General features: G+C 46.7%; 1 protein-coding gene and 1 pseudogene across 2 annotated transcripts; one reads left to right on the top strand and one right to left on the bottom strand.

Annotated features, from left to right (window-relative positions):
- Nucleotides 1-3,442: 3,442 nt before the first annotated feature.
- Nucleotides 3,443-4,301, bottom strand: LOC309975976 (receptor-binding cancer antigen expressed on SiSo cells-like; annotated as a pseudogene). The gene has a single exon. The product of its transcript is annotated as a receptor-binding cancer antigen expressed on SiSo cells-like (transcript).
- Nucleotides 4,302-18,226: 13,925 nt separating this feature from the next.
- Nucleotides 18,227-67,986, top strand: SLC47A1 (solute carrier family 47 member 1; the record flags this gene model as incomplete). Its single annotated transcript, XM_082861638.1, has 17 exons — nt 18,227-18,403; nt 18,715-18,816; nt 23,828-23,896; nt 26,728-26,876; nt 27,648-27,690; nt 28,941-28,985; nt 31,178-31,275; nt 33,323-33,420; nt 38,904-39,017; nt 39,881-39,948; nt 46,330-46,438; nt 47,241-47,316; nt 55,338-55,407; nt 56,157-56,289; nt 65,880-65,974; nt 67,013-67,067; nt 67,315-67,986. 17 exons carry the CDS (start codon nt 18,227-18,229, stop codon nt 67,542-67,544), a joined length of 1,731 nt encoding a protein of 576 aa, XP_082717764.1. The 3' UTR covers nt 67,545-67,986.
- Nucleotides 67,987-71,529: the final 3,543 nt, after the last annotated feature.

Here is a 71,529-nt window from a genome sequence, read left to right as displayed (position 1 = left end):
CTCTGGCGGTCTCAGCTGCCCCCAACCCCAAGTTCACGGAGAGCATCAGACAGCAAAGGCAGGGCGGCTCCATCTCTCTCAAGAACACCAGGCCCTGCGGGTGTTGTATTTATTGAGTTAATTGATGCTTCTTGTTCTTAAGCAGACCAGGATAGCGCTCTTTCTTACTCAGTAGCTTTTTTACTTAAAAGCATATTTACTCCCTTATTTAATAGTTTTATGTTTCTTATTTAATAAAAAGGAAAAAGTACTATCCAGAAGCAGGGTCTTAGGACTCCCATGAGGTGGACAATGGACCCTTTAACATTATGCTAGAAAACATATCAACTAAAATATGCGGACAATACAGTGAGAAGTGAGAATATTAACAAAATGTTAGGTACAATATAATCTCATCTCAAAATTGGATTTGAAGCGACTGGAAGGGGCGGGTGCTAATGTCTTTCTCGATTTGGGCGCCGGACACACAAGTATTTGCCCTCTGTGAAAATTCATGGCTACTTTTCCGGATGTGTGCTGTCAGCTGAAAGTCCAGTAACATATTTGGGGTGTGGATGTAGCCGGTAAAAATCTGCAAAAAGAAATACCGCACATGGAAGTATTAGCAGTGGTTATGTCTGGATGGTGGATGGTCAAAGATTCTAATTTTCTTCCAGGCGCTGTTCTGGCTTTCCTCAAAGACAATGTTTATTTTTATAGTTTAAATATAATCATTGTAAATCAACTATACTTCAGTTTTTAAAAATTGACAAATGCAGTGAGCTGATTTGCAAAGTGAAAAAAAATAGTAAAGTCCTTGCGTTTATCAAGCTCGTTTATTAAGTCCTTAGTTTCCCGGCGATGGGAGATGCCCACCCCCCTTTCTTTTTGGGGGGTCTCTGGAAGGAGTCGGGGCCCCGGCCTCGGCCACGCCCCGCACTCGCTCGCGGCGCCCCTCCCGCGGTCGCGCAGGCGCGTGGCGGCCGGCTCCTCCTCCGAGTGGGGGCGGGCGGCGCGGAGACAGCGCCTGCGTCTCCGGGGCCGCGCGACGGCGCCGCCTCAGCGAGGCCTTTAATGACACGGACGCTCACGCTCGCTGTGACCTCGTGGCGCAATGGTAGCGCGTCTGACTCCAGATCAGAAGGTTGCGTGTTCAAGTCACGTCGGGGTCAAGCCGGCTTTTTTCCTCTAAGTGCAGGGGCTCGTGAGGAGCGGAGTGGCCGCCCCACGCGAGCGATTTGGCCTCACCGAGGTTAATTATCCTGTCAGCTGCTCGGAAAACCCACTCTTTTTCTTCCCAGCGGGAACATAGGGCTGATAAACGCGCAGCTCCTCCCGGGACCGGCAGGGGGCGGTGCGTCGAGCCTCGGAGCGCCCCTCCCCGCCCCCGCCCCTCCCGCCCCGCCCGTCTCCCCGCCCCCACCCCGCAGCCCCGGGTGACCTCGTCCCCGGAGGGTGTCCCGGCGGGAAGTGGACCCCCCCCCCCCGCCCTGGGAGGCGCCGCGCCTTCTGCACGTGACCCCGCAGGTGGCCCTCGTCTGACCGCCCCGCGGGCTCGGCCGCACGTGGACGCGGCAGGACGTTCGCGTCCGCAGGTCTGGCCGCAGGTGGAGCCCGCACGGGGGCCTGGACTGCGGCGGGGGCTGCTCGTGCTCCCCCGGGCCCTGGGCGCGGCCTCGCACACGCACGGGGGCGTTCGCACACGCACGGGGGCGTCCACACCCGCCGCGGGGACGGCAGCCTACGGGGCCCTCGGAGCGACGGCCGAGCTCTGCGCGGCCCCGCGGCCCCGAGATGCCCCGGGAGGGGAGAGCCGGGCTTCCCCGCAGGCGCTCCACGCCCTCGCCCCTGACGGCGGTCGCACCCGCTCGGGCGGCGAGCCCGCTCCTGCGCGGTCTTGCGCGGCTGTCCCCGGAGACCAGGACCGGCCCTGTTCCTATGTGGGCAGAAGAGCCAGACAAGAAGAAAGCGTTTGGAATCTTAAATGACAGGAAGCCTTTAAGCCTCCGGTGTTAGTATCTGTGGCTGCAAGCTAGGAGCAGATCTGCTGAGGGGGCCTGCAGAAAATCAGGGGTCTCAGGAGCTGTATGGCCAGGCCACGCAAGATGGCTGTTCTCTTGCTGTCTGCACGTTCCCCTGCCCGGCCAGGGCCTGTTTCACCTACCCCTATGCCCAAGATCCAGCTGGTGACAGCTTACCATAAGGGCGGTGAGGGGCCTGCCCCTCCACTGGTTTCCCTGGTAACTAATGAGGCCACCTGATGTAATTCCCTCTATAAAGGGCCCCCACTCCCCTTCGCCTTGGGAGCGGAGGCTACCACCATGTCCTGCCTTCAGTTTGCAGCCCACCGTGGGGTGTCGCTCCAGGGCCTTGCTTCAGACGTGTAAGCTACCCACTGAACCATGAATGTCTCTGTTGCTGACTCCGGGCGCACACCTGTGCATTCAGAGAATTCACACGTGAAAGGAAAGGAAAAACATGTCAAGGGGTTCCTTGAAGGGGACGGTGAGGGTGCAGGGAGCATGGTAGTCCTGGGTGAGCACGTACATCAGGTTGGAAGAATTGGGGGATTTTAGGTCCAAAGGGAGCAGACGCTACTTTTGTGAATAACGATGTAAAAAGACCCTTCTGGGTTCCTGCAAAAAGAGTAAAAGGATCCACTCTTCCCCCACAGTTGTTCAATTCCCCTTGCCTTCAGAAGAGAAAGGAACACTGAAAGATAGACACAGAATGATCGGGTTACAGGAGCTAATCTTATGGAGGTTACTAGAAAACACGGTGAAGGTGATTCTCAAAAATGATTTGCTCTGCCACTTTGAATAATTTTTATTGCATATTGTCAGTGAAATTTCTGTATGTTATTACCGTCAGGTTTGAGTACATGAGCTGTGCATGAAACAAAAAATTAACATGATTTTTAAATTTTTAATAGAATATCAAATGTATGCAGCACTATTGCATTTATTTTCTTTTAAAATTCTCGTAAATTAAAAACAACAGCAGAAAACGAATTACTAAATAAAATAAATTTTTTTCTCCGAAAAAAAGCAAGTTGCACAAAAACTTTATTTTTTTGTGATATATTATTGCATTTAATGTCATTTTCTTGAAAACCAAAATTACCAAATTCCTTAATGTTGTATCAAACATGAACAATGCCAGTTCAAGTTAGAGGAAATGTATGTCAACACCAGCTTCTGACAACAAAAATGAGAAGTTAAAGGTTTGTCTGATTTAGGTCAGGTAATCATGGAAACAAAAGAATATTTAAAATAATTCATTTTATCATTATGCACATTGAAGGAAATCATTATAGACAGGAGAGCTGTTTCCCACCGTAAAATGATTTACACCCATTTATTAAGCTAGAAACACCAGCTTGAAAAGGTACTGATATATGCCATTTGTAATAATTTCTCTACAGCAAACAATTGTCTTATAGTTGGAACATGTTGAAGGAAATATTATCTCATAAGTCTTTTTTGTTCTTTGAGTCTCAATCACTAAGAGTTCAAGGGACTTTTGAGAGATTCCTGGTGTCCTGGGTGGCCTGATGAATGCATTAAAGTCAAACAGTGTATCTGTATTCTGAAAATACTCTTAGCTCCATGCGAACGTTGCTTGGGTTGTGGAGCTCTTATTTCTCCCACTGGCACCATGACACCTGAAGAACATTTGTTACGGAAGTTTCACACCAATTGTGTTTTGTTCCTTCTTCATTAGCCGCTGCGCTTCCTTTTCCATTTTCTTCCTTTGTTGTTCTGCTGCTCTCTTTTCTCTGTCTGCTGTCTTCTGCTGCCTCAGAACTTCTTCGGCTTGCCGCATCGTCTTCTTCCTATGCATTGGTATTTTCCTGCCAGGTATCCATGTCACCTAATTCAGGAGATTGGTGAATAAAAGGCATATCTTGTGTAGCTGCTAGGCTATTAGAGAAACCTGTGTTGCCATCTGGGATGCCGAAATTTCATGGTTCTCTCTTCTTAATAATGATTTTCTGAGTTTTCCTTAAAGTTGGTGTCATGTCCTTAAAATACTCAGGTTCCAGTTTTTCTAAAGCATTTTGTTGTGTTGCCACATTCCTGTTCCCTCCTTTAATCTTTACACTTGTGGGTGTATCTGCATCTCAAGAAGTCCACTCTTCAACGTCTGTCTGTTTAGCAACTGATGAATAATCAGCTGTAGCTGGGAAAGTTATTTAGTCTCCACTTAATTTCCGTCCTCTGCCAGATCTGCATATTAATCTCTTTAGGAATGAGAATACTGTTGCTAGGCAGGTACAAACTTTAAATAACCGAAACTGTGTGATAGCCATGGTGGGAATCGAAACCTGAAATTGACTGATGAGAAAAAAAGAATCATACCCACTGTACAGATGCGAGAAATGACAGGAGCGTTTTCCAGTTTACACAGTCTGATGCCATATGCACGGCGTTTGGTGAAACGCTCTCAATTGCTCCAAGTGGGTGCCTAGTGGGCTGGGATTTGGATTTTGGAAAAATCTGCCTGGGAAGGAGCAAGGCCTGCCCCTCCCCCTCTGCACAAAAACTTTAAACACACAAAGAATGTAAACACATACTATACATGTTAATGGATACATACTTAATATGTATCCGTGTTGGACTGTGCATCGGAATTATACACACCAGCTCTGGGAGAGTGGTGCCCACCCAGGGAATGAGGAGGAAGAGGGGATGGAAGCAGGTTCTACTTTAAAAAAATTTTTTAATGAAAGTAGCCAAGACATTAATATTTATTAAATCTGGTTAGAAGTTCATGAGATCTAACTTTATGAAACGTGAGTTTCAGGTCAGCGGTCACTCTACAGGCATAGTCCAAAATCTCCAAGTCAAGAAGTTAATGGACAATTCCCCAGTCAGTAGGACCCCCAGCATGCTGGCAGAAGTAAATTCTCTCTGAAAAAAATACATCCTCAAAACAGGCCTTCTGCAGGGTGGGGGACGAATTGGGAGATGGGGATTGACATATATACACTATTTTTTTAAATTAATTTAATTTCTTTATTTTGGGCTGGGTTTTGTCTTCGTTGCTTCATGCGGGCTTTCTCCAGTTGTGGTGAACGGGGGCTACTCTTCATTGTGGTGTGCGGGCTCTAGGCATGTGGGCTCAGTAGTTGTGGTGCACGGGCCCAGTTGCTTCACGGCATGTGGGATCTTCCCGGACCAGGGCTCAAACCCATGTCCCCTGCATTTGCAGACGGATTCTTAACCACTGTGCCACCAGGGAAGTCCCAACATACATACACTATTGATACTATGTATAAAATAGGTAACTAATGAGAAACTACTGTATAGTGCAGGGAACTCTACTCAGTGCTCTGCAGTGACCTAAATGGGAAGGAAATCCGAAAAAGAGGGAGTATATGCATCCGTCTAGCTGGTTCACTGTGCTCTACAGTAGAAACTAACACAACATTGTACAGAAACTATACTCCAATTAAAAAAAAAACAAACAGTCCATCTAGTTTTAGCATATAAAGTCCCAGGCAAAATGTGCTCATAATATATTTTATTTTATTTATTTATTTATTTATTTTGCGGTATGCGGGCCTCTCACTGTTGTGGCCTCTCCCGTTGCGGAGCACAGGCTCCGGACGCACAGGCTCAGCGGCCATGGCTTACGGGCCCAGCCGCTCCGCGGCATGTGGGATCTTCCCGGACCGGGGCACGAACCCGCGTCCCCTGCATCGGCAGGCGGACTCTCAACCACTGCGCCACCAGGGAAAGCCAATATTTTATTTTAGCAAACCTAGGCTTGCTTTCTTTTTTAAAAATTATTATTTTATTTATTTATTTTTGGCTGCGTTGGGTCTTTGTTGCTGCGCGCAGGCTTTTCTCTAGCTGTGGCGAGGGGGGCTACTCTTCGTTGTGGTGCGCAGGCTTCTCATTGCGGTGGCTTCTCTTGTTGCGGTGCATGGGCTCTAGGTGCGCGGGCTTCAGTAGTTGTGGCTCATGGGCTCTAGAGCGCAGGCTCAGGAGTTGTGGTGCATGGGCTTAGTTGCTCCGCGGCATGCGGGATCTTCCCAGGGCTCAAACCCGTGTCCCCTGCCTTGGCAGGCAGATTCTTAATCACTGCGCCACCAGGGAAGCCCTCATAGTATATTTTAAAAGAAAATAAATCAAGATAGAATACCTATATACCACATAAAGAAATGCGCAGTAGAGAAAGTAAGGATTTTAAAAACGACTAGAGGGGGAAAAAAGATTATTTAAAAAAAAAAAAACAAAAACTAACACTTAGACTGAAGCAGAGTTCTCAGCAGCAGCAATGGAAGCCAGGAAAAGTGCACTAATACTTCCCAACTACTGAAAGAAAGTAACTGCCAACCTACGATTATATACTTGGGAAATTATCTTTCAAGAACAGAGATATTTTCAAGTGAATGAAACCACCAGCATCCCTCCCTGAAGGACTATGTGAAGGATGTACTTCAGGAAGAAGGAAAATGACCCAAGACAAAGATCTGGGAGGCAAGGACTAGGACCAAAGAAAGTGAAAATGGGTAGAGCTAAAAGCCAAGACCATAAATAAACAATAGCGGGGCTGCCCTGGTGGCGCAGTGGGTGAGAGTCCGCCTGCCGATGCAGGGGACGCGGGTTCGTGCCCCGGTCCGGGAGGATCCCACATGCCGCGGAGCGGCTGGGCATGTGAGCCGTGGCCGCTGAGCCTGCGCGTCCGGAGCCTGTGCTCCGCAACGGGAGAGACCACAGCAGCGAGAGGCCCGCGTACCGCAAAAAAAAAAAAAAAAAAAAAAAAAGAAGATATAAAGATTTGGGGAGATTGGTGCAAGATGGCAGAGTAGAAGGACGTGCGCTCACTCCCTCTTGTGAGAGCACCGGAATCACAACTAACTGCTGAACAATCATCAACAGGAAGACACTGGAACTCACCAGAAAAGATACCCCACATCCAAAGACAAAGGAGAAGCTGCAAGGAGACGGTAGGAGGGGCGCAATCACAACAAAATCAAATCCCATAACCGCTGGGTGGGTGACTCACAAACTGGAGAACACTTATACCACAGACGTCCACCCACTGGAGTGAAGGTTCTGAGCCCCACGTCAGGCTTCCCAACCTGGGGGTCTGGCAACAGGAGGAGGAATTCCTAGCGAATCAGACTTTGAAGGTTAGCGGGATTTGATTGCAGGACTTTGACAGGATTGGGGGAAACAGAGACTCCACTCTTGGAGGGCACACACGAAGTAGTGTGCGCATCAGGACCCAGGGGAAGGAGCAGTGACCCCAGGGGAGACTGAACCAGACCTACCTGCTAGTGTTGGAGGGTCTCCTGCAGAGGCGGGGGGTGGCTGTGGCTCACCGTGGGGACAAGGACACTGGCAGCAGAAGTTCTGGGAAGTACTCCTTGGCGTGAGCCCTCCCAGAGTCCACCATTAGCCCCACCAAAGGGCCGGGTAGACTCCAGTGCTGGGTCGCCTCAGGCCAAACAACCAACAGGGAGGGAACCCAGCCCCACCCATCAGCAGACAAGCGGATTAAAGTTTTACTGAGCTCTGCCCACCAGAGCAACACCAAGCTCTACCTACCACCAGTCCCTCCCATCAGGAAGCTGGCACAAGCCTCTTAGATAGCCTCATCCACCAGAGGGCAGACAGCAGAAGCAAGAACTACAGTCCTGCAGCCTGTGGAACAAAAACCACATTGACAGAAAGATAGACAAGGTGAAAAGGCAGAGGACTTTGTACCAGATGAAGGAACAAGATAAAACCCCAGAAAAACAACTAAATGAAGTGGAGATAGGCAACCTTGCAGAAAAAGAATTCAGAATAATGATAGTGAAGATGATCCAGGACCTCAGAAAAAAATGGAGGCAAAGATCGGAGAAGACGGAATAAATGTTTAACAAAGACCTAGAAGAATTAAAGGACAAACACCTAGAAGAATTAAAGAACAAACAAACAGAGATGAACAATACAAAAACTGAAATGAAAACTACACTAGAAGGAATCAATAGCAGAATAACTGAGGCAGAAGAACAGATAAGTGACCTGGAAGACAGAATGGTGGAATTCACTGCTGTGGAACAGAATAAAGAAAAAAGAATGAAAAGAAATGAAGACAGCCTAAGAGACCCCTGGGACAACATGAAACACACCAACGTTCACATTAGAGGGGTCCCAGAAGGAGAAGAGAGAGAGAAAGGACCCAAGAAAATATTTGAGGAGATTATAGTCGAAAACTTCCCTAACATGGGAAAGGAAATAGCCATCCAAGTCCGGGAAGTGCAGAGAGTCCCAGGCAGGATAAACCCAAGGAGAAACATGTTGAGACACATAGTAATCAAATTGACAAAAATTAAAGACAAAGAAAAATTATTGAAAGCAGCAAGGGAAAAACGACGAATAACATACAAGGGAACTCCCATAAGGTTAACAGCTGATTTCTCAGCAGAAACTCTACAAACCAGAAGGGAGTGGCATGATGTATTGAAAGTGGTGAAAGGGAAGAACCTACAACCAAGATTACTCTACCTGACGAGGATCTCATTCAAATTTGATGCAGAAATCTAAAGCTTTACAGACAAGGAAAAGCTAAGAGAATTCAGCACCACCAAACCAGCTCTACAATAAATGCTAAGGGAACTTCTCTAAGTGGGAAACACAAGAGAAGGAAAGGACCTACAAAAACAAACGCATAACAATTAAGAAAATGGTAATAGAAACATACATATTGATACTTACCTTAAACATGAATGGATTAAATGCTCCAACCAAAAGACACAGGCTCACTGAATGGATACAAAAACAAGACCCATATATATGCTGTCTACAAGAGACCCACTTCTGACCTAGGACACATACAGACAAAGTGAGAGGATGGAAAAAGATATTGCATGCAAATGGAAACCAAAAGAAAGCTGGAGTAGCAATACTCACATCAGATAAAATAGACTTTAAAATAAAGAATGTTACCAGAAACAAGGAAGGACACTACATAATGATCAAGGGATCAATCCAAGAAGAAGATATAACAATTATATATGCGCCCAACATAGGAGCACCTCAATACTTAAGGCAACTGCTAACAGCTATAAAAGAGGAAATCGACAGTAACACAATAATAGTGGGGGACTTTAACACCTCACTTACACCAATGGACAGATCATCCAGACAGAAAATTAATAAGGAAACACAAGCTTTAAATGACACCACAGACCAGATAGATTTAATTGATGTTTATAGGACGTTCCATCCAAAACCAGCAGATTACACTTTCTTCTCAAGTGCACATGGAACATTCTCCAGGATAGATCACATCTTGAGTCACAAATCAAGCCTCGGTAAATTTAAGAAAATTGAAATCATATCAAGCATTTTTTCTGACCACAACGCTATGAGATTAGAACTCAATTACAGGGAGAAAAATGTAAAAAACACAAACACATGGAGGCTAAACAATTCATTACTAAATAGTCAAGAGATCACTGAAGAAATAAAAAAATACCTAGAGACAAATTACAATGAAAACACGATGATCCAAAACCTATGGGATGCATAGGTTTTAGAACCCTCCGTAACATCATACACAAAAATAAACTCAAAATGGATTTGAGACCTAAATGTAAGACCGGACACTATAAAACTCTTAGAGGAAAACATAGGAAGAACACTCTTTGACATAAATCACAGCAAGATCTTTTTTGATCCACCTCCTAGAGTAATGGAAATAAAAACAAAAATAAACAAATGGGACCTAATGAAACTTAAAAGCTTTTGCAAAGCAAAGGAAACTACAATCAAGACGAAAAGGCAGCCCTCAGAATGGGAGAAAATATTTGCAAACAAATCAATGGACAAAGGATTAATCTCCAAAGTATATAAACAGCTCATGCAGCTCAATATTAAAAAATTAAACAACCCAATCAAAAAATGGGCAGAAGGGCTTCCCTGGTGGCGCAGTGGTTGAGAGTCCGCCTGCCGATGCATGGGACACGGGTTCGTGCACCGGTCTGGGAAGATCCCACATGCCGCGGAGCGGCTGGGCCCGTGAGCCATGGCCACTGAGCCTGCGTGTCCAGAGCCTGTGCTCCGCAACGGGAGAGGCCACAACAGTGAGAGGCCCGCGTACTACAAAAAAAAAAAAAAAAAGGGCAGAAGACCTAAATGGACATTTCTCCAAAGAAGACATACAGATGGCCAAGAAGCACATGAAAAGCTGCTCAACATCACTAATGATTCGAGAAATGCAAATCAGAACTACAACGAGGTATCACCTCACACCAGTTAGAATGGGCATCATCAGAAAATCTACAAACAATAAATGCTGGAGAGGGTGTGGAGAAAAGGAACCCTCTTGCACTGTTGGTGGGAATGTAAATTGATACAGCCACCATGGAGAACAGTATGGAGGTTCCTTAAAAAACTAAAAATAGAACTTGCATACGACCCAGCAATCCCACTACGGGGCCTATACCCAGAGAAAACCATAATTCAAAAAGACACGTGCACCCCAATGTTCATTGCAGCTCTATTTACAATAGCCAGGTCATGGAAGCAACCTAAATGCCCATCGACAGATCAATGGATAAAGAAGGTATGGTACATATATACGATGGAATATTACTCAGCCATAAAAGTGAAAGAAATTGGGTCATTTGCAGAGACGTGGATGGATCTAGAGACCGTCATACAGAGTGAAGAAAGTCAGAAAGAGAAAAACAAATATCGTATATTAATGCATAAATGTGGAACCTAGAAAAATGGTACAGGTGAACCTGTTTGCAGGGCAGAAATATAGACACAGGTGTAGAGAACAAAAGTATGGACATCAAGCAGGGAAAGTGGCGGGGACGTGGTGTGGTGGTGGGATGAATTGGGAGATTGGAATTGACATGTATACACTAATATGTATAAAATAGATAACTAATAAGAACCTGCTGTATAATAAAATAAAATTCAAAAATTAAAGAAAAAGATTTGAATAATAAAATTAACAATGTTGATCAAATGGACACAGAGAGAACTCTGCATACAATAATTAGAGAGCAACGTTCTTGAGTCGCACGGAACATTTTATAAAAATGTGATCCCCTTCTAGAATAGAAACTAAATCTCAACAAATTTCAAAGCATATGTATTACTCAGGTCACTTTCTCTGAGCCAATTACGATGAAGCTAGAAATCAGTCAGAAAAAGCTTACCAAAATTAGGATATTTGAAAACACCTCTGGGAGTTCCCCGGTGGTCCAGTAGTTAGGACTCGGTACTGTCACTGCCAGTGGCCCCTGGTTCAGGGAACTAAGATTCCACAAGCAGCGTGGCTCAGCCAGAAAAACAAAAAAACAGTTCTAAGTTACTTCCTAGGTCAAAGACAAAAGCAAGCGTACACTTAGACAATTAAAAAGAAAAGTATAAACATTGCAAAGGAGCAGATAAAACTACTGTCATTATTTACAGAAGATGATTTCATAACTCAAGGACCTAAAATGGCTGAAAAATTACTGAAAGCAAAAGACATCAGTTAGATGGTGAAATACGGAAGTAATGTACGGAAACTGATAGTTTGTATAAAAGACACCAACAACTAGTTAGAAGGAATAAGGTCAGAGAGGGCAAAGGTGGGAACCAAATGCTTCACACGCATTTTTATGATGTTTTGATTTTTTTTGCCACAAAGTGAATATACTATCTCACCCAAAAAAAGTTATTCACACGGGTGGACGCTGTAGGACACAGGAAGACCTTCGCAAGGACACTTGGGTGTGGACAGTTTTTAATGACAGGTTGTTGGGCAGGTGGGAAATGCAGACAGTAAAAAGCCTCAGGGACTAAGGGACCCGGGCACCTGAGGGGCACAGGCAGAGAAGATGTTTCTAGAACAAAACTTCTGACATCCGTGTCTAGGCTCTGGGATGGGAGGCCCCTGGTGGTGGCTTCTGTGGGGACAGGTGGAGCAGATGAGGGCTCCTCCGGAGGCCCCTGCGTGACCCCGTGGGTGACTTCCATACGTCACAGGTGTGACCCGTTGTCCCTGACCCCGTCCTAATGTGACATCTCTCCTGGGTCTCCCGTTTGTGACGTCAACGTTTACAGCTCCCTCTGTGTCTGACCCAGTGTATGACCCTCCCATGTGAAGCCTCTATGCACCGGTCACTGTGACCCTTGCCCTCTGGCTTCCAACTGAGTTTGGCTGGTGTGGAGGAAGGAACTAGGAGGTGTGAACATAAATGCAGACCAAGCAAAGGGGACCAGCAGAGGCTCTTCATGCCCAGCTGTGTGTGTGTGTGTGTGTGTGTGTGTGTGTGTGTCAGCCACTAGCCCTGGAATCTGGCAGACTCCAAGGCGGGTCGAGGAGAAGGAAGGATTCACGGCGGGACAGAGGGGAGGCTCAGGGCTGCCCTGCTGGAGGCTGCTGGCCTGGGGGGGCTGGAGGCCGGCTGACCGGAAGTGGAGTGTCCTGTGTGCTTGGTCAGGGGCCATGTCTGCCTTTCTCTGGCTGGTCCTGAGTTGGAAACAGGGACAAAAATGAGGGAAGCTGTCAGTTACTGATGGCGGCTTGGACATTTTGGGTCAGTTATTGCAGAAGTGATTATTTAGCTTCTTGGATTATCCCTAGAGATAGGGATCTGCCTCTCACGAGTCTGACATAGGCTGGCTTCTGGGTTGTTTATTGTCGATAAGGGGTTGGCTTTCTGGGCAGGTTGCTGTAGATTGTGGGTCCGAGTTCTATCTTTGTATATAGTCTGAGTGCTGTGGCCACTGTCCACGTGTAGGTTCAGGCTCTCCCAGCTTGGAGTTTCTGATTCTGCTGTGGGTTCACTCTTGGCCAAAAGAACTCTTGTCACATGGGGTCTCCCTCTGGGTCCTGTGTGGGTTAATGGGGTGGAGTTTTTAACGGTACTTTGAGACCGGCGAGGCTTCTCCCATCCTCCACTCCCATTCAGCCACTCCTTCTGTGGAGTCACCTGTCTGGGGATAATCCTGCCCTGGGATCTACTGCAGTCAGGGCAAGTCAGGTCCTGCACCAAGTTCCGTGGGAGGGAGCGTAGGTCCTTTACAGGGCTGGCGACACGTGCATTTTTGGGGGGTGGGGGGACGTGCCATGCGGCTCGTGAGACCTTAGCTCCCCGGCCAGGGATTGAACCCGGGCCCTCGGCAGTGAAAGACTGCCGAGTCCCCTGGACCGCCAGGAGACTCCCAACATCTGCAGTCCCCTTTGGTGAGGAAAACGGGGCATAGTAGTTTGGAAGTACTGTTAGCGAGTATCAATAGTTTGAGTATTTCCTTATAATTGGCAGTTTTCTTAAAGCCAAATGTTACGGCCAAAAATAGCCTCTGAATGTTTGTTCTGAGATTCAGAAACCTGGAAGGTGGCCTCAGGGGTTTCTGGGCTTCCTGGAACCTTCTGGAAACTAACAGGGAGAGCAGGGTGGAGGTTACTGGCTCACCTTGGGCTCCACCTCAGCCATGAAAGCAGATTCTCAGAAGTACTTAGGAGAAACATACACCCCAGGGCGGCTGGTTTTCCACTGAATCAACCTCTATTAAATATTTCCACTTCCAGGTCTGTGGTTAGGGATCATCATCTGTGCTGTCTCTCAGGCTGTGTGTTTTCTAGGCTTTACTGCCCGGCTAAATTGCAAAAAGCCTGTCAGCAGGTAACTACACTCGTTGCTGTCCTCTCCTGGCAAACACACAGATCCAGTCTTACCTCTCTCTCCCTTAGTTTGGAAGGTTCTTTTCTCTTTTATTATAAACGCTACTTTTTTGTCATTGTTGTTTTATTTTATCTTATTATAGTTGATTTACAATGTTGTGTTAGTTTCAGCTGTACAGCACAGTGATTTAGTTATACATATATATACACACACACACACACACCATATATATATATATATATATATATATATATATATATGGTGTGTGTGTGTGTGTGTATATTCTTTTTCAGATTCTTTCCCCTTATACAATATATTGAGTATATGTCTTTTTTTTTTTTTTTTTGTGGTACGGGGGCCTCTCACTGTTGTGGCCCCTCCTGTTGCGGAGCACAGGCTCCGGACGTGCAGGCTCAGTGGCCATGGCTCACGGGCCCAGTCGCTCCGCAGCATGTGGGATCTTCCCAGACCGGGCACGAACCCGCATCCCCTGCATCGGCAGGCGGACTCTCAACCACTGCGCCACCAGGGAAGCCCTATGTCATTGTTTTAACTGGACTTAATTCAGATGTGAAGGGCCGGTGAGCCTGGCTTTATTCCCCTTTGTTTATTCATCAGATAGAAAAACAGGGGGGGCTCTTTTCTCCCCTGGGTCCTATGCTAAACTTCTGCCTCTGTTCCTGAAAAGCCAATTTCAGGACCAGCTTTAGACCTGGAGAGAAAGGTGGAATGCCATCAAATGTATCCTGATATTCATCCTGTTTTTATGATCTCCCAGTGTTTCATTAAGATACCTGTGGGCATCTTTGTCTGTAAACTTCCTAGGGTCAGCGTAGGGTGTTAGATAGGTGATGGAGAAAAGAGGTGAAGGACAAGGAAAGGAGAATTCTACAGGATCCGGTCCCTGACCTGCTCTCATCTTTTTTCCATCCAACCTTCCCCACCCACTGACCCCACGTCAATCGTTACAAGAGATGATCCTGCACTTGTTAACTAGAGAGGCTCCCATGTTACACGTCAGTTAAAGAAAATGGCTCCACTGGGGAGTTAAGCAAGTGTTTGATGAGCACTGTGGTGAAACCTGTGGATTGACTTTGTCTCGTTTTCTAGGCTCGGGTACATGCCAGTTTGAAACGAAATGCGGCCCAGGACAGGACTGCTGCTTTCTCCCAGGACCCACTTCGCCCAGGTATGACCCAGCTGCCCCTGGTCTTGGGACGGGCCTGTCTAGGTGTTCACAACTAGATTTGCTGTGCTGAGCTCCCACTTAAATAGGGCAATAATGTCTCAGAAACAAATGATAAGGAACACCCAATTTCAAGGTAAACAGCTGAAGTCTGTTTGCTTTTTTTTTTTAGTTTCAATTTTTGGCTGCGTTGGGTCTTTGTTGCTGTGCGCGGGCTTTCTCTAGTTGCAGCAAGTGGGGGCTACTCTTCGTTGCGGTGCGTGGGCATCTCATTGCGGTGGCTTCTCTTGTTGTGGAGCACGGGCTCTAGGCGCATGGGCTTCAGTAGTTGTGGCACGCGGGCTCAGTAGTTGTGGCACGCGAGCTCTAGAGCGCAGGCTCAGTAGCTGTGGCGCACGGGCTTAGTCGCTCCGCCGCCATGTGGGATCTTCCTGGGCCAGGGCTCGAACCCGTGTCCCTCGCATCGGCAGGCGGACTCCCAACCACTGCGCCACCAGGGAAGCCCCCGAAGTTTGTTTGCTTTAATTGCAGACACGGACACACTGCTACAGATCATTAAAAGCTGCAGGTGATCGATGCAGTACTGACGCAAGCATTTAGGGTACTTTCCTTATTGTTACTCTTCTGAGGCATGCTGAGACTAAATCTAGGTCTGGGCCACTATCCTGCCTGGTACTTAGCAGGCCCTCTGATGGGAAGACTCACATCTCTCCCCAGTGCTGTGAACGGCCTTGAATCATCTCTTCGGTCATCTTTCTCCTCCACTGGCCTTATTCTCCTTCTGAGATGCTAATTCGATGAGTGCTGGCCCCTTGAACATTTCCCCGAAGCCTCTTAACCTAAAGAGCTACCTTATTTGTCGCGTTACTTGGTGGGGCAGAGCCCCTGAGGACCCCAGCTGACCGCAGCGGGATCCAGTCCGTGTCTGTGGGTAAGTGGACAGCACCTGACATAGGATTTCCTTTCATCTCCATGGCAGCAACTGCTTCTTGAATTACCATTCTCCCAGCTAGTGGCGCATACATGCATCTCCTTTTATACAGAAGAAAAACACCCTTTTAAGGCGCTGAGTTCCTTTTCATCTCCAGCAGGCCCTGGAAACCATGGAGGAATGTGGATAAGAGATGTTGAAAAAAAAAGAGGTGATTCAGTCGGATCAGCAGACACGCCAGGAAGAGTGTCTTGAGGTTCATCCAACGGCCGCGTGGAAATTGTCTGGGAGACAGCTGGTGCTGTGGTGAGGGCTTCCGCTCTTTGGGGTCATTGTCATCTTGCTGGTGGGGATTTTAGTGAGAGTCTATGTCAGAATTCAGTGATGTGGCGAGACAGAGAGAGAGAGGGAGGGAGAGGAAGAGAGAGAGAGAGAGAAAGGGAGAGGGAGGGAGGGAGGGAGAGAGGGAGAGAGAGAGAGAGGGGGAGAGAGAGAGAGAGAGAAGGCCAAGGGATGCTTCTGACCTTACCAACAAAAATTCATTGGCCTAAAGGTGGCAGTTCATTTTCAGTTAACGTTATTCAGCTGTGCCCATGGAGGTCAAGAACTGAGAGTTCCAAGATATATTTTCTGATGAAGAAAAGGAAGGAAGGTAAAAAGTACGTTTTAGTCCAAAACAACATCTGGAAGATTACATCCACCACCATGTCAACCGAAGACAACCACTGTGTACTGGATGCATCGATGTATGGCTTTGTATATTTCTTCTGCTTACTGTTTTTTTTTTTTGACAAACCCATACACCAAGGACTTAAGGATTCTTACTATGTGAATTTTTTTTTTTTTTTTTTTTTTGCGGTACGCGGGGCTCTCACTGTTGTGGCCTCTCCCGTTGCGGAGCACAGGCTCTGGACACCCAGATGCGCAGGCTCAGCGGCCATGGCTCACGGGCCCAGCCGCTCCGCGGCATGTGGGATCTTCCCGGACCGGGGCACGAACCCGTGTCCCCTGCATCGGCAGGCGGACTCTCAACCACTGCGCCACCAGGGAAGCCCACTATGTGAATTATTTAAAATACATTTTACAATATATCTTCCCTTCGATTATTATTCAGCGGGAAACATTTGTTAATATTCATTTGGTACCAAGGGCAGTAGACATGCTTAAGGAACTTAAAAGGGGAGAAGACAGATTACCAAGAAGAAAGGAGTCAGGTGGCATCAATTAGCATGCTTCCTGTCAAGGGCCTGTCTTAACACGGGTTTGGATTGACATGCTGGCAGGCGCAGGGAGGGATGAAGGACCAGCGCTTTGTTTTTGAGTGGTGGGCATCCCACGGAGAGAAATACAGGCTTCGAAGAGCTAACCCAGGCAAACTGGAGGGAAAAATCAGACCCTTTCTTATTTTGATAGAAGGAAGGGTTGATATAGTTGGAAGGCAGCAAAAATGAAGAGTGTTCTAGGAGAGGGGAGGATGGGGTCCTGGGCAGGCCCTATTCGTCTTGTTTGGGCCTGTCCTCGTCTTAAAAAAGCTGCAGGCTTTTAGTGGCAGAGACGCGGTATATCCAGAAAGTTTTGTGCGGCCCCATCTCAAAAAGATGAGGTCTTAATGAATGCGCTCTTCTCCTTGGCCTTGGCAATTATTGGGAAAGTCTTTGGAGCTGTGAAAATCCAATCACTGCTAACTCAACTTGGCGGGTGGGAGGGCGAGTCAACAGCGGCCTTGGATTAAGGGGTCATTCTTGCATGCCGCGTTGCCGGGCTAGCCCCACGCTGTTCGCTTAGCAAGCCTTCCTACCTACTAAGTACGCTGCGTTCTGGGGTGGATACAAACTGCTAGGCGTGCCGAACAGATAATGGAAAAAACGACAAAAGGCAGCTCCTCTGAGTGAAAAACACCCCAGGGCAGATTTCGGCGGGGGGTGGGGTGGGTGGGTGGAGGTACTCCCTTAAGGCATCTCCACCCTCAGCGCTTCGTTCCTCTTGGGTCAGTTAAGTGGAGGGTCACCTTCCAGGGACCAAGACGAAGGCTGCACCCAAGGTGGCCCTCGCGGTGGGGCCCCAGCAAAGCCCCAGTCCCGGCTTTTCTTTCCCTCTCCACCGGGCACGGGGGCTCGTCCTACCCGCTGCAAATTGCGGGCGGCAGGGAGCGCAACCCCCCGGGGAGTAAATTCTTTGACCCAGCCTGGGGGGAGACATCACCCGGAAACCAGCGAAGGCTAACTCGGCGCCCCCTGCACTGTTCCCACCTGCCCCTTCCGCGCCCCCCAACCAAGGCCGCCCCTCCCCCGAGTCCCGTGGGCCACGGAAGGCGGGGGCCGGGTCGGCGGCGGTAGGGGGCGGGCGGGGCGGGCGGGGCGGGGCCTCCCCACCCCCAATCCCGCCACCGCCCGCCGCCCCGCCCACCCAGCCCACACCATATCAGGCCCACCGCCCCCGCCGCCTCCCGCGCACTCTCGGAGCTGGCGCGTCCGCCGCCGGCCCCTCCCGCGACGGCATGGAGAACCCCCTCGCCCCTGCGCCGCCCGCCGCCGAGAGCCCCTCGTCCGCCCGCGACGGCGCCCAGCGGCCCGGGCCCCCCGGCTGGCGCGAATGCCTGCGGCCTCTGCGGGGCGCGCTGCCGCCCGACGTGGGGCGCGAGACGGCGGAGCTGGCGGCGCTCGCGGCCCCAGTGGTGAGTGCGCGGCCACGCGCCACCCTCCCCGCCGTCCCCCCGGTCCCCCGTGGTCCCTCTCCCCGCGGTCCCCCCGTCCCCCGCGGTCCCTCATCCCGTGGTCCCTCTCCCCGCGGTCCCTCATCCCGTGGTCCCTCTCCCCGCTGTCCACCCCCCCCCCACCACCACGTCCACCGCGGTCCCTCATCCCGTGGTTCCTCTCCCCGCCGTCACCCCGTCCCCCGCGGTCCGGCCGGTGGACCAGCGCCGTCCCGCGCCGTCTCGGGCGGGAGGGTCGGTGTAACGCGCCGGCCTCCGCTTTCCTTCCCCAGTTCCTCGCGCAGCTGCTGCTCTTTCTCATCAGCCTCGTCAGCTCCGTATTCTGCGGACACCTGGGCAAGGTCGAGTTGGATGCGGTTACGCTTGCTGTCTCGGTAGGTTTTTACATTCTTCTTTTGCGCGGGCGGGGGGGCTGACGACTTGGAAAAGCCTGGAATGTGAATGGTGTGATGTCTGACACCTGCACCTTCACACGGTCCGAGCTTGACCCGGGGGTTCCATTATCCTATCGTTAGATTTGGAAGGAGATTGTGTCAACTACTTAGAAAAGGTGTTCTCCGTACTCTCAAACCATCCCACTGACTCTAATTGGTCTGGGGACCAGGTATTGCAAAGAATTCGTAGCAATGAGGCGAACTCTGCTGGTAGAACTAAAAGAACTGCATTTTTTTTTTCTATTATGAAGTTAAACCAGATAACATATCTAGAACTAGGTTGACTGCTGTTAGTTTGAATTACACGGCTCATTAAGGTGGTGCTATTTCAGCCTTGTAATAAAGTGTCTCCCTGCCACCACGGATTGAAATTACACCCCCTTTGAAGTCCCTGCATTTTTGTTGGTGATGTAGTGGAAAGCTGCCTCTCTCCTGCGTTTCATCCATGCTTTCAAAGAAGGTGAAAAGCTTCTGCTGGTAATGGCAGACGGTCTTTCCCAGTCTCAGAAAATGCCCCTCCTGTTCCCACCCAGGTGGGTAGAGCGCTAAGATCATGGCGGGGCCACAGAAGTTTTCCTTATGGTTGAGACCACCTTGGTATGCGGAATCATACATTTTAGTTACAGGTCTATTATTGGGTGAACCCGTTTGGTAGGCTGCCTTTTCATTTTGTTGATGGTTTCCTTTGCTGTGCAGCAGCTTTTCAGTTTCATGTAGTCCCGTTTACTTGTGCTTTTCTTGCCTCTGATTTTGGTGTCAGATCCAAAAAATCATGCCCAAGGCTTGTTAAAGGAGCTTACCGCCTAAGTCTTCTTCCAGGAGTTTTATGGTTTCAGGTCTTATGCTCAAGTCTTTCACCCATTTTGAGTTGATTTTGTGTATGGTGTGAGATAGGGGTCCAGCTTCATTCTTTTGCATGCAGACTCTCCTTTCCCAGCACCCAGTTTGGGGCAACCTATCGGGTACACCATCCTGTACTTTTTTTGTTGATGATCTGTACGTGGCCTCTTCTGTGTTCACTGACAACCTCAGGACCTGTGGGCTTGTCTCCTTGGGTGTGTGGGTCCGCCTCCCTCCATCTCGCTGGCTTCCAGGACCACCGAATGCACATCGGGCTCCACACCCTGCACATTTCCAGACCTCCGTGTGCACGCACAGCAGAAGCTTTAAACTTTACACTTCCGCTCACCACCCTTTATCCCTGGAGCCCTGTCAAGTCCGCACACCCTTGCTGCCTGTCCTTTGCCCTCATGGGGGTTTCCCATGCTGGGATCCCTCCGTCCTCGCTCGCTCTGCAGCCCCCGCTTGGTCCCCTCTCAGAATCCAGGGCCAGTCAGTGCCTGATTCCCCCTGCTCTTCCTTCAGCCCTGCCACCTGGATCCCCATCACGCTTCTCCCTCTCTCTTTTTTAAAAATTTATTTATTTATTTATTTTTGGCGGCACTGATTGGGTCTTCGTTGCTGCGCGCGGGCTTTTCTCTAGTTGCGGTGGGCGGGGGCTACTCTTTGTTGAGGTGCGCGGGCTTCTCATTATGGTGGCTTGTTGCAGAGCACCGGCTCTAGGCGCGCGGGCTCAGTAGTTGTGGCTCATGGGCTTAGCTGCTCTGCGGCATGTGGGATCTTCCCGGACCAGGGCTCGATTCAGTGCCCCCTGCATTGGCAGGCGGATTCTTAACCACTGCGCCACCAGGGAAGTCTCTCATCACTTTTTTCTTTGAGACCAGCCTTCTACCTGGGCTCAGAACCATCCTTTCTCCTCCAGCCCCTTCCCTTTCACTAGTGCTACTGAATTATGATAAAGTACCCAAGTCTCTCCTTGTGCAGCCCCCTCTCTGGCCTCTATCCACTTAACACTCTGCCAGAAAGTCTACACTGCGTCTTCATTTTCCTTTTCTCCCCATTGCAAACTGGCCTGTTTCCCCACTGTTCCACTTAACCTACTCTTCTGAAAGTTGCCAGGGACCCCCCCCCCGCCCCCAATCTCCAGAGAACTTGCCCTCACCTGGCCGCCTTCCCCCACCTCGCTCCTGGGAACTCTTCGCACCTGCCAGTCCTCCCTGGTTCCCCTTCTGGTAGTTGTGCTGCTTCTTCTCTTCCCCCTCCTCCTCTGTTTGTGGGTGAGCACCCTACACACGGCCCCCTGTCTGCATCAGTCAGCAAGCCCTGCTGCCTTAATTTCCCACATTTCTTAAACTCACTTTTTTTCTGTTTCCTGCTACTACACTCTCCCAGCTCGGCTTTCATCCCTCCTGCCAGCCGCAGGGCCTCCCCTCCTCCCGCCCTGACTGCATCCTGCCCCCACCCCCCTATTCTGCAGCCAGAGTCGCGCCCCTCCCGGCTTCTGACCTCCGGGCATCTCAGCCCCCTGCTTGCGGTGCCCACTGCTTTCTGTTACCTGCTTGCGAGGTCCGGGTGTGTCTGCCTAGACAGGGCAGGGTCACCTGCACAAAACTGTCCCTGAGGACTCGCAGGCAGCCCAGAGCCCCCCGCTCCGGGCTGTGCTGGTCTGTCTCTGCCTGCTTTCTTGTGACGGGCCGGCTCCTGTTAACTTCTGCTGAGCCTGGTACCAGCAGAGATGCGGCCCCAGCAGACGTCTCAGAAATGCGTAACTTCGGAGACCCGAGCAGCCGACTCTCACCCAGGCATCCCCTGAATGTATGTTTTTCTTCTCAGCTCTGCGCCTTTATGTTTTCCCATCTGTAACATGGCGAGGGTTTAAAGCATGATGATTGCGTATGCCTGTAGAATCCCACGGTGCCTGTTTTTCCATTTATTTCACCAAAACTATTTTGAAACCTCTCTTGGGAGGGGGATTCAGATTTTATGTGTTTTTTGGTGATTCTTTCCCTCTTTCTGTTTTTCCCCTAAAGCAATCAATGATAAGAGGGTAACGGAAGAGTTCCTAGTCTTTGAAGTAAAAATAAAACAGGAATACACCCAGCGAGGTCCTACTGTACAGCACAGCGGACTATACTCAATACCCTGTGATAAACCATAATGGAAAAGAATCTGGAAGAGAATAGATACACATACACATATATAAGATGGAATCACTTTGCTGTACGCCTGAAACCAACACAACATTGTAAATCAACTATATTTCAATAAAAACAAAGATTTGGTGTGTGACTAACAAGAAAAAAAAATAATACAGTAGGTTCAAACCTAAAATTATACAGACAGGCTTGAAAAGGGCATGTGGGAAGGTGGGTATGTTCCAAAGTCAGGCATTTCTGTGGATAAGGTCTTAGATAAGGGGGTCTGTGCCTGTCTTATCGGGCAGTGGGTGGCCAGACTTTTGCTTTTAATCGGCTGTTAAATTGTAACAAATTGCTAGGGAGACAGTAGACTCATTTCAAGAAAACTCTATTTATTTTTTTGCGGTACGTGGGCCTCTCACTGTTGTGGCCTCTCCCGTTGCGGAGCACAGGCTCCGGACGCGCAGGCCCAGCGGCCATGGCTCACGGGCACAGCCGCTCCGCGGCATGTGGGATCTTCCCGGACCGGGGCACGAACCCGTGTCCCCTGCATCGGCAGGCGGACTCTCAACCACTGTGCCACCAGGGAAGCCCAAAGTGTTTGGTTTTAAAAGCAAAGAACATTTCTATATATCCACCTTGTTCCACAAAGCATTTGAGTTGGTTTATAAAAATACTTTCAAGGCAGTTAGAGTTGGGTCCAAGACACACGGATGGAAGACGACGCAAGGTGGGGTGGTGGAGACTGGCATCTGAGGGGCTGCACATCTGCTCGAACTCCCCACCCATGTGGCTCCCCCAGGGGTCCCTGAGCCATCTCTCAGGGAAGAGCAGCTTTTCTCGATGCTGAGTCATAGGGAGTTTCTCTTGCAGAGTTTCATGAAGTGGACACCCTGCTGTGGAAACCTGTGTCCCAGATAACGAACGTGCTCTGAGAGATACAGTAGCAGTTCCTGTGCATCTTTTATCACTGGCTGCTGGGAGGGGAAAGTGTGATATCAGGGCTGGGCTGGTGAAAGCTCGTTGACTTTAACCAAAGCCGTCTCTGAACAGTAACTTGACCCACATGGACTTGAAGTTGTAGAGGAAGAATGACACCAAAGTGCATTCATTTACCCAAAAAAGGCTCACGTGTGACATTGTTTTTCAATACAAAACTCTTGAGAAATTGGCATGCTTCATCCTTCTCTCTTCCTGGAAAGCCCAGGTGTTCTGGGGCTTTTGCCCTGACGTTGTCCTGGGTGGACTCAGCAGAGAGCATCTTGGGGTGGATGTCCCCTGCTCTGAGGGTGGCCTGTCACCCACTCCTGGGGGCTCAGCCGAGAAGGTCATCCCGGGGCTGCCGTCACTGCTAAGTGTGAGCCCAGGATGGAAACGAGGGTCTTCAGCTCCCCCCACCCAACTCTGCTGGGCTCTGACCCGTACCTGCAGGTTACCGCTTGTGTCCCTGGTTGTCGGGGGCACTGGGTGGGGTCTGGGCGAGAGGCTGACACAAAAGTTGTGCCGTTCCTCACTGGAGGACCAGAGCCTGGGGCCAGGCTGCCCAGCTTCAGGTCACCATCTGAGTGATGTAACTTGCTGTGACTCAGATGACCCATAAAACGGGAGTGGTGATCACAGCACTGTGTGTGTGACAGGCTGGGGACGACCCTGTACGTAGCACATGCTCAGTCCAGGTTTGCTGTTATTATCATTAAACGCACACCGCAGATCAGGGGTTTCACCTTCAGGTGTTAACCGCAACGTTACTTTTATTAAATACAGAAGTTGTAATGCGCTGTGGGTTTAGGAAAAACTAGGTTGTTGGCTCCCCTGGTCGATGCAGGTGACTGTGATCCTTTAGTTAGACTGTACGTTCTGTGTGACAGTCGACAAGGACAGATGTGGACACCATGTGATCTGAGACACAGATCACCAGCTGCTCCCGCCTGGTCCCCGGACGCTTGCCACACCTGGTCTGCTGTTCCTTGCAGGTTGTGAATGTCACCGGGATTTCCGTTGGAACTGGCTTGGCCTCCGCTTGTGACACGCTCATGTCTCAGGTGAGGACCGCCCTGTCCCACAGACCTTTTGTCAGTGATCTTTCGTCGTAGAACCAATCTAGGGGACTGAGGTCAGGCTGTGGTTTTGCGGCCTTTTGTTTGTCGGCTACCCCGCCGCTGATGGCTGTAAATGGTGCGGAGCTGGCTTTACTAACCCTGTCCTCTGGTCCATCTACTCAGGGCTGTTTTCCTTTTTCCGTCCTGTCTGATCCCTCCCACCCTAAAACCGTCCTCCTTCATCCACTGCCCCTCTGTCTCTCCTCTCCTTCAAACCAAGCTGCTTGAAGGTGTCCCTTGTGGTCCCTGTCTGGACACCGCCCTGGACTCGGCACCCATCACTGATTCCGTTCCTGCGTGTCCCCCCCCCCCCCACCCGCCCGATCCTGGTCCTTAACCTGCGCAGCCACTGCCGCTCTCCACCACTCCCTGGTTGCCACGGTTGCGGATCCTGCCAGTGGTCCAGCCACCTCTCCGGTGGCTCCTTCTCAGTCTGTGCTGTCTGTTCTTCTTCTTCCTGCCCCTTGGAGCCCCCTGCCCGCACCTACCTCCCACTGTGGTACATCCTCCCCCGGCTGCTGTCTCCCCCGCCGCCAGCGGTGGTGAAGACTCACGTCGCCATCTCCTGCCCCCATCCCTTCCCAGAGGGCCAGGCTCCATTCTGTCCTCAGACCCAGCTCATCCAGGATTAAGCTCACCAGTGTCCCCCTGTAGAGTTCCCTCTCTCAGGAATACACCACCCGCCACTCAAGCCAGAAGCCGTCTGCTTCCTCCCCCATCTCCACACGTTAGCAGAACTGCTGGCGGCTCTTGCCTTGGACTCGTAGTGTTTCTTGACTCTGCTCGTTTCTCTCCATCCTTACGCCTGTCCTGGGACTGGGAGCTCTGGGCTGGTGTACGGGCATCACCAGCGCAGGGACAGATGCCAGTCAAGGCCTTTTCCTCCCGGCTCTGGCTCTTATCTCACCCACCTGATCTATAACCAGAGTGGTTTTCCCTCTAGACTCTGAGCTCCTTAGGGAGAAAGGCTGTGTCCCTTTCAGCCTCTGAAGCCCTGTGGTTCAGGATTGTGCTTGCTGTATAGCAGGTACCTTGGAAATTTGTTGAATGGGTGAGGAGGTGGCAGAGATGGGGGGGTGGATGGATGGATGGGTGGCTGAGTGGCTGTATGATGAATTAGTGTGTAGATGAATGAATGGGTTGGGTATATGATTGATGGATGGATGGATGAATGGGTGGGTGGGTATATGACGCATGAGTGGATGAATGAGTGGGTGGGTGGGTGGTCGGATGGATGAATGAATGGCTGGGGTGGGGTGGTATATGATGGATGAGTCCTACCTTTAAACCCAAAGCCTGGGAGAATGAGGACAGGGTTACACGCCAAGGAAGGAGCAGTGCTAAGCGAATGTAGTGTCTCCTGAGCTGTTGCCCTCGGCTCCCATCAGGTAATGCATGAGGGTTTCCTGAGATCGTTTTTCCAGGCTAAGCTGAACACGGCTCTGAAGGACTTAATGTAATTTAGGCCAAAGCTAACTCTGGATTGGCATGATACAGGATATGAAATTTTATTTCAAAAGAGTTTTTTGGGTTCCTTTTTTTTTTTTTGCACCATTTCAACATTTCAGTCATTTTCATTTATATATATATACTTTTTAACAAAAAGGCTGTATCTTGTTTCCCCACTTATCATATAATGGACATCTTTCTGTATTATTAAATGTACTTCCATAGTGGCACATTGTTTCCCAAATTTTAAATAGCTTTTTAAAAAGATTATAAAGGCCAAACACATATAGAAATTTTAGGTTATCTAGAAAAGTATTTTAAAAAGTGGAAAAAATCACTAAAATTTACCCCCGCCCATCCCCCAGTTACCTCTATCAACTTTTTGGTGAATATCCTACAAATATTTCAATCTGTGTACATTTATGTACCCACACAACTCTAGAATTTACATATGGGGTTTTTTTTTCCCTCCCCTTCAACAGTGTTTGGAGAATGTTGTGTTTCAATGAAGTCAGTGTACACTTTCCCATTTAATATTTGCATGATATTCTGTAATATGTCACTGGTATTTCCATTCTTCCGTTACCGGGTGTTTAATTTAGTCCCATTGTCTCTTTTACTGTCTGTTGAGGTTGGTCGCTTTTGGTTGAAGAAAGAGACAGTCATTCCGTTACTTGCAGAGAGAGGAGGCCTGGGCCGGGGCACTGGGGAGCGGCCTGTCCACCTCCCCGCTCTCTGTGCCCTGGCCTCCCACCTGCCCCTCCACCGCTTGTGGGGTTCCTCTGCTTGGAGCTGTCCAGTGACCCCTCCCCCTCCCCTCCCTCCCCCACTCTGTTCCAGCCCTGCAGCGCCCCCAGGCTGCTCCCGCTCATTCTCTTGCCATCAGCCCCTGGGTGAGGCCCCCCCCCATCACCAGGTCAAGAGCTGTGCTCACCACCACCCCAACACTCCTTCCTCTTCCCCTTCCCGGATTGACTTTTTTCTATGAGAGCAGGGACTTTGCTCCCTGCTGAGTTAGTTCCCAGGCTTCACGGCTGTCTGGCACGTAGTAGGTGTTGTAGAAGTATCTGCTGAATGAATCCGGAAGGCTCCAACATGCGCCCAGTTCTTCTCACACCTTTTAAGCTCAGCTCTTTCCTGCCCGGTTCCCTGGAGCAGGGGACCAGTCGTCCCAGGCAACCAGCTCAGCGGCTGGGGTGGGAGCAGATGGCAGGAAGCACCCGGCAGGGCTGCTGGTGGTGGGCAGGGCACTTCCGGTGGAGGTCTGTTGGCGGGGCAGGTGGCCCAGGTGCTGCATTCTCCATCACTGTGTTTGTGTTCCCAAGTCCTTTGGAGCCAAGAACCTAAAGCGTGTGGGGATCGTCCTTCAGAGAAGCATCCTCGTCCTGCTGCTGTGCTGCTTCCCGTGCTGGGCCCTCCTCCTCAACACCGAGAGCCTCCTCCTGTTCCTGAAGCAAGACCCCGAGGTCTCCAGGTCAGCTGGATCTCTAGCGTCACAAGCGCAGGTCACGGTCAGTGGCTGGTTGGTTATCTTGCCTGTGTTGACATTTTCGGTCAGTCACCTGGACTTGAACCCTGTGGAAGGTGGAAGCTGTGACCCTGGCCTGCGGGACCCTGGGCTGGTGGGGACCCCCCGATGCAGATGCACGGGGACCGTGTCCTCCGGGAGACGTGGCCCTGCCTGCCCTTCACGGAGTTTCTCCGTTTGGCGTTTTGCACACGCACAGAGTGTCTTTCCCTGACGTGTAGAAGAGGGCAACGTGGTCGCCTCACGCTTGTTTTTAGAGTCGGGATTGTTAACCCTCAGTTCTAGCAGGCTCCCCAGGGATGTCAGGGATGCCGGATGCAGGGGGAGACTGTCCTTTCTGGAGATGCAGGCTGTCCTTTTTGGAGACTGTTGGTCGTGCTTCCTTGTGAGGTACAGCTGCAGTCCTGGCTCTTGCAAGAGGCTTCCGAATTTTGCCCAACTTTCAGTTCATTTGGCTGTGTTCCTTCCAGCTTTTCTGCCTAGGATGACCTGAAAAACATCAAGTCCAGCTCCCCTGAGTAAGCAGACATTTAGCAGGCCTGATGTGATTTCGACTTACGTTGCAAAGAAACAGTCACTTACAAGTGTTATTAACTTTCTCCCACATAAATCATTTTTAGTTTTAATTTTTAGAACATACTCTGGATTCAGCTTGAAGACAGCATGACCAGCAATTGTTTTAATATTAACTGGAGGCTCTTTTGTTGTCTGTTTTAGGATAGCCCAGATCTATGTGATGATTTTAATCCCTTCTCTTCCGGTAGGTGTCAAGAACATCCTTGCGTTTCCGTTTCGGTACACGAAGCAGCTCGTGAACGCGGGCCTCCCTTCCTTTTGTTTGTTTATTTTATCAACGTGCTATTCATGCAAAAGTTGAAAATTTCTTGGACCTGTCGCGTCCCCACCCCACTGATCCTCAGAGCTTGTGCCACTTTGATGTCCAAGAGCTTAAATTAAATATAAACACTGATAAGGGGAAGACATTTCCTTCCTTATTCTAGGGTTACTTTTTTTTTTTTTTTTTTGCGGTACGCGGGCCTCTCACTGTCGTGGCCTCTCCCGTTGCGGAGCAGAGGCTCCGGACGCGCAGGCTCAGCAGCCACGGCCCACGGGCCCAGCCGCTCCGCGGCATGTGGGATCCTCCCGGACCGGGGCACGACCCCGTGTCCCCTGCATCGGCAGGCGGACTCCCAACCACTGCGCCACCAGGGAAGCCCAAGGGTTACTTTCTTTTAAAATTAATTTTTATTGGGGTATAGTTGCTTTACAATGTTGTGTTAGTTTCTACTGTATAGCAAAGCGAATCAGCCATATGTATACATATGTCCCCTCTTGTCTGGATTTCCTTCCCGTTTAGGTCACCAAAAAGCATTGAGTTGAGTAGAGTTCCCTGAGCTATACAGTAGGTTCTCATTAGTTATCTATTTCATACACTATTTTATATCAACAGTGTATAGATGACAATCCCAACTTCCCAATTCATCCCACCCCATCCTCCACTTTCCCCTCTTGGTGTCCATATGTTTGTTCTCTACGTCTGTGTCTCTATTTCTGTTTTGCAAATAAGATCATCTGTACCATTTTTCTAGATTCCACATATATGCATTAATATACGGTATTTGTTTTTCTCCTTCTGACTGACTTCACTCTGCATGACGGTCTCTAGGTTAGGGTTACTTTTGATCCCAAGTTAATCAGGATGCTTCCTGGGCTCCGCCTGGATTTGGGGAAGGACCGCCAGCTGTCACCCTCGGAGCCATTCAGACGTCAAGGCAGCGAGTGGCTTCTCTCGAGCTGGTTAGAATTCGCTTTTGTCCTCACGAAGTCCGCTGGGAAAATCCAAATAGGTAGCATTTGATTATCCTAGCATTTGGTTAGTGTGGGTCTGAGTCTCTGAATTTGAGGTCACATAACAAAATAAATATCTTACTAAAAACCAGAACCGACGGAAACTGTGGGAATGAGACTTTTTTTAATCAACAAGAGCTGTTTTTCTATTTTATCTTACAGGCCACATTCCTGTTCCAGCTGCAGGCAAAGTATTTACAAAGTCAGGTACAGATTCTTTAATAGTTTTACTCCATAATACTGGAAATGTGTAGTCAATATTTTTTTCCCTAACTCGACGTGGTATTTCTGTTTTATTTATTTATTAACAATAATTTTACTCTGTGCCAGATACTGTTCTAACTGTCTTATAAATACATTAACTTAATTCTAATAACAATGTGAGTAGGCTCTAGCCTTTCCATTTTTAGATAAGAAAACTAAGGTATGTAGATGAGGTGACTTGCCCAAGGTCATACAGATTGTAAGCCAGGGAGCTGGGATTTGAACTCAGCCTGGCTCCAAAGTCTGATCTAAAGTTTTCAATATTTAAAAGTCTGTATTTCTGGGGCAGGCTTTTCCCTAGCTTTCCCCAGTTTGGGTTTTAGGCAGACACGCCCAACAGCGCGCTGAGAGTCATTTCTCGCAATCTTGCAAGAAAGTAATTATCTTACCCAGCTTCACAGAGGAGGAGAGTTAGGGCTGAAGAGGGTAGGTTCTGAGTTGGCATTCGCTAGATCTTTTTCTACAAACTATCCTGCCTTAAGGATCTGCTTCGAGTATTTCTCTTTCCAACACGAGCCCAGTGCTGGGCTAGGCCTGAGGGTTACGGTGGAAGGCGGGCTTCAAGGTGGAATGGGCTGAGGGTCCGAGGCTCTGGACCCTGGGCCGTCCCAGCTCACACCGCCCCTTCCCCCAGGCTCAGTGAGACTCGGGAGCCAGACCGAACCAAACGTGTGGCTCCTCGAAGTGGGGGCCACCTGGGACCTGTCCCCCACCGGGCTGCACCTTCTCCATCCGGGCCGCACCTGCAGCCCCACCGTCGCGCGTCCATCTCGCCCATCCTTAACGCCCCCTTCCTCGCTCTGTGCCCCGACCCTGACTGTGCTTAGACAGAGATGCACTCGAGTGAGAACACTGAGGCTCCAGCAGAGGCCTTGCTGCGCTGAGGTCCCCAGGGTAGTGGGCTCTGGTCCAAGATCCAGGCTGAGCGCTGTCACCACCTGCGTGTCCACAGCCTGCTTCCTGGCCCCGCGGGACTGGCCAGAGTGCCACGCTGCCAGCCGGGCCACCGCCCACCCACCCCAACCCCCCGGTAAATATCTTAGGGAATTTTCCATAAAAGTAATGGACGATTTTTCCGAGGTTCTACCCGAGCTCTGTCTGGGTGGAGTCTTGTGGATGGATGTGCCCTGCCCTAGAGAGATGCCCGGCCCCGTCACATCCTCTAGGCCACCTGGTTTCTGGCTTTGCACCGGCCTCAGACTGACTGGCACCTGTTTTAGGGGAGGAGGACCCAGTGTCCCACGGCCACCACCGCAGCCATGTGCAGGGCCCCCCGGGGCCTCGTGTAGCACAGGGCAGGGTGGGTGCGGGCAGAGTTGAGAGGCGCTCCAGCCCACCGAACTGAGCCTCCAATGCCTGCGTGTCACCGTTTGTCCACGAAGCCATTGCACTTTGACAGTGGTCAGCCGTTTAAATGCAGGGGGAAAATGCAGAAGTCTTACTTAAAGAAAGTACCAGTGTCACGTGGGCAGCAGATACAAACGAAGTGAGTAAAGTAAGAATAAAGGGATGGGCGTTCACGGTACCCCTGCTCCGCCACGGGCATCGCTGGGTACTCTGGGTGAGGTGACCTCATGTGCCCCCAGCCTTGGTCCTGGCACTCGCAGGTGGTCTTTCCTTATAGACCTCACGCCGGGACCTGGCTGGCTCTTGGCGTGGTTGTCCTCTCTCTTTTCTCGCTGGGATGCTGTGCCCGTGTTCACCCGCCTGGAAGCTCCCTGAAGCCCGCGCTGTTGGGACTTTATGGAGGTGTCCTCACAAGGGCGTGATCGTTCATTAGCTCCATTTCCAGCCCGTCCCCCCTCTCGAGAGTGCGGGTGGGGAGCCTGAAAATCGTGGTGACCGGAGCCCATCCTGGGTCGCCTCATTAGAACAAAAGATACTCTTGGTACTCTTATAACTAAGGAATTCATAAGGCTTTCAGTAGCTGTGTGTCAGAGGTGGGGTCAAAGACCAGATATTAGAATAAGAGATGCCCCTGGTGCTCTTAGCACTGAGGGAATGGCAAGGGTTTTAGGAGCTCTGTGCTGGGAACCGGGGGGCAGAGGCCGATGTATGTTCCCTGCTCGCTCGCACCACCCAGCTGACAGGCTGTTGAAAGTGCTCATGTTTCCCTGTGTGCCTGGGGCTCTTAGGGCATCATCCTGCCTCAAGTGGTTACCGGCATTGCAGCGAACGTCCTCAACGTGGGCATGAATGCCCTCCTGCTGTACGCCCTGGACTTCGGAGTGGCGTGAGTAGTGACCCCTCCGTTCCCCACGTACTGAGTGCCTTCTGTGTGCCGGCTGGGATGCAGGGGAGGGGGCAGCCCAGTGGGGAATGCCAAGCTGTGTTCATGGGCGGCGGGTGCCCTGGAACCCGGGAGGGAGGAACGTTGGGGCTTAGTCCGGGGAGAGCGGGGAGCTGACACCCGCCCGGAGGAGGGTGATCCTGAGCCTGGGCACACAGGGAGGGGTGACCCCAGCAAAGGCAGGAGGTGGGCAGAGGCCTGTAGGGATTTTCCCGTTGTCCCTGGATTGTAAAGGAATGGAGCCAGATTCCGTCTCGAAGAAGCTCGAGCAGGCGGGGGTCACACAGAGTAAGACCTCCCCGGGCGGGTGCCACGTGCTGGTCCCGCCTCACTTGAGGCCCCCAGAGCCTGCTTCCTCCGTGTGGCTGGCGTGATCTCACCAGCACTCGTGGACTGGGCCCCGGCAGGTTTGAGGTGCTTTAGGGCAGTGTGTTCTTTCTTTTTTTCGGCTGTGCTGCACAGCTTGTGGGATCTTAGTTCCCCCACCAGGGACTGAACCTGGGCCACTGCAGTGAAAGCGCAGAGTCCTAACCACTGGACCGCCAGGGAGTTCCCTAGGGCAGTGTGTTTCTTTATAAATGAAAACTGGTTTCATGGGTCATGACCAGCACTTTGAAAGATTAAATACATTATGAATGAAATAAGATGAAATAGAATAGGAAATAGAACATGGCCTGGGGGTGTTTTTCATGAGATGTTTGCTTCTATGGCATGTGAGTACTGGATAGTGACGGAAATTTAATTCTTACTGTCGGTTGCAGTAAAAAATATATACAATGGGCATCCCTGGTGGCGCAGTGGTTGGGAGTCCGCCTGCCGATGCAGGGCACGCGGGTTCGTGCCCCGGTCCGGGAAGATCCCACATGCCGCGGAGCGGCTGGGCCCGTGAGCCATGGCCGCTGAGCCTGCGCGTCCGGAGCCTGTGCTCCGCAACGGGAGAGGCCACAGCAGTGAGAGGCCCGCGTACCGCAAAAAAAAAAAAAAAAAAAAATATATATATATATATATATGTATATATACACAAAAGCCGTTAATTGAAGGATTATGCAGAGTTGGAACACAGACCAATCAATGAAAAAACATTTGTAACATCTTCCAGAAAACCGAAAGAGGCTTTGGCTGTGGGGGAGTGAAGAGTCAGGGGCCAAGTTTGAGAAGCGGTGACACTGACCCACATAAGCATCTCAGCAGGCTTTTCTGAAGGTGAAGCTCAGAGACTGTCTTTTAGAAGGTTTTTTTTAAACAGATATACAGAGGGCAGTTTGGGAACAGGTGGGTAAGAGGAGAAAAACACAGGGATGGATTAAGAAATGAAAAAATGTGAGAACTGGTCAGGAGAGTGAAATGAAAAAACAGAAGAGAATCAGAGTTCCTGGTCTCTGTGCCAGGACAGGGTACATTCTATTTGTGGGGCTAAAATGTCATCCATTGACGATGCTCTCAGGTTATTTCCCAAGACAAAACAAATTTGTTATAATCCTGGGAAATAAAACTACTATGACCCTAGACCAGTTGTTGAACACAGTTGCTGTCTGCTGTAGCCTTATTTATTTATTTATTTATCATCTATCTGTCTTTTGCTGTGCTGGGTCTCAGTTGCGGCATGCATGTGGGATCCAGTTCCCCGACCAGGGATCGAGCCCTGGGCCCCTGCACTGGGAGCGCGGAGTCTTACCCACTGGACCACCAGGGAAATCCCTGCCATAGCCTTTGAACTAAGTATGTTTAAGAATTTATTTGATGGTTTATTTAAGGCTGTCAGAACAAGGAAGGGTGATAAGTCTTTATGTCCTTTTGCTTTTCTAGTAGCATTGGGTTCTTCCACAAAACTTCAATCTTGATGAAAAGAAGACAAGTCTATTATAAGTGGATCTGGTGTTTAAAAAGAAGATAGTCCAGGAGCTATGGGCTCATCTAATCACTGTGAGAGCGAAAGCTTATTATTTGGGAGGAATGTACTCACGGGTGACGATAGCTTTTTCTCCTTCAGAGGATCTGCCTGGGCGAACACCACTTCCCAGTTCTCCCTGTCTGCTCTTCTCTTCCTGTACGTGTGGTGGAAAAAACTCCACGTCCACACCTGGGGAGGTAATGAGGACATTAATTTCTTATTTATTGTTCAGAAAGATGTGATTCTGGTCTCTGAATTTTTTTTTCCCTCAGACTTTTTTTGTTTTTATCTTTTGGGAAATTTAAAAATTCTATAAAATATTTAAGTTACTGAAAATATAAAAGTTACAGGTTCAACGTGAGTTTTTTTTTTACATCTACGAAGGCAGCTTTTGTTCATAGAAACCTACTGGTTTGTAAGAATTAATATTAAGTGAGTTAAAATTGCAAATACAAAATCCTAGCTGTTTCTTGCAAATCACTCTGCTCTGTTCAAGTGAAGTTTGATTAATGTCTTATCAAATCACATGAACAGATGGAACTCTTAAACAATCAGCACCACTTTCAACTTAGCTAAAGTCCCTTAAGTATCCTAACATCCATTTGTAAATTTAGTAAAATAGATCTTTTTTTTTTTTTTTCCCCCTGGTACGTGGGCCTCTCACTGCTGTGGCCTCTCCCGTTGCGGAGCACAGGCTCCGGACGCGCAGGCTCAGCGGCCATGGGTCACGGGCCCAGCTGCTCCGTGGCATGTGGGATCCTCCCAGACCGGGGCACGAACCCGTGTCCCCTGCATCGGCAGGCGGACTCTCAACCACTGCGCCACCAAGGGAAGCCCAATAGATCTGTTTTTGTTTTCTATTTTTTGAATTGTCGTAAAATATATGTAATATAAAATTTGACATTTTAACCGTTTTTAAATGTACAATTTAGTGCCCTTAAGTACATTCACAGTGTTATGCAACCATCACCACCATCCATTTCTAAAACATTTTTCTCTCTCCAAATAGAAACTCTACCCATTAAGCAGTAAGTTCCCATTTTCCCTCTGCCCAGCCCTGGGTAACCTCTACTTTCTGTCCCTTTCTGTTGATCTTGTACCTGACACTTTGCTGAACTGATCTGTTCTTTCTAGGAGCTTTCTTGTGGATTCTTTGGGTAGGTATAGGATGGTGTCACGTGTGAAGAGAGAATTTTACTTGTTCCTTTCCAGGCTTTTTTTTTTTTTTTTAAGAATTCTTTTTTGTGTGTGGTTTTTAAAAAAATTTATTTATTTATTTTTGGCTGCATTGGGTTTTTGTTGCTGTGCGTGGGCTTTCTCTAGTTGCGGTGAACGGGGTCTACTCTTCGTCGCAGTGCGCGGGCTTCTCATTGCAGTGGCTTCTCTTGTTGCAGAGCATGGGCTCTAGGCATGCAGGCTTCAGTAGTTGGAGCACGCAGGCTCGGCAGTTGTGGCTCACGGGCTCTAGAGTGCAGGCTCAGTAGTTGTGATGCATGGGCTTAGTTGCTCCGCGGCATGTGGGATCTTCTCGGACCAGGGATTAAACCCGTGTCCCCCTGCATTGGCAGGTGGATTCTTAACCACTGCGCCACCAGGGAAGCCCCTCCTTTCCAGTCTTGATGGGAAGGAACAAGTAAAATTCTTTTCATTACTCTTTAAAATTTAGGTATAGTGAATTTTTGATATTAGTTTCAGGTGTACAGTATAGTGATAGAAAAATTTTATAGATTATACTCCATTTATAGTTATTATAAAATATTGGCTATATTCCCTGTGCTGTACAATATATCTTGGTATCTTATTTATTTTATACACAATAGTTTGTACCCTTAATCCCCTACCTTTATTTTGCCCCTTCCCCTTCTCTCTCCCTACTGATAACCCCTAGTTTGTTCTCTGTATCTGTGAGTCTATTTCTGTTTCATTATATTCACTAGTTTGTTTTATTTTTTAGACATATAAGTGGTACCATACAGTATTTGTCTTCCTCTGTTTCACTTATTTCATTAAGCATAATACCCTCCAGGTCCATCCATGTTGCTGCAAATGGCATTATTTCATTTTTTATGGCCAAGTAATATTCCATTGTACATACGTACCACATCTTCTTTATCCATTCTTCTGCTGATGGACATTAAGGTTGTTTCCATGTCTTGGCTATTGTGAATAGTGCTGCTTTGAACATTGGGGTGCATATATCTTTTGAATTAGTCTTTTCCTTAGTTTTTGGATATATACCCAGGAGTGGGATTGCTGGATCATATATAGTAGTTCTATTTTCAGAATTTTGAGGAAACTCCATACTGTTCTCCATAGTGGCTGCACCAATTTACATTTTCACCAACAGTGCAAGAGGGTTCCCTTTTCTCCACATCCTTGCCAACATTTGTTATCTGTGGTCTTCTTTGATGATGGCCATTCTGACCTGTGTGAGGTGATATCTCATTGCAGTTTTAATCTGCATTTCTCTTGATGATTAGTGATGTTGAGCATCTTTTCATGTGCCTGTTGGCCATCTGTATGTCTTTGGAAAAATGTCTATTCAAGTCTTCTGCCTATTTTTTAATCAAAAAAATTTTTATTATTTATTTTTGGCTGCGTTGGGTCTTCATTGCTTTCTCTATTTGCGGTGAGCGGGGGCTACTCTTCATTGCTATGCGCAGGCTTCTCATTGCAGTGGCTTCTCTTGTTGCAGAGCACGGGCTCTAGGCACTAAGGCTTCAGTAGTTGTGGCACACAGGCTCAGTAGTTGTGGCTTGCGGGCTCCAGAGCGCAGGTTCAGTAGTTGTGGCGCACAGGCTTAGTTGCTCCACGGCATGTGGGATCTTCCTGGACCAGGGCTCGAACCCATGTCCCCTGCGTTGGCAGGCGGATTCTTAACCACTGCGCCACCAGGGAAGTCCCAGGATTGTTTATTTATTTATTTATTTATTTTGCAGTACATGGGCCTCTCACTGTTGTGGCCTCTCCCGTTGTGGAGCACAGGCTCTGGGCGCGCAGGCTCAGCGGCCATGGCTCACGGGCCCAGCCGCTCCGCGGCATGTGGGATCTTCCCGGACCGGGGCACGAACCCGTGTCCCCTGCATTGGCAGGTGGACCCTCAACCACTGCACCACCAGAGAAGCCCAGGATTGTTTGTTTTTTGATGTTGAGTTGTATGAGTTCTTTGTATATTTTGGATATTAATCCCTTATCATGTATATGGTTTGCAAATATCTTATTTTATTTGGGTCCTCTCTCTTTTCTTCTTGGTGAGCCTGGCTAAAGGTTTATCAGTTTTGTTTATCTTTTCAAAAAACCAGCTCTGGGTTTCATTGATCTTTTCTATTGTGTTTTTTTTTTTTTTAAATCTCTTTCATTTATTTCCTCTCTGATCTTTACTTCCTTTCTTCTGCTGACTTTGGGCTTTGTTTTTCTTTTTCTAATTCTTTTAGGTGGGAGGTTAGGTGGTTTATTTGAGATTTTTCTTGTTTCTTGAGGAAGGCCTGTATGGCTATAAACTTCCGTCTGCTTGTGCTGTATACCATAGATTTTTGCAGTGTTGTGTTTCCATTTTCATTTGTATCAAGTTATTTTCTGATTTCCTCTTTGATTTCTTAATTGACCCATTGGTTTTTTAGTAGCATGTTTTTCAGTCTCCATGTGTTTCTTCTTTTCCCATCTTTCTTTCTAAGTTGTTTCCTAGTTTCATACTGTTGTGGTTGGAAAAAAAAGCTTGATATATAATTTCTGTCCTCTTACATTTCTTGTTACAAATTGTCGTTACATTTGTTGAGGCTTGTTTTGTGGTTCAGCATGTGATCGATCCTGCAGAATGTCCATTGTGCACTTGGAAAGAATGTGTAATTCTGCTGTTTTTGGTTGTAATGTCCTGTAGATATCTGTTACGTCCAACTGGTGTATTGTGTCATTTAAGACCACGTTGATTTTCTGTCCACTGATGGAAGTGGGGTGTTACTACTACTATTGTATTATTGTCAATTTCTCCCCATATGTCAGTATCCATTTAACAGTTCTCCATGCTCCCTTCCCCCAGCTCCCGGCAACCACTGTCTTCCTTTCTGATTCTGTGAGTTTGACTACTCTTGATGTCTCACATAAGTAAAATTATACAGTATGTGTCTTCTGTGCCTTTGTCTTATGTGTTAGTGTAATGACCTCGAGGTTCATCCATTCTGTAGCATGTGTCAGAATTTCCTTCCTTTATTAAGTTTGGATCATATTCCATTGTATGTATAGACCACATTTGGCTTATTTATTCATCTGTGAGTGGACATTTGGGTTGCTTCTACCTTTTGGCTGTTGTGAATAATACTGCTATGAACGTGGGTATACAAATATCTCTTTGAGATCCTGCTTTCAATTCTTTTATACATATATATATCCAGAAATGATTTTGCTGGACCGTGTGGTAGTTCTGTTTTTAATTTTTTGAGGAACCACCATACTGTTTTCCCATAGCGGCTGCATCATTTTACATTCCCACCGACAGTGCACAAGGCTTCCAGTTTATCCACATCCTCACCAACACTTGTTATTTTCTATTTGTGTGTTGTTTTAAAGCAGCCGCCTGATGGGTGTGAGATGATATCTTATTGTGTTTTTTTGATTTGCATTTTCCTAGTGATCAGCGATGTTGAGCGTTTTTAAAAAATGTGCCAGTTGGCTATTTGTGTATCCTCTTTGGAGAAATGTCTGCTCAAGTCCTTTGCCCATTTTTTGTTTTGTTTTGTTTTTTTGTTTGTTTTTTAATTTATTTACTTTATGGCTGTGCTGGGTCTTCGTTGCTGTGCGTGGGCTGTCTCTAGTTGCGGAGAGCGGGGGCTACTCTTCGTTGTGGTGCGCGAGCTTCGCATTGTGGTGGTTTCTCTTGTTGCGGAGCGTGGGCTCTAGAGCGCAGGCTCAGTAGTTGTGGCACATGGGCTTAGTTGCTCTGCGGCATGTGGGAACTTCCCAGACCGGGGCTCGAACCCATGTCCCCTGCATTGGCAGGCGGATTCTTCACCACTGCGCCACCAGCCTTTGCCCACTTTTTAATTGTTGTTGCTGCTGAACTGTAGGAATTCTTTCTATACTCTGGATATTATGATATCCAGGTATCCTTTCCAGATGGAATATTTACTAGTATCTTCTCCTGCGTGTTGCCCTTTCACTCTGTTGATTGTGTCCTTTAACGCCCAGACATTTTCAATTTTGATGTAGTTCAGTTTATCCAGTTTTACTTCAGTTGCTTGTGAGCACAGTGGAGTTCATCTAATCATTCTGCCATGTGTACGCCCAGTGTTCCGCTTTCCCCTGTAGTGCCCATCCATCATATTTTACTCTTCTAGCTCCCCAGTGATTGTGTCCTTGATGCCCCCATCATCCCACAAGCACACTGGCCACAGGGATACCTATGTGGTTTCTTACGGGACTCTGCACACGTTTCTCTGCTGCGTGTAACGGGAGTGAAACGTGTGGGTCACAGGGCATATACAGACGTCAGTTTCACTACATTTTGTCAGCCTTGTTCCCACCATCTCAAACTCTGGGCTTGTTGACCTCTTTAAAGTACATTGTTTTTCCGGTGAACACCGGCTCCTCCCAGTCTCTGAGCTTCTGGTGCAGGCATGTGTGTGAGACAGAACTGTTGGTGTCAGACTGTGGAAAAGTAAATGCTGTGTTCTTTCCTGTCCTCCAGGTTGGACCAGGGACTGTTTCCAGGAATGGGGCTCCTTCATCCAGCTGGCCATCCCCAGCATGTTCATGGTGTGCATTGAGTGGTGGACCTTTGAAGTCGGAACCTTCCTTGCAGGTTGGTCAGCACTTCGGTAGAAACCTGTCACCAGCCTGGTTAATCATGTCTACAGAGCTTTTCAGGAGACCCAAGTTTGCTTCTCCTTCCTCTTGGATTTATCAGGCCCTCGTGGAAGATTTCAGTACAGGTTTCACTGCCCATCCGACCGTAAGCACACTATTCAGGGTGGGTGCGGCTTTGTGCTACCCCACTGCCTTTCATTTTGTAGCTTTGAAAGGGACGATTGCCAAGGTCACGGAGCGACCTGCCAAGGTCACGGAGCAGAACAAAGCCCGAGTCTAGGTCTCAGGGCGCCGCCACTGTGTGGTGGCTCGGCCGGCTGTTGCTGGGCGTTTACAGAGTGGCGGATTTTGCTGTGTTCTAGCCTCGCCCTGTTTCTTTCCGACCTAGAACAGTTTTGGTCACGGGCATTCACCTTAGCCATCCACTGCTAGTGGAGGAACAGAGGAAACAGCGGAGACAGAGGGTAATAATACTTGATCTGAAAGTTTCTGTGGACACTGGAATGCGTTCATAGTGCCATCACTTCTCATGGAGTTCCACTGCCCTCTGTCCTTCCCTCCACACTGTGGTCCCCCGTCTCCCTGAAGGATGACCTGCACCCCCGGGCACCGCCTGGTTTTCTACTTAAGCCCCGTGTTTTGTTCCCTGGTGAAGTGGGGGCTTCTGGAATGAGCCTGTATCCCATCTTAGCTGCTGCAGTTCCTGGATGCTTCCTGAGTGGGGTTCTCCTTGGCACAGACAGTGAATTCTGCCATTGGATTACGCTTCTGGGGGCAATCTCAGCTTCTCTGAAATTACATTAGGTTCTAGTTTCATAAGGGAAATGTTCACTTTACTCCACTTTTTGAACATTTCAGGATTGATGAGCGTGACAGAGCTTGGAGCCCAGGCCGTCATTTACGTACTGGCTTCCGTGGCCTACATGGTAAGGCGATGCCGTGCTGTCCACTCGGAGAGTTAGACGGTACGAGGGGGGAGCGCAGCTGGAAAAGCAAGTGTGGATTTTGGAGCCAGACACACCGCTGGGTGTGGGTCCTGGCCGTGCTGCTTCCCAGCTGTGTGATGCTGGGCTCATTACGTAACCTTTCTGAGCTTAACTTTCCCCGTATACACGGTGGGAAAAAATAATACCTACCTGGCAGGTGAAAATTAAGACAAAGCTTATATAAAATACTTAGCAGAATGCCTGGCATGTTTATTGGAAATAACGGAGTTTACTGCAAATAACTTGGTGCTGGGATACGGTGGGGCATAAGGTGCAGACAGTCCCTGTCTCTTGTGGCTGGTGGGCTGGCGTGGAGATAAGCAAGCAAAGAGATGAATAAGAGCCTGACACAGACATATAACATGCACCATAGAAGAAGCAAACAACAAAAAAAAGTCTAAGCTGTATGAAAACAGAGACAGACACCTTTTTAGATAGGCGTTGAGGAACGGTCCTCCTGAGTTGCTGTGTAAGCGGAGACTTGAAGGGTGAGAAGGTGCCAGCCCGGGAAGCCCACAGTCAGGGCTGACCACAGGCCCTGAGATGCAGGGATGCACGAGAGCCCTTGCATGTTCAGGGACCTGATATGAGCCCGGTTGAGGGGTTAGCGAGGAGAGAAGCTTCTTGCCGCTGTGTAGAAGCTGGCTTGGAGGACAGGTGTGGGATGGGAGGCGGGAAGGAGGCTGTTGGAATCGTCGAGGGGAGCAAGTGGAAGGCGGCTGGTGGTGGAGAAGGGGCAGAGAGGCTGAGTTAGTGATGCCGTTGGGCAGAGCGGAAGTGACAGGACCAGGGTCTGGATGTGGGAGGCTTGGCAACGCACGGGCAGAATCACAAATGCCTCCAGGGTTTTGGGCTTGAACTGCGTGGCGTCAGGCCTTTTACCTTCTGAGGCTTTCTGAATATTCCAGTTCTGCACGTATAGGCCCTTTGTTCCTTGTTTTTGAAAAACAGATGCCATCTGGGCAGTAGGATGAGGGGCCATTTTTGTTTCTGTTTACATATGGTTTTTTAGTCTTAAAAGTGAAAGAAGGACTTAGTGGGGATTGATGTGGTCATGTAGGAGTGAGCCGGGAGGGTGTGTAAGGGCAAACCCCAAGACACAGGAGTCAGCAGCAGAAGGAGACCCCCACCAAGAGCCAGGCCCAGGCAGGTGTGGAAGGGGGGCGACCCCAAGAACAGGTCGTGGAAGAGCTGGGGAGAGGGTGGGAAGGGTCCCTTGGATTTAGGGTCATCGGAGACGTTCTGGAGTGATGAAAAGCAGGAGGCAGATGTGGGCACCGACCTTCTCGGGGTGAGGAAGCAGAGGCTGCTGGGAGTCAGTTCTGTCTAGAGGATTGGCTGTTGATGGGGGAAGGATTCCATCAAGGCACGATTTGGTTTTGCTTCTGTTTTTTAAAAAAAAGTAATTAATTTATCTTTGGCTGCATTGGGTCTTCGTTTTGGTGTGTGGGCTCCTTATTGCAGTGGCTTCTCTTGGTGCGGAGCATGGGCTCTAGGTGCGCCGGCTTCAGTACTTGTGGCGCACGGGCTTAGTTGTTCCGTGGCATGTGGGATCTTCCCGGACCAGGGCTCGGGATTCTTAACCACTGTGCCACCAGGGAAGTCCTTGCTTCTGTTTTTAAATGGTGGCCCTGGAGTTTGTTTGGGTTTTTTGTTTGTTTTTTGTTTGTTTGTTTGTTTGTTCTTTTGCAGTACGCGGGCCTCTCACTGCTGTGGCCTCTCCCGCTGCGGAGCACAGGCTCCGGACGCACAGGCTCAGCGGCCATGGCTCATGGGCCCAGCCGCTCCGCGGCATGTGGGATCTTCCCGAACCGGGGCACGAACCCGTGTCCCCTGCATCGGCAGGCAGACTCTCAACCATTGCGCCACCAGGGAAGCCCTGTTTGTTTGTTTTTAATATTTTTATTTATTTATTTATTTGGCTGTGTTGGGTCTTAATTGCAGCATGTGGGCTCTTCATTGCGGCACATGGGCTTCTTGTTGTGGTGTGCAGGCTCTAGAGCGTGCGGGCTCAGTAGTTGCAGCACCTGGGCTCTCTAGTTGTGGCATGTGGGCTCCAGAGCATGTGGGCTCTGTAGTTGCGGCAAGCAGGCTTAGTTGCCCTGCACCATTTGGGATCTTAGTTCCCAACCAGGGATCAACCCCAAGTCCCCTGCATTGGAAGGTAGATTCTTAACCACTGGGCCACCAGGGAAGTCCCGTGGAGCTTGTTTATAGCTTTGCAGTAAACCGAAGCTGTCTACCAATTCTACCTTATCTTCATATCTTCTGTTTTTCTACCTGTTCTATCACAGGCTTCAATTTTAATTTTTATTTTTAATTGTGGTAAAATACACATAACGTGAAGTCTACCATCCTAACTACCATTTTAACTGCCCAATTCAGTAGTGTTAAGCATATTTTGATCGTTGTACAACCAATCTCCAGAACTTTTTCCTCTTGCAAAACTGAAACTCTGCTCATTGAATAATTCCCATTCCTCCTGCCCTCAGCCTCTGGCAACCCCCATTCTAGTTTCTGTTTCTTGTCCCAGGCTTCCCTTTGTTAGAGACTGTGAAGCAATAAGTGTTCATTATTTTTATGGGAAAAAAACAAGCCCCCTTAGTGGTGAACTTAAAATAAAAATGATAAAATACAGAGAAATAATCCACCGAGAGCAAGAGTTAACAGATACAGTAAACAGGAAAGTTAGAGTTTGGAGTTTGAGATGATGGTATAATAATCAGAGAATAGAAAAGTCGTATGTTCAGAATCATTCAACATAAAAGAAGAAATTGATACCCAAAGAATATTTGGAAAACAACCAAGTAGGATTTAAAAAAAATGAAAATATAGCCACAGAAATTTAATACTTCATAGATTAGTTAAAACTGAACAATCAAATAATGAACTTGAAGACAGATCTGTGGAAATTCCCATAATAAAACAAAGGCCTATAAATAGATGGAATTAGATATGCAGACCAATGAAATAGAATAGAGAGCCCAGAAGTAAACCCTCACATATATTGTGAAGTGATTTTTGACAAAAACAACTGTTCCTGGGAAAACTGGATATCCACATGCAAAAGAATGAAGTTGGACCTTACCTAACACCATGTGCAAAGATCAACTCAAAGTGGATCTAAGACTTAAAACAATAAAACTCTTAGAAGTATATACATAAGGCAGAAGCTTCACAACATTGGATCTTGGATATGACAGCAAAGGCACAGGCAACAAAAGAAAAATAGACAATTGGACTTTATAAAAATTTTATAATTTTGTGCATCAAAAGACAGTATCAACAGAGTAAAAAGGCAACCCACAGAATGGGAGAAAATATTTGCGAATCACCTATGTGATAAAGATTACTAATCAGAATATACAGACAACTCTTAAAACTCAATAACAAAAACCAAAACATCCTGTTGTTAAAATGAGCAAAGGACTTGAACGGGTGTTATCTCCAAGGAAGATATACAAATGGCCAATAAGCACATGAAAAGGTGCTCAGTATCACCGATCATTAGGAAATGCAGATGAAAACTACAGTGAGATACCTCCTCACACCCATTAGAATGGCTACTCTCGAGAAAAAAAGAAAAAAAAAAGGAAACAGAAAATAAGTGTTGGCGAGGGTGCAGAAATACTGGAACCCTTATGCAGTGTCGGTTGGAATGTAAAATGATGCAGCTGCCATGGGAAAATAGAAAAATGGTAGTTCCTAAAAAATTAAAAATAGAATCACCATATGACCCAGCAATTCCACTTTTGGATGTATAACCAAAAGAGTTGAAAGGAGGATCTCAAAGAGATATTTTCACACTCATGTTCACAGCAGCCTTATTCACAAGAGTCAAAAGGTGGAAGCAGCCGCCTCAATGTCCTTCCACAGATGAATGGTTAAACAAAATGTGATACATACATACAATGGGGTTATCATTATTTAAAAAAAAGGAAGGAGATTCTGACACATGGAACAGTGTGGATGAACCTTGAGGACATTATGCTAAATGAAATAAGCCATACATAAAAAGACAAATACTGGACAAGTCCACTCATATGTGGTGCTTAGACTAGCCAATAGAGACAGAGTAGAAGGGTGGTTGCCAGGGTCTGGGGGAGAGGGGAGTGAGGATTTATTGTTTAATGGGCACAGGGTTTCAGCTTTAGGAGATGAAAAGAGTTCTGGAGATGATGGTGGTGATGGTTGCACAGCATTACGGAAGTATTTTAATACCACTGAAGTGCGTACTTTAAAATGGTTACTAACGGTTAAAAAAAATACACCACATAGTAATTACCGAAATAAGAAGGGAAGAAATGGCTAACACGGTAAATTTCACGTTGCGTGTATTTTGCCACAGTAAATACAAGTGAGAAAAAGTAGAACTGGAACATGTGAAAGGTGTAGACCCATTATATATCTTCTATCTAGTAGGAATTCCACAGGGAGAGGGTAGAGACTGGCGGGGATGCCGTATTCAGAGACGTTTGATGAGAGACAGAGACCATTAGATAACTGAAGTAAGACACGAATCTTAATATTCAACAATTATAATGAACATTTTATTGGAGATTCGAGCCTGTGCCATTAGGCAAGAAAAGGAGAATGCATTGATTTATTAACTAAAAGGCTGACGTGGCTTTCCTGACCTGTTGTTTGTGGATTTTTCTCCAGCAGACCTCTCCCCTGCGTGGGAAGGATCAGTACAGAGGTGGGATCTGTCACATGACATCTTCACCTAAGGGGTTTCTGCATGGGGAGCAGGGAGCAGCAGTCCTGACCTCCCCACTGCCCCACCCCACCTCCCATCCCCCAAGACGAGAAGGGCTTGGCTCTGAGGCACTCACACCACCAGTCGCTGTGCAGTGAGTCTGAGAGGGAGGACCGGTCAGCAGTGGGGTCTGGCCGTGCGGTGCTGTCTGTGACCCTGTCATGAGTCCACAGGACTGCTCATCATTGCCTCCTGGGCCCCTGTGGGAAGAACGAGTGGGATGTAGCCTTTTCCTCTTTCTCATCTGGACTTTGGCTTCCTGTTGTCCTTTCCCTCTTCCAGAAGCTCATCAGCTCACTTAGTCTCAGAGCTGTTAATGAGTTTCTTCTCTGTTAAGCATCTTTACTGACATTTTAGTGGCATTTGGGGAAGGAAGGAAGGGGGTTAAGCATGTGAGCTGGCCATTCATCTGGAGCTGAAGCCAATATGTATATTTTGAGCCCACAAGTCTTGTACATTTTTATATAGTCAGGCCCATTGTTTTTCAAGTTCTTAAACTTAACAATTTTTTTTTTTTTTTTTTTGCGGTACACGGGCCTCTCACTGCTGTGGCCTCTCTCATCGCGGAGCACAGGCTCCAGATGGGCAGGCTCAGTGGCCATGGCTCACGGGCCCAGCCGCTCCGCGGCATGTGGGATCTTCCCAGACCAGGGCACGAACCCGTGTCCCCTGCATCGGCAGGTGGGCTCTCAACCACTGCGCCACCAGGGAAGACCAACTTAACAATTTTTAATACATATTTTTTTTCAACTTCACTTAGGCTGGTTCTCAAACAGCAACAAATTAGACGGCTCTCAGGAGGAGGCTGCTTCTAGTAGGAATAGAAGTTAAAGCTGACGTATAAATTATTAAAAGCAGACCTGAGAACTAAAGTCGGGTTACTACACAACCCGTGTTTCACAAACAGCCCCCGAGGGCAGCACTGTCATCACAGGAGAACAACCGACATGACCCTGCAAGTTGAATAATGGTCTGTTTAAGAAGCAGGCAAGCACATAGCTTCAGATTTATAACCAGTAATTAAAGTTTGGGCATCTACTGTGAAGGGCCATAGTTCGATTTAATGGGTAATTAGACATAGGAATGTTGGACACACAACGTATGCTGGAGGCAGATTTCATCAGCTTTTGTGGAACTCCTACAGTGTGCCAGGCTTCGTTCTAAGTGCTTTTCTCACATGATTCATTTCATTTTTACGAATGATTTATATATTTATAGTTCATTAAGTCTTGTAGAATGTAGCAAAGTTGAATTGACTCTTGATAGTATATGTTTAGTTAATAAGGGAGGTGCTTTGCCCTCAAATCCAGCATCTTTAAGAGGTTCTGCTCTGATGCCTCTGATGGGGGCAGTGGTCAGGGCGGCTGTTACACACCTGTAACAGTGGGCGAGGCCAAGCCACTTGTTTCCAGTCACACGGCAAGGACGTACTGGAACCGGGTCTAGAACCCGGGGCTCTGACTCTGTCCTGGGTTTCCGCGCAGGTAGACTCCAGTGCACTGATACTCTGATTGTCAGACCCTCTGACCCCTCCTCGTGATTTTGTGATCATTCATTTCTAGGTACCTCTAGGCCTTGGCGTGGCAGCCAGCGTCCGGGTGGGCAGTGCCCTGGGGGCAGGGGATGCCCAGCAGGCACGACACTCCTGTGCCACCGCCCTCCTGTGTGCAGGTGAGTGTGGCACTGCTGCTCGCTGGCCGCAGCTGTATCGAAGTTGAGAAATATATATCATAGTTCCTCTGGGAATTGACTTACGTGTGCAAACGCAGCTGCAGTCTTTCTTCTTCATGCTGACTCCCGTTTACTCAGTTAAATGAAGCTCCTAAATATGACTTTCTGTTATTAGGCACCAGCTAAATACTCTTCCACTTGGTACTAACAGGAATCATTTCAAAGGCAGTTGTTGTCATGTGCAGGCTTCTTTCTTTCTTTCTTTTTTTTTTTTGCGGTATGCGGGCCTCTCACCATTGTGGCCTCTCCCGTTGCGGAGCACAGGCTCTGGACGCGCAGGCTCCGCGGCCATGGCTCACGGGCCCAGCTGCTCCGCGGCACGTGGGATCTTCCGGGACCAGGGCACAAACCCGTGTCCCCTGCATCGGCAGGTGGACTCTCAACCACTGCGCCACCAGGGAAGCCCGTACAGGCTTATTTCTGACCAGAATCTGTGTGCCCAGCTCTCCAGGTTCCTGGATCACTGACCCTTAGGCAGTTTGAATGTTCTGGAATCTGAGCAGTTAGAGAAGATGCTGATGATGCTGTCATGTTATTGAACATCTTTTCTATGAGTCTCCCTTAGAAAAAGAAGTTAGAATCATCTGACCTTAGGTGCTCTTTTCCTAGACAGTAAGAAGAAACACTTTAAATTATTACATTTCTGAAATCATTGAGACAAATATCTCCTGAGAAGTCAGTACGAGGATTTATCACACTCGGGAGCATTTTCATTTCCTGCTGTTTCTTCTGTATTTTCCAGGTGTTTGCGCACTTGTAACCGGTATCTTACTTGCTGCTTTAAAGGATGTGGTAGCCTATGCGTTCACCAGTGACAAGTATGTACCGTCTTCTAGGAGAACATTTTTAGTTTTATGCTTTCTTTCTTCACTATACTTTTCTGACTCTGAGTAGCATTTTACTCCATAGGAAAATCTGTAGTGCAGAGCTGCGAGTGAATCTGAAGAGGTTTGAATGAAGGAAGCCCATGGAAACCCCCTCCACCCCTCCAATACCCAGTTCATTTATCAAATGCAAGTGGGCTTTCTCTTGTGCTCCGTGTGTCTTTGCTCAGAGATACACAGAAAAAGCACATGGAAAAAACCTCATCCCCAGAAAGGCACCTCCCCGTCCAGGGCACGCTGGCAGCCAGCACGCCTGAATCATCTGGGCAGTGTTTGCGTAAACCACTGACCCAATCTTAGGTAGAATTTTACTGCGTTTTCTGTAATGATGTGTTTGCGTAATTATTTAGATGCAGTAAAGTGTCTTGAATAAACCAAATCCTTATGAAGAAGCTTCAGTAATTTGCACCAGTTGCCTCAGATTATGCTTATGGAGAAATTCGGTTTTATTACTTTTAAGTGTGCTCTTCTAGTTTGACCCAACCCCACTAGTTTTAGACCAGTGCTTAAATATACTGTAAAATCTTAGGGCTAGGGAGGTGGTCAGATGGAGGTACAGGAACTAGATTTACGATCCTGCGCTAAACAACTAAAAAACTGGACAAAATCTGTGTTTTTCAAAATGGCGTTCAGACATTGGACCACAGGCAGCCCAGATAAATCCTGAGGAGAACCCCGTGATTGCCCCAGCTTACCGTGAGGGAGTTTCCAGGACAAAGTGCAGACAGGGACCCTGGGAAACCCCCCCCCCCCGCCATCTCCTTGGGTTGGGGAAATGGAGTTGGGAGTGGGGAGGCTCTGTGGCGAGTTCCCAGGCAGAGTCCCAGAGCAGGGAGAGCACCTGGAGGGCGCCCAGAGAGCGCTTTGGAGATCTATGGAAGCTCTCCCTCAAGTCTTCAGCCGACCGCTGAGCCAATTGTGCGTGTAAGGGTCCCACCTGAGGCCAGGGAAGTGGGGTGAGGGACGGGAAGGAACACCTGAAAGGAGCAGGCAGAACAATCCCTGAAGCTCATAAAGGGTCGGTCAGAGTGTGTGTTCCCACCACGTGGAATGAACAAAACCTCGTAATGCATGGGATGGCTGGTGGAGTTCTCAGAAGGACCTTGCCTCAGGAGAAGGAAAATTAGCCCTAGAATGAAGCCTGCTCTGGTCCCACCTAACAAAGCTTAAAAGTAGACTTTGAAAGGATCAAATTGTTTCCAAGAAATTTAACTGTATTAGAGCTCAAGAGTACTTAAATTATTACAAGAACATGCAGTATTCGACAAACTAAAATTCACGATGTCTGCATCTAATTAAAAATTACCAGGTATACAAAGGAGCAAGAAATTAAAATCCATAGAAACATCAATCAGTTGAAACCAACCCAGAAATGAAACATATGAAAGAATTAGTACACAGGGATATTAAGAGTTTTAATAACTATGTTTTGTATTTTCAAGAAGGTAGAGGAAAACGTGAGCATGCTAAAGCAAGACATCAAGGATTTTTTAAAAAACAACAAATTGAACTTGCAGAGCTGAAAGAAGATGTCTGAAATGAAGATATATTGGATGAGAGTAACAGCAGATTAGAATAGTGTAGAAGAAAAGATTAGTGAACTTGAAGATAGAGCAATAATACATATCCTAAATGAAATGCGGTGAGAAAAAAGACTGGAAAAATATGAGTATCAGTGAGCTGTGATTGGCCTAAAAAGGCTGTAACTAGGGTTCTCAAAACAGAGAGGAGAGGGAACAGGAAAAAAACCTGAAGAAATAATGGCAAATCTTTCTAAATTTGGTAAGATCTTAGAATTAAAGAGATCTAAAAGGCTATTTGATGTAATCACTCATCTTACATCAGGATTCCTCCAAAACATCCTTGCCAGGTTGTCCAACTTACACTTTCATAACCTCAGTGGGTGAGGATCTTGCTACCTCTGAAGGCAGCTTTGATTCTCAGGACACCTTCCTTTTTTTTAAAAAATTAATTAATTAATTAATTTATTTTTGGCTGTGTTGGGTCTTTGTTACTGTGCGCGGGTGTTTTCTAGTTGTGGTGAGCTGGGGCTACTCTTTGTTGCAGTGCATGGGCTTCTCATTGCAGTGGCTTCTCTTGTTGTGGAGCATGGGCTCTAGGTGCGCAGGCTTCAGTAGTTGTGGCTCGCGGGCTCAGTAGTTGCAGCTTATGGGCTCTAGAGTGTGGGCTCAGTAGTTGTGGTGCACGGGCTTAGTTGCTCCACAGCATGTGGGATCTTCCCAGACCAGGGCTTGAACCCGTGTCTCCTGCATTGGCAGGTGGTTTCTTAACCACTGGGCCACCAGGTAAGTGCCAGGACACCTTCCTTATTTTGAGCTGAAATGTACCTGTAATTTTCACCCACTTATTCTGGTTCTTGTGCTTGGAGGAATCTAAATCCATTTCTGAGTTAACAGCCTGCAAATATTTGAAGGCATCTCTCATGCTCTCTTCTCCATGGTAACCATCTGAAATTCCTTCAGACATTTCCCATGGAATGTGATTTTGAGTCTCCACTTTGGAATTCATACAAACCTGAAGGCAGTGCTCTTAGCTCCATTTAGAGCAGAACTATGTCCCCTGTACCTCATTCTACCTGATGGACTTCTGGTGAAGCATTAGGTTTTTGGTGGCTGTACGACACTGTGCCTGCGGAGCTGGTTGCCAGTGTGCCCCTGAGCAGCCCTAGCGTCCACATTCTGCACTCCTGTGGTTATCTTCTTGGACCCAAATGCAGATCCTACTTTTGTACCCATCAATCTTTATTTTCTTATTTTTTGACTCATCTTGACATTTTGGGTTCCTAATTCTGTCAGTGACAGTATTTCCTATCCTTTTCACCTTCTGGCATCTGTACACGTGATACATGCTTGTATATCTCCATTTCCTCCTCCTTTGCCTAAAGCTCTGGCATCTTCACTATAGTGTTCTCACCCCCCAGACCCTAGCAGCATCCCGGCTGAACTCTATCCACATGGATGAGCCGTCCAGTGCCCCACTCCTCAGCCCAGTAACCTCTGCTCTCTGCAGGCACACTCTCCCGTGGTCATGCTTGGGGCTCTGTCATTACGTAACTGTTCCAGCTCCAGTCCACAACTCCAACGCCTCCAACAGCCCTGTCTACTTAAGAGGATTCCTCAGCTGCTTGGGCTCTCCAGTCTGTTGGCTCCTCTGGTCCTGCACTCTCTCAGTCCATCATGACATTCCTGCCTTTACACCTTCCCTTATGTAGCGTAGGTGCCATGGCTCATTGTCTGTGGAATTCCTGAATCCCTCCTGTGTGGCAGAACCCCAGCCTGGAGGAACCCAGGTGCACACTGTCTGTGTCAGTAGTGCATCACTTTTGGAAAAGTCACGGAAGAGGGCGTGTTGGTTCCAGTGGAAACTTATGGCCACAGTTAGACCCGCAGCATCAAAAGCAGGTCCGTCTTGCTTTTCTTTGGCCACCTCACCGTCCATCACTGCAGTCCATGTTAGACCTTCTCCACGCTCCTCAAACCGCTGACCCCACTGTACCACCTTCAGCCATCACTCTCAGCAAATGACTTGTCTCTCCCTTGAGTTTATCCTGTTTGGAGTTTGTTGAGTCTCTTGGATTCATGTCTCAAATTTGGGAAGTTTTCGGCCATTCTTCCTTCAAGTATTTTTTCTGTCTTCTCTCTCACCTCTGGCACTCCCATTATGTGTGTTGTTATATTTGACGGTGTTCCAACAGGTCTTCATTTTTCTGCATTCCTTTTTCTTTCTGTTCCTTAGTCTAAATAATCTCAATTTGCTTCCCTTAAGGTTCACTGATTCTTCCTTCTGCCAGCTCAAGTCTACTGTTGAGGCCCTCTAGTGAAATTCTCACTTTATTTTTTGGGTTTTTCAACTCCACGGTCTTTATTTTTTATAATTTCTGTCTCTTTATTGATAGTATCTATTTGGTGAGGCATCATTCTCATACTTGCCTTTAGTTCTTTAAACATGGTTTTCCTTAACTCTTTGAATATATTTGAAATAGATGACTTAAAAGTCTATTTTAGCGAGTCCAAAGTCTGTGCTTCCTCAGAGACAATTTTTATTTATTCCTTTTTTCACCCTGTATATGGACCATACTTCGTTGTTTCTTTACATGACTCATAATTTTTTTTTGAAAACTAGATTTGGGTTTTTTTTAGTGGAAGTCTAGTTGATTTACAATGTTGTGTTAATTGCTGCTGTACAGCAAAATGATTCAGTTATACATATATGAATATATTTTTTCAGATTCTTTTCCCTTATAGGTTATTACAAAATTTGACTATAGGTCCCTGTGCTCTACAGCAGGACCTTGTTTTTTATCCGTCCTGTATAGTTTGCCTCTGCGAACCCCACACTCCCACTCCACCCCTCCCCCACGGCCACCGCATGTCTGCTCTCTATGTGAAACCTAGACATTTAAAAATATTATAATGTGGCAATTCTGGAAGTCATATTCACCCCGTCCCCTGGGTTCTTGTTGTCGATGCTCTTGTTTGCTTACTGACTTCTAAGAACTATTTTGGTAAAGGTCTGTATTCTTCGTTGAGTGTGGCCACTGAAGTCTCTGCTGCGTTAGCTTAGAGGTCAGCTAATGACTGGACAGTCTGCATCCCAAACACCTCCCAGTCTTGGCTGACGGGCTCTCTACATGCGTCAGGTTCACCTTCAACACCCAGCCAGGCAGTTTACAGCTTGGCCTTGACTTTCACTTCCTGTCCATGCAGAGTCTCAAGTTCAGCCCCAGGTGAGAGCTTAGGCCCTTCCTGGTGTTTCTTGAGCCTCTGTGCAGCCCTAGGCGTGCGTGTGGCCTTCTAGGTCCCCAGTAACATGTCAGAGCTTCCAGAGCGAGCCCTGATACAACCCCTCATCCCCAGCCTTTCCTACCAAGCTGCTTGGTTAGTGTGTTGTTTGCCCTGTTTCCACTGCCTCAGGAAGCAGCAACTAGAACATTTGCCTGTAAATTTTTTTTTTAAAAAATAAATTTATTTATTTTTGGCTGCATTGGGTCTTTGTTGTGGTGTGTGGGCTTCTCATTGTGGTGGCTTCTCTTGTTGCGGAGCATGGGCTCTAGGCACGCAGGCTTCGTAGTTGTGGCTCGCGGGCTCTAGAGCGCAGGCTCAGTGGTTGTGGCACACAGGCTTGGCTGCACCGCGGCATGTGGGATCTTCCCAGACCAGGGCTCGAACCCGTGTCCCCTGCATTGGCAGGAGGATTCTTAACTGCTGCGCCACCAGGGAAGTCCCGCCTATAAATATTTTTGACAGACAATCTCCTGAAGGTCAACTTTAGCACTGGGCAGTTGGAACCTAATGAAATAAAGACAGCCTTTTGGGGGGTCTTCTAAGGAGCCACCAGACAGGTGGCCTTTTGTGAATTAGTAACTATAATTTGGGAATGAAACTTAAAGAGTTCGACCCACTCTTCCTCATCCAGCCTTGGCAGTATGTGTGGGCTTTTACTTTAAGGTTACTGCTGAGCTGGGAGCAGGGGATGACACCACAGATCTATCATTACCAAGATTCAGCCACTTTTCTTGAATATGGGCTCCCCAAGTGACTGCAAGCCTTTGGTTAATTTCCACAGTTCTGAAAAAGTCAGCTCTGACAGTATTTGCCAGCTGTGATGATCTCCTTTTCCCCGCTTTCCTGTTTCTCTGTGTGCTTTGTCAATTTTTCTTAAGAACTGGACGTTTTTAATATTGTACTGTGATAACTCTGGAAACCAGGCTCTCCTCCCTCCCCAGGCAGTGCTGTTCTTGCTTTCTGTCATTGCTGGTCTGCAGTTCTCCCATTCGTCTGGTGACTTTTCTAAAACCAGTTTTTACAGAGACTGTGTTCCTTGTCATGTGTGGTGCCTGCTATCTCTGCAGTCAGCCAGTGGCCCAACAGAGGTTTTTTTTTTCCTTTCTTCTTCTTCTTTTTTTTTTTTTTTTGGCCACACAGCTTGCAGATCTTAGTTCCCCAACCAGCGATTGAACCTGGGCCACAGCAGTGAAAAGCACCAGGTCCTAACCACTGGACCCCCAGGGAATTCCCAAAGAAGAGTTTCTTACAAGTTTATGTCTGCTTAAATTACTCAGCAGGCACTGCCTGGGAAGGCACTTCAGCCCAGAGGGGTTAAGACAACGGGCCTGCCTCTCTCCGTCAGTCCCAGAAATTTTATTTTTCTGGAAATCTTTCAGATATTCTTTTTTTCTTCTATAAATTTATTTATTTTTGGCTGCGTTGGGTCTTTGTTGCTGCGCACGGGCTTCTTCTAGCTGTGGCAAGTGGGGGCTACTCTTCGTTGCGGTGCATGGGCTTTGCATTGTGGTGGCTTCTCTTGTGGAGCATGGGCTCTAGGCACGCGGGCTTCAGTAGTTGTGGCACGTGGGCTCAGTAGTTGTGGTGCACGGGCCCAGCCGCTCCGCAGCATGTGCGGGCTTCCTGGACCAGGGCTCGAACCCGTGTCCCCTGCAGTGGCAGGTGGACTCTCAACCACTGTGCCACCAGGGAAGCCCCTTTCAGATATTCTTTTTGTCCTTGGCCGTGCTTAGGTGCAGGTGAATCTTTTATTCTGCCCGGCACTTTGTAGGCTTTCAGTCTCAAGCAGTGGATTTTTCTTTAGCTCTAGGAAATTGAGATAAATGATAGTATTTATGGATTAATTTGACATGTGTCTTTTCTGTGGTTACCTGTGTTTGGGGATATTTCCTCAGATTCACCATTAAAATTTAGTCTCTAGCCACGTCCCTTTCATTGTCCAGTCTTTAAGTGGAATGCGGTATTTTAGTGCTCACATTTTTCATTTCCAGTGACTTTCCCAACTGCTCTTTTTCCTTAAGTGCCTGCTGTTTATGAATGTCTCTAAGAACAGGATTGTAATTCCTAAGTTTCTCTCTTTGCGCTCTTTCTGTTTCCTTTTGCGTCAGCTCTTCTGCCTGCTCATTTTGGTCTTTTTTTTTGCGCTGTTGATTTTCTTCCGTGTTTGGTGCATGTTGGTTTAATGTTTATACTTGTGAAGGAAGGACCACATCGTCACTTTGACGAGTAGAGACAGTGCAGGGTTAGCCGACGCTGCCGTCCTGGGTCTGCTCCGCGGAGGAGGTCGCTGCTCTGGTGAGAGGGTTGCCTGCGGGCTCTGCCTGAGTTGGTGGCACCTGCTGGCTAACAGTCTTCCCCACAGGCTGAGGGGAGGGTGGCCAGAGCTCTGGGGGGAGCCCCGCCGTCTGTTGTGTTTTGCATCCACACTGGCCCCATGGTGTAGGCCTGTGGTCACCGCCACTCTGCTGAGTCGTTCTCCAGGGCCCCCAAGCCCCACGCGAGGCCCTCGCCAGACAGACCTTTCAGCACAGCCACCAGAGCTCAGGGCATCCCTGAGGAGGGCAGATGTTTTCTCTGCCTTGAACACTGGCCTCCAGCTGCATTTCTGAGGAAGACTCCCAGCCACAGGGGAAGATTACCCTTCACAGGCTGAAACCTGCTTTTTCTTCCCAACCCTCACTTTGTTTTTGAATTTTATTTATTGTTTATACAGCAGGTTCTTATTAGTTATCTATTTTATACATACTAGTGTATATATGTCAATCCCAGTCTCGCAATTCATCACAGCAACCCCCCCCTCCCACCACTTTCCCCCCTTGGTGTCCATACGTTTGTTCTCTACATCTGTGTCTATTTCTGTCCTGCAAACCAATTCATCTGTTACCAACCCTCACATTTTTATACTCATCAGCAAAACTTTAAGAATTATGCTCTGTTGTGGCAGCCTAGCCCACGTCCCTTTCGACCTAAATTCTAACTGGTGACATTGAAGTTAGTGAGGTTTTATCGTGTCCTCATTTTATCAAGTAGGAAAGTAGTATGTGGACTGAGTTGACTGGTTGGTCACTCTGGCAGGTTTGTCCAGCCAGCCGGTGGTTAGTGCCACACTTAACTGTGAGTTTTGGGTCACTGACTCTTTTTCTCCAACAGAGATGTCGTGTCCCTTGTGAGCCAAGTGATGCCCATTTTTGCTCCCTTCCATCTGTTTGATGCACTTGCGGTGAGTGTTTGCAGTGATTTTACCTCTGTGTACTATGTGCAGCACCATTTTGTGTGTCTAGTTTTTTTTTTTTTTTTTTTTGCGGTACGCAGGCCTCTCACTGTTGTGGCCTCTCCTGCCGTGGAGCACAGGCTCCAGACGCGCAGGCTCAGCGGCCATGGCTCACGGGCCCAGCCGCTCCGCGGCATGTGGGATCTTCCCGGACCAGGGCACGAACCTGTGTCCCCTGCATCGGCAGGCGGACTCTCAACCACTGCACCACCAGGGAAGCCCATGAACTATTTTTAAATAGAGATTTAAATGCTGTTACTTGCTGGGTTTCTGGATGAAAGCTGCTGTAGTTGTTAACGTAACTTTGAAAAATATATATATATTTATTTATTTGGTTGTGTGGGGTCTTAGTTGCAGCTCGCAGCCTCCTTAGTTGTGGCCTGTGGGCTCCTTAGTTGCGGCATAAGAACTCTTAGTTGCGGCATGCATGTGGGATCTAGTTCCATGACCAGGGGTCGAACCCAGGCCCCCTGCATTGGGAGCGCAGAGTCATATCCACTGTGCCACCAGGGAAGTCCCTTAACATAACTTGTAGAAGGCAAATGTTCTCCTTTATCTCTTATGTAAGGTGCAGTCCCTGTCTTGATATAGGGTATGTGACTGTATTCAGAGCTGTGAAATACCAGGTTGTGTTCTGACCTGATGTGATGATGACACCTGAATGACTGCAACACTGGTTTTGGTCTTCCTCTCTTCAGGGCACCTCTGGTGGAGTCCTGAGAGGTGCAGGAAAACAAAAGATGGGTGCTCTCCTGAATGCCATCGGTTATTATGTTTTTGGGTTTCCCCTTGGAGCATCTCTGATGTTTGCTGCTAATCACGGGATAATAGGTACGTGTCTGATTCCTCGGTGACTTACCTTACATCTCACCTGTCCTGTTAGGATAAACTGCTTGAGATACAAAGCAGTTGTCTGGGAAGTGACCCCTGTGGAATAGGAAAAATGATTTTCTCCCTTTGGTATATGAAAACAGTTTGTGTATTCAGTACACAAAAACACTGGAAATGTCAACTTGAAGAAAATAAACATGACCCTGCCCTCAGGATGAGACCAAGATTAAGTAATTACACAATTATTCTATTTGGGTTAAGTACTGTGAAAGCTGCGATCCCCTGTGATGGCTTGGAACAGCTCCCTGAGGTCATAATGCATTAGCTTAGTCCTGAGACGTGACTAGAATCACCTAGACGAGGTGACCATAGTTTGTTGAAAAACGATTCTTCCTCTGTTGAATGGTCTTGGCACCCTTGTCAAAAATCAGTGGACCAGAGACGTGTGGGTTTATTTCTGGACTCTGTTCTGCTTCATTGGTCTCTATGTCCAGCTCACGCCAGTACCGCACTCTTTGGATTACTGTAGCTGTGCGGTAAGTTTTTGTTTTTTAAATTTAATTTATTTTTTTATACAGTAGGTTCTTATTTTATACAAGTTTTTAAAAATTTTTATTGAAGTACAGTTGATTTACAATGTTGTGTTAATTCCTGCTGTACATATAGACATTCTTTCTCATATTCTTTTCCATTATGGTTTATCACAGGATACTGAATACAGTTCCCTGTGCTCTACAGTAGAGCCTTTTTTATCCATCCTATATATAATAGTTTGCATCTGCTAATCCTGGACTCCCAGTCCATCCCTGCCCTGCACGCCGGGAACCATGAGTCTGTTTCTGTTTCTTGATATGTTCATTTTGTTCCTTTGTGTATTTTAGATTCCTGTGCAGTAAGTTTTGAAATTAGAAAGTGAAGTATTCCAAGTTTGTTTTCCAGTTTTGTTGTTTTGCCCATTTAGGGCCCCTTCCAGTTCTGTATGACTATGAGGGTTAGCTTCTCCATTTTTGTAAAACAGGCCGTTGGAATTTTTTAGCGGGACTGCACTAAACCAGTTAGACTGCTTTGGGGAGAATACTGCCATCTTAAAAATATCAAGTCTTCCAATCCATGAATACAGAACGTCTTTCCATTTATTTGGGTCTTTAATTTCTTGCATCAGTGTTTTGTAGTTTTCATTGTACAAGTCTTTGACCTCCTTGGTTAAATTTATTCCTAGATATTTGATTCTCTTGGATGCTACTGTAAATGGAATTATTTTCTTAATTTCCTTTTCAGATTGTTCTTTGCTGGTGTATTGAAACAGCTGATTTTTGTGTGTTGATCTTATAAGTTTGAGTTGATCTTATAAGAATTCATTGATTAGCACTAGTATTTGTGTGTTATGAATTCTTTAGAATTCTCTATATACAGGGTCACATCATATATAAATATAAATAGTTTTACTCCTTTTCCAATTGTAATGCCTTTTAGTTCTTCTTCTTGCCTTATTCTACAATAGGGTTTTAACATTTTTCTATATTCTCCTGCAGTACTTTTATTATTTATTTTTTTAAATTAGTTTTTATTGGAGTATATTTGATTTACAATGTTGTGTTGGTTTCAGGTGTACAGCAAAGTGAATCAGTTATACATATACATATATCCACTACTCCCATATACATCATTACAGAGCAGTTTTATTTTTAATTAAAAAATAATGTAAAGCTACAGTTTACAGGATGTAAGATAATTTTCATGAAGGGCTTTTGCAGAAATACACTGTTTATGTAAATTATGCTGCTCAAATTTATGACACCAGATGCGATCTCCTGTTAGCTCCGTTTTACCCTTGGAGAAACTGAAGTCTGAACAGGTGAAGTAATGTGTCCCACAGACAGTAGGTGACGAGACAGGATTTGAACCCAGATGCCCCCAGAGCGTTTCTTTTACTGCGATGCATGTCTCTCTGAGGGTTATGATCCCCTCATTCATCCTGAAGAGTCACTGAGCACCTGTATGTGTTGGCCCTGGGTGGTGCTGGAATCTGGGGAATGTGAAGATAAACAGGCTGGATCCCCATTTGTTGTGAGCTCACCCCAGGCTCTTGGGTTTTATTCCTCTCTGTCCTTTGGCACCCTTTCCATATTACACTCTTGGGATGTAGGCCTTGCCCAAGGTTCCTCTTGCTGACCTGTCCCCACTCTCCTCCCTGGAAGGCCCAGGGCTCTCAGCTGTCATCTCGGGCCTGACTTGGAGCCTGAGCTCCTGGCTGCCCAGGTGTTCCTTGTCGGTCACACCATCGCCTCTGGTTTCTGGCCCCTTCCTGGTTCAGTCCCCTGGTCAAGAGCCTGGCCCCAGTCACGCTACCAAGTCTCACCAGCTCCGACTCTGTAATCTCTCTGTTCTTGCAGAAAGTGGGGTTTATCACACTTGCAGGGGAGAGGAGTTGAGAGCGTGTGATGGCTGTGCATTTATCTGAGCGTTCATCATCCAGCAAACTCTGCACCCACTCAGGTGCTCTTTGTTATGCTAATTAAGGGGTCCCACTCAGCATCTGGTTTCCTGTTGTTGGGGGTCAGTGAGGGGACGTATTTGAGGCAGATTCTGTTGTCCAGACACCTTGTTTTTTCCTCAGGGAAATTCTTCCCTCCTGGGTTTCATCTCAAGATAGGACCAGTGGACCTCTGTCTGCAGAGAATAAATGCACTGTTGCCAGAAGACTCGGGAGCCAACTCTGAATTCCACCTGCCTGGTGGTCTACGGCCTGGAGGCCATCTGTGTTCTTATAAAATGGGTGCTCCTCTGACACCCTCAGCTTTTTAAAAAATATATATATATATTTATTTGGTTGCACCGTGTCTTCTTGGCGGCATGCAGGCTCTTTAGTTGTGGCATGTGGGATCTAGTTCCCCGACCAGGGATTGAACCCGGGCCCCTACATTGGGAGCGTGGAGTCTTAATCCCTGGACCACCAGGGAAGTCCCACTCTCAGCTTTTATGTTCAAATACTGGACGAACATTTTGGAAATGTTAGCCTCTGCTCAGTATAGTTTTTATCATTTTCCTTGTAAAGCTTTTGCTCATTTCTTGTTAAGGTTATCCCCATTTTATCCTTTTGTGGCCATGGTAGACAAGGCCTTCCCTTCCATCCTGTAATCTAAGTGGTGGTTGCTGGTATATTTGAGGGCTGTTAATTACTGTCTGTGAATTTTGTAGCTTGTTAAAATGCTGAATTCCTCTTATTTGAGTAGTATTCAGTTGATTCTCACGGGTTTTCCAGGTATACAGTCATATCATGTACAAATAGCTTTATCAGATGTTACACCACTGATGTCTTTTTTCCTGCCTAAAGCCTCTAGTAGAATAATAAATTGTTGTGGTAATAGTGGAAATGCTTGTCTTGTTCAGGACTTCAGAGATTGTGCTTCTGATGTTTCTCTACTAAATAGCATGCTGGATTGGGGGCTGACATACCTAAATACACACAATGTAAACACACGTACATTAACAAACGTGTGCATGTCTTCTTAAATCACATTCAGGAAGTATCCATGGAGTCTGCTTTACTGAAAGTTCCCAACAAAAATGGTTGAGAGTTTTGTCAAATGTAATTGCATGTCATGTAAACAGAAGTAGTTCTACTCCTTCCTTTCTAGTGTTTTTGCCTTTTTCTTGTTCTGGCAAGAACTGCTACAATAGGATTTTGACCTTTTTTCTATATTCTCCTGTAGTACTTTTTTATTTTTTAACATCTTTATTAGAGTATAATTGCTTTACAATGGTGTGTCAGTTTCAGCTTTATAACAAAGTGAATCAGTTGTACATATACGTATGTCCCCATATGTCTTCCCTCTTGCGTCTCCCTCCCTCCCACCCTCTCTATCCCACTCCTCTAGGTGGTCACAAAGCACTGAGCTGATCTCCCTGTGCTATGCAGCTGCTTCCCACTAGCTACCTGTTTTACATTTGGTACTGTATATATGTCCATGCCATTCTCTCACTTTGTCCCAGCTTACCCTTCCCCCTCCCCGTATCCTCAAGTCCATTCTCTAGTAGGTCTGCATTTTTATTCCCGTCTTGACCCTAGGTTCTTCTGAACATTTTCTTTTTTTTAGATTCCATATATATGTGTTAGCATACGGTATTTGTTTTTCTCTTTCTGACTTACTTCACTCTGTATGAGTCTCTAGGTCCATCCACCTCACTACAAATAACTCAGTTTCATTCCTTTCTATGGCTGAGTAATATTCCATTGTATATATGTGCCACATCTTCTTTATCCATTCATCTGTTGATGGACACTTAGGTTGCTTCCATGTCCTGGCTATTGTAAATAGAGCTGCAATGAACATTTTGGTACGTGACTCTTTTTTGAATTATGGTCTTCTCAGGGTATATGCCCAGTAGTGGGATTGGTGGGTCGTAGTTGCTCCGTGGCATGTGGGATCTTCCTGGACCAGGGCTTGAACTTGTGTCCCCTGCATTGGCAGGTGGATTCTTTAACCATTGTGCCACCAGGGAAGTCCTAAATTTTTATTTCTTAATTTAAAATTTTTTACCTGAGGTATAGTTGATGTATAATATTATATGTTACAGGTGTACAATACAGTGATTCACAATTTTTAAAGGTTATACTCCATTTATAGTTATTATAAAATATTTGCTATATTGCCTGTGTTGTACAATATATCCTTGAGGCTTATTTTATACATAATAGTCTGTGCCTCTCAATCGTCTACCTCCATCTTGCCCCTCCCTGCTTCTCCCCCCACTGGTACACTAGTTTGTTCCCTGTATCTGTGAGTCTGCTTCTTTTTTGTTATATTCACTAGTTCATTGTATTTTTTTAGATTCCACATATAAGTGAGATCATACAGTATTTGTCTTTCTCTGACATTCCGCTTAGCATAATGCCCTTCAAGTCTATCCATGTTGCTGCAGATGGAAAAATTTCATTTTTTATGGCTGATCTCCAGTGGAATACTTATCTACCATAAGCTTCTTTATCCATTCATCTGTTGATAAACAGGTGCTTCCATATCTTGGCAATTGTAAATAATGCTGCTATGAACATTGGGGTGCATGTATCTTATCGAAATAATGTTTTTGTTTTTTTTGAATATATACCCAGGAGTGGAATTGCTGGATCATATGATAGTTCTATTTTTAGTTTTCTGAGGAACCTCCATACTGTTCTCCATAGTGGCTGCACCGATTTACATGCCCACCAACAGTGCACGAGGGTCCCTTTTCTCCACATCCTTGCCAACACTTGTTATTTGTCTTCTTTTTGATGATGGCCATTCTGACAGGTGTGAGATGACATCTCGTTCTGGTTTTGACTTCTATTTCACTGATGATTAGTGATATTGAGAATATTTTCATGTGCCTATTGGCCACCTGCATGTCCTCTTTGGAATAATTTCTATTCAGTTCTGCCCATTTTTTAATTGGGTTTTTTTTTTGATGTTGAGTTGTATGAGCCATTTATATACATTGGATGCTAACCCTGTATTGATCATATATCATTTACAAACACTTTCTCCCATTCAGTAGGTTTTCTTCACATTTTGTTGATGTGCAAAAGATTTTCCTTTGCTGTGCAAAAGATTTTACATTTTATCAGGCATCATTTGTTTATTTTTGCTTTTATTTCCTTTGTTTTAGGAGATGGATCAAAAAGAATTGCTAGGATTTATGTCAAACAGTGTTCTGCCTATGTTTTCCTCTAGGAGTTTCATGATATCTGGTCTTACATTTAGGTCTTCAATCCATTTTGAGTTTATTTTCGTATATGATGTTAGAGAATGTTCTAATTTCATCATTTTACATGTAGCTGTCCAGTTCTCCCAGCACCATTTATTGAAGAGACTGTCTCTTCTCTGTTGTATATTCTTGCCTCTTTGTCGTAGATTAATTGACAGTGTGTGGGTTTACTTCTGGGCTCTGTGTTCTCTTCCACTGATCTGTGTCTGTTTTTGTGCTAGTACGGTACTGTTTTGATTACTGTAGCTTTCTAGTATAGTTTGAAGCCAGGGAATGTGATTCCTCCAGCTCTGTTCTTCTTTCTCAAGATTGTTTTGGCTATTCTTTTGTGTTTTTCCATGCATATTTTAAAGTTATTGGTTCTAGTTCTGGGAAAAATACCATTGGTATTTTGACAGGGATTGCATTGAATCTATAGATTGTGTTGGGTAAGATGGTCATTTAACAATATTAATTATTCCAATCCAAGAACACAGTATATCTTTCCATCTGTCTGTGTTGCCTTCAGTTTCTTTCATCAGTGTCTTATAGTTTTCCGAGTACAGGTCTTTTACCTGTAGGTTTATTCCTAGGTATCTTATTCTTTCTGGTGCAATGGTAAATGGGATTGTTGCCTTAATTTCTCTTGCTGATAGTTCGTTGTTAGTATATAGAAGTGCAATACAATTGTTAGTATAAAGAAACAATCCCATTAATACTTTTAATTAAAAATTAAGTTTTTAGTGCCTGTTGAGATGATCCTATAAATTTTCTCCTTAGATCTCTTACGGTGATAAATGATATTATTTGATTTCTTCATGTTGAACAATCCTGATTATTATGTGCTACTCTTTTAGTGAGCTGCTGGATTCTACTAATATTGTATTTAAGAATTTTGCAATGGTAGTTATAAGACTGGTCAGTAGTTTCATTTCTTTGTGTAATCTTTGTAAAGTTATGACATTAACAGTATTAATATATACTTACTACATAAGGAAAATTAAAAATGTTCCCTTTTTGTATTCCCTGGAACAATTTACATAGTGTAGGAATATTATTATTATAAAGGTTTGGTTAAATTATATGAAACTGTCATGTCAGGCATTTTGGAGGAGTTTGTTACAGCTTTCACAATTTCTTCTCTGAAATCAGTTTGCTTAGACTTTATCTTTTTGGAGGGGGGTCAACTTTGGCAAATTATACATATTTTCAGAAATCTACCCATTTTATGACTCTAACTGTATAGAATTGTGCAAAACAATCTGTCATGTGCTTTTGGGGTAAGTTGTTGTGTGTTCTGCATCTATATCCACATCTGCAATTGCTATGGATTTCCTTAGTAACGATGAGCTGTGTTTTCTGCAGAAAATAGTCTGATTCGAGGACTGACCCAATGCTGTAGTATGTATTCAAGTAGATCCTTTTGTTCTGTGTCAACCAGTACATTTTTACCGTGTAAACAATTTTGAATCTGTCCCCATTGCTCTGTGAAATTTTAATCCTGCAGCTGTCGTGAGAGCCTTCTGTGTCCACACAAACAGAGGTGCTTAATTTCTTATCCTGACTTTTTGGAAGTGTTGTCATGTGATGGCTTAATGAGTAACTGTCCTCAATGTCATGTCTCTTTTGATGACCAGTTCAGGCTGGGAGCCTGTGGGGTATTTGATCAGTGTCAAGCAGGATTTCGCCCTTCTCTGTTTGGGACACAGAACTGCCAAGTATTTATTACGGTCTCATCCCTACCAAGCACCGTGTTGACACCAGGGAAATACCGCTTAACCAAAGAGCCAGAGCCTCTGCCTTCTGAGCTGCTGGGGTTTCACAATTCAGCTTTGCTTTAAAAAAAAGCAAAAAACCTAAAAACCTCTCCTCTACTAGACACTGAGCTCTTTAGAATAAGAACACATCAGATCTCGCTTTTTGTCCATAAAAGTGCTTCTCGCTATTGGACTTATTTAGCAGGTGCTCAGATTTGTTAAATAACACTTTTAAACTATTAATTATACATTAACAACATGGAAATCTTGTGAAAATACATAAAAAATATAATGATGAAAATTAAAATTACCTCTAGTTCACTCCTCAAATATTTCCCTGAGGTATTTCAATGTATTTTATTACAGCCTTTTAAAATTATTTTTCTCCCAGTATTTTTTGTTATTCACAGAAGTGGGGTTATACTGAATATGTAATTTCCCCCGGTCCCATGTTAAAGACATGGCTTTTAGTAATTCTCTAGTATTTCCTTGTATCGTTTATTTAATGCTTCCCTAATAGTGGACATTTAAATTGCCCCCCTTTTATCTTTTAATTGAAGTATTGCTGATTTACAATGTTGTGTTAATTTCTGCTGTAGAGCAAAGTGACTCAGTTATATGCATATACATACATTCCTTTTTATGTTCTTTTCCATTATGGTTTATTCTAGGATATTGAATATAGTTCCCTGTGCTATACAGTAGGACCTTGTTTATCCATTCTGTGTGTAATACTTTGCACCTACTAACCCCAAACTCCCAATCCATCCCTCCCCCACCTGCCCCCCCACCTTGGCAACCACAAGTCTGTTCTCTGTGTCTATGAGTCTGTTTCTATTTTGTAGATGAGTTCATTTGTGTCATATTTTAGATTCCACATATGGGTGATGTCATATAGTATTTGTCTTTCTCTTTCTGACTGACTTCACTTAGTATGATAATCTCTAGGTCCATCCATGTAGCTGCAAATGGCATTATTTCATTCTTTCTTATGGCTGAGTAGTATTCCATTGTGTATATGTACCACACCTTTATCCGTTCCTCTGTTGATGGACATTTAGGTGGTTTCCATGTTTTGGCTGTTGTGAATAGTGCTGCTATGAACATTGGGGTGCATGTATCTTTCTGAATTATAGTTTTCTCTGGGTATATGCCCAGGAGTGGGATTGCATGTAGCAACTCTGTTTTTAGTTTTTTGAGGAATCTCCTTACTGTTTTCCATAGTAGCTGCACCAACTTACATTCCCACAAACAGCGTAGGAGGGTTCCTTTTCTCCACACCCTCGCCAGCATTTATTTGTAGACGTTTTAATGATGGCCGTTCTGACCAGTGTGAGGTGGTACCTCATTGTAGTTTTGATTAGCAATTCTCTAATAAGTAGCGATGCTGTAAGTCGCTCCTCTTTTAAATAACACTGTGACGAGCATCCCGGGTATATGAATTATTAACGACACTCCTGAGTCTCTCCTTAGGATGGGTTCCTAGGAATGGAATCAGTCCATCAAAGGGTATAAACTGTCCATCCATCTGCTTCTCAACTCGAGAGGTCATTCCAGTGAAATGGCCGGGAGTCCACGGGAGGCCCAGCCTCAGTGACCTCTTGCCAACGTGGGGCCCCAGACATGTGAACAGGTTAGCAGACTAATTCCCAGTTTATACTGGGTTCCAACTCAAGCCTAGACAGCTGGCTTTGTAGTGCAGTTACTCATATGTGAATGGGTATTTTATATCCACTTTGTTGCGCAGTGATGTTTAAGTGATTTAAATAGTTTCTCCTCATAAGGAGATAGGCACTGTTTATAATGTTTCTCAGTCATCTCTTGTACACGGCAATTGGAGAGATGGTTCTCAAAGTGGGCTTCTAGAAACATCAGTCTCACAGGTACATGCACACACCCATCTAAAGCCTTCCAGCGGGTTCCCACTAGAGTTGGAATCAAACCTGGTCAGTGGTAAGCTTGAGTCTGATCCTGGTCCATAATTATCTAAGATTTTAGTGTAAGCTGCAGGTTACGCTATGGATACAGTAGTTATGGGAGAATGTTAATGATGCCAGGAGGGGGACTGCAGAAAATCTGAACGGGATACTTGTTTCCCACCCACAGGTCTCTGGTCCGGATTGACGGCCTGTGTCTTCTTTCAAACCCTCTTCTACTTGGTGTACATCTGGAGGATAAACTGGAACAGAGCGGCAGAGCAGGTAACAGAGGGCGGGGTCCTCTTAGAGATGGGGCCCTGTTGATCCCAGGGCAGGTAAGGAACCTTTCATGGTGAAAATGGTAAGAAATCCATTGGCAGCATGACGCACTTTGTTTAGTGAAATGCATCCAACGTGAGAGTTGGGGGCCAAAGGAAATCCTGTGTCAGCACGTTTTCCGCTTAATGTGGAGTTAATTTAGTATCTACCAAGCAGGGCTCAGCCAGAAAGAAAGAGAATTAGCTTAGAAACTATTTTGCTGTTTTGGCGTGGTAGTCTTAGAAAAGCAGTAGTGTTTCCTGATCTGTTGTCTAGTTTTAGGCGTCTTCAAAAGGATCTTTTGGTCCATGGTTTCCTAAGAAATGCAAATTGCTAAGTGCCTGTGATCAGGGAAGTTCTTGGGGCAGAACCTGTCCTGCAGGTTGAGGAGGGGATCCTGACCCTCTGGGCGTCTCTGTGTTGAAGTGTGAGCCCCGCTGACTGTGTCCGGGTGTGAGAGGAGATGGGTGGGAGGTCGGCGAGGGGAGGTGTCCTGGACAAAGCCTCGAGGAGGGGCTGAGGCGTGCCGACCGCCACAGTCTGCGTCTTGGCCACCCTGGAGGATTCGCAGCCCTTCTGCCTTTCATTATGCTGACGTATCATGTCCTTCCTCCCTTCAGTGTGATCGCTGGAGGGAATGAAGTGTACAGGTCGGTAAGTTGGACCGTAAACTACCCCTTAGGTGACTGTACCGTTTATCTTTAGACTTTGTTCCTTTTATCGGGATTTAGGAACAGTAAAGGGCACAGTGCAAAAAACACGTTAAGTTTGCAACTGTGGCAGCAAGTGGCTTTTTATGCTATGTTTGTGAGCTGATATTGGGGTGAAGAATATGGTTTCCAGTGTGGCGCTCTACTGTCGCTGGCTTTTTCAGGACCAGGCAAGACTGCGCACGGTGCTGTCACCTGTAGCGTAGTTTCCGAGGGAGCCTAACCGCAGTTTAACAGCAGTGACTGGCCTCACTTGACTGCACCTGCTTTACCTCTGTGATGCTTTGTTCAGGCACAGGTTCGGGCCGGGCTGAGAGGGACGAAGGAGGCCGTGCCCACCGCGACAGGTAAGTTTACGGGGCCCGTTCTCCAGGGTCCTGATTCCCGGTTCTCACGCCCATGAGCTTCTGCTCCCTCGCGCAGTGAGCTCGTCTCTGCCCCTAACTGGGAGGCCAGCTCTGTGTTCCCTTCTGGAACGTGCTTAATAACCCCACATGTAACAAACCATTTGCAACGTAGGCCCATGTCACCTTCAGGAATGCCCTTTACTCAGACTAGCACGTAAGGAAATATCTCACTGTTCTCTGCAAACAGATCTGTCCATCCTAGACAAAGAGGTAGCCGATGGGGTGATCCTACCTGACGTCATCCGACCTGAGAGCCAGACCATGCAGCTGGTGGAGAACAGCTCGTGTGGGGTGGCCACCATCGGGGAGGTCTTGACAGGGGCCCAGCTGATTCTGTATCGCGGGGCGGCTGTAGTTTTAGCTTTTGCTGTCCTGGTAGCAGGAATTTTAATAAGGGTTTTCACTGACCGTGGCTGAAACAGAATCACCCCAGCCCACAAACTAGCAGCGACAACGACATGCCACACAGGAAGCATGGGAAGTGACCCTGGTCACCAGGACAGTGGTTTCGCTCTCAACTAAGTGTGGAGAGGATACCAGTGATGTGTACTTAGTTATTCTGAGAGTTTGCATGATCTTACTGCTTACTGAAGATTAAGAAAAGAGTTATAATTTTAAGTGAACTTTTCTCCCAACCGTTAACTCTATCATGGTTTTTAAATCTGCAAGTTTGGTTTTCCCGGCTTGAAGTGTTCTTTATGCTGTCAGTATCTTTTGTCTTCCAGGAAAGCAGGTCCTCTAACATTAACCACTGGTCACGTTGTCTTTTTGTTTCTCTGTTACGTGTTCAGTCTTGTTGGTGAGTTTGTATGAAGTGCCGTCTAGTCCAGTCCCAGGCAGTGCCATGTAAGCTTTTTATTTTTTGCGGTACGCGGGCCTCTCACTGTTGTGGCCTCTCCCGTTGCGGAGCACAGGCTCTGGACGTGCAGCCCCAGCGGCCATGGCTCACGGGCCCAGCCGCTCCACGGCATGTGGGATCTTCCCGAACCGGGGCACGAACTCATGTCCCCTGCATCGGCAGGCGGACTCTCAACCACTGCGCCACCAGGGAAGCCCCCGTGTAAGATTTTATAAAATAAACACTTTAAAATGCGAGCTCGTACTATTTCTACCTATATGATAACTTGTAGCTTACTGCCTTTTAAATTTTCGTTAAACTTTTGTATTAATTAAAAAAGAAATCTGTGTTCTCTCCTGCAGCTCAGCCCCCAGATGCCAGCAGGTGTGGCTGCACCTCTCGATGGAGAGTTTTAGAGCCTTTTATAGGGAATTGGACCAACCCAAATAGGAAATCCTAAAAGGAATGACTGACATTGGGCTTCCCCAACACAAAGCCCACTCGATGACCTGGAGAGCAGTGTTCCCCTGGGCCATCTCCCCCCACCCCTGCCCTGGGGAGGCAAGCAGGCAGAGCTGGTACAGACCAGAGGAGACAGCGGCTGCAAGGTTCAGGGAGAGCACCAAATATTGTCACCATGCTACAGAACAGGATGCTGTGGGATAAAACACCCAGGAAAGTTTTGAGGTGAAATTCATATAAAATTAACCTTTTAAAGTGTATAATTCAGTAGCATTTAGTACATTTAGTAATTTTTGGTTTTTCTAAAATTATTATACCATCTTGGTGTGGAGTGTCTCACTGTCATTTTAGTTTGCAGTTCTAATGCACATTACTAATGACATCATCATTGCATAGGTTTACTGGCCATCTGTGTATCTTTTTTGGAGAAATGTGCCCATGTTTACATTGAGTTGTTTGTTGCAAGAGTTTGTAATACACTCTGGATGCTGGGTCCTTATCAGATGGGTGGTTTGCAGTATTCTCCACCCCCAATTCTGTAGCCCATCTTTTCACTTTCTCAATAGTGTCTGCTCTATGAACAAAGAGTTTTTAATGTTGATGAAGCCCAATTTATCTGTCTTTTCTGTTGCTTTCATTTTTGTGGTCATATCTAAAAATCCACTGCCACACTGTCAGAAAAAAAATTAAGACTCTTTCCAGTGTGACTTGTTAAGGAGCTTGGAAGTCATCACCCTGTCCTCAAAAAAAGAGCAGCATGAGTCATTTCTATTCTGCCACCAAACGGGGGGGCTTTTCACGCCAACAACCAATTCTCCAAATCTTCCAACACCAGCAGGATGTGCAGTGATTCCGTTCAACTGTGACACTAACCATGTGTCAGACCCCATGGGTTAAGGGCTCAGTCCCATGAGACTGCCACCCATACTTTTGACTGACTGACAGTCTATAAACTGGGGTTCTTGTGACCCTCTCCTTGTTCAGTAGTTTGCTAGAAGAGCTTACCAGGGACTCAGGACAACACTTCCCATAGGATTAGTTGTTTGTTATAAAGGATACAACTAGGAAGAGCCACATGGAAGAGATGCACAGGGTCAAGTACAGGGGTGATGGTGCTCAGGTGGTCTTTCTGATGACCAGCCGCCCTCCTGAAGCTACGTAGGTGCCCCCCCCCCATGAGTCACGTTATTAGCATTAAACCCTAAACCTGAAACTTCTCTACAAAATAGTCTGTTTTTAAAATGGGCACACGATCTGCATTGACATTTCTCCAAAGATGATGTACAAATTGCCAATAAACACATGGAAAGATGCTTAACATCTTAGCCATTAGACAAATGCAAAGGAAAACTCCAAGGAGATACCACTGCACATGCGCTAAGTGGCTGTAATAAACACAGATACAAGCACTGGCGTAGATGCGGAGAATCTGCAACCCTCATACATTACCGGGAGGAATGTCAGATGGTGCTGCCACACAATTTCACAGTTCCAGAAAAAGTGAAACACAGGGTTACCACCTGACTCAGCAGCTGTACTCCTGGGTATATACCCAAAGAACTGAAAACATGTCCACATAGAAACTTCTACATGAATGTTCCTAGCAGCATTATTCAAGACAGCCAAAAACTGTTTAATGAAATTATAATATTCAAAATGCCCAGTTTTCAATTCAAAATTTACTGTGCACGCAAAGAATCAAGAATGTATGGCCACTTACCAGGAAGAAAAGATTAATAGACGCTATCCCCGAATGAATATGCCCAGACGGAGACAAAGAAGTAAAGGAACTAGGAGCACGATCTCAACAAAGAGAGAAAGTACAGGAACCAAACAGAAATCCTGGAGCTGAATAACACGAAACCCGAAGTGAAAATGTCACTGCAGGGGTTCTGCGGCAGACTGGGGCAGGCAGAAGAAAGCTGGGGAATTTGAAGGAAGGACTGATCTGACACCAACTGGGTGTTTACAACTCGGGTCAAGTCTGCCACTAATTAACTGGAGTTGACATCAGGTCCCACAAGTTAAAGAACCGCATCTCCAAAAAGACTGCCCTTCAGATGCCAGCCGCGAGTGGGGTCCCCAGGCCAGCCACAAATAGCCAATAAGCACAAGAAAAGATGCGCCACATCATTAGCCATTTAGGAAATGCACATTAAAACCACGATGATAGCACCTCACACCTATTATGATGCCTGTAATCACACAGTAAAAAGATTTAAGTGTTGGCAAGGGTGTGGAGAAAGCTGGAGCCCTTGTGCATTGCTGGTAAGAATGTAAAGTGGTGCAAGCTACTGTGAAAAATAGTCTGGCGGTTCCTCAAAAACTTAAACAGGAATACTGTACTATCCAGCAACTCCACTACCAGGTTATACCCAAAGGAATTAAAAGCAGGGACTCAGACGGACGCTTGCACGCCAGTGTTCGTCACAGCATTACTCATGGCAGGTGATGGAAACAACCCAAGTGTCCCATCACAGAGGTATGGATTTATATGTATACAAAGGAATATTACTGAGCTATAAAAAGAATGAAATTCTGACACACGCTACCACAGGGATGAATCTTGAGAACATTATGCTAAGTGAAATAAGCCAGATACAAGAGGACAAAAATTGTAGGATTCCACTTACATGAGGTACCTGGAGTAGGGAAATTCATAGAGACAGAAAGAATAAAAGTTACCAGGGATTGGGGGGGGGGGTGGAAATGGGGAGTTATTATTTAATGGGTACAGGGTTTCTGTTTGGGATGATGAAAAGGATCTGGAAATGGTGACAACTGAACAACATTTTGAATGTACTTAATGCCAATGAGATCTACACTTAAAGATTATGAAAATGACAACTTTTATGCTATATCTATTGTACAATAGAAAGAATGAAAGGCAGAAAAATTAATGCTAATATATCAATATGTACTGCTGTTCTTGGAAAAAGGAACAGAAGAAGTATTCAAACAAGTAATAGCATGAAGTCTGACACTTCAATGGGTACTCTGTACCTAAAAAATGAACAAAAATCAATACTAAGAGCCTGATGACAGTTCTGTTCTCGGATGACAAGTACTGTCTAGATCTTTAGGAAGAAGGAGCAAATCACC

The sequence above is a fragment of the Leucopleurus acutus genome (assembly GCF_964270905.1).
Source record: "Leucopleurus acutus genome assembly, chromosome: 19".
NCBI lineage: Eukaryota > Metazoa > Chordata > Mammalia > Artiodactyla > Delphinidae > Leucopleurus > Leucopleurus acutus.
Note: the sequence above shows the minus strand (reverse complement) of the source record. Positions and strands in the feature narration are given on the sequence as shown.